Genomic DNA, 58,180 nt, shown 5'->3' with positions numbered 1-58,180 from the left:
CTCACTGCAAAACTAACCTAGTTAAAAGTGATGAGATGTCTTCCCAATGACTGCTAGCCCATGGGTTAAAAATGGCCTAAGTGGAGTTAGCCCACGGTTTCAAATTAGCTGAATTAGTAAACGGTCCTTGTAATCCCCCAAAATGGATTTGATGACTATTAGCATTAATGGACGCCAATGAGGTAAGAATGAAAAGATTGGAATAAGCCCACTCTTGCTCTCAGAAGCTTGATTGCTCACTGTTCACCCTTTTAGTCAACCGGACCCGACCTAGCTTAGCTTCCGTAAACCCAACTAGGACATGAGAGCTTATCATTTTAGCCAAACCAAACAATTAGCTGTTTAGTGCACATTTTTCATTGAGTTTGGCCCGCCGCAAATATAAAACTATATAAACCTACTTTGCACAACCTACTTCCGATAGTGGTCGCAGTCGGGCAAACATTGAATTCCAGTAAATATCTCCCCTCCTTTTAAAGCGCCTTCTTCACATTTCCACTTTTTTTTTCTTCAACCCCACATAAATGTGATTTGAAAGACGTCCCTATTTCCTTGTCCCCAGCGCACTTCTGAATTAGCCAGAATTCTCCAACCGCGTGACCTCGTTGCCAAACTTCGGCATCCGGGGAGCGAGCGCAAATAGCCCGAGAGCCTCTGACATCATTCTTTGTAGTCCTTTTCACCACGGACTACAAACATGGAGACACACCTCATATTTTGGCCTCGCCGTCCATCCCAAAACTGTCGATGTGATTCATTCGCCGGCCCCCAAAGAGTCGCCATTTCCCGGGCGCCGCCCTCAGAACGTGACCGCGAACAAACTGCAGAGCCACGTCCAATGTCTAAGAGGTCCTTGGCCTTCTTCCCGGGGGTGCTTTAATCCCCCTAATGGAGGAACTGGCAGTGGGAGCGAGCCACGCGTCATGATTCTTCAGACTTCAGGCGGAGTTGGACACATTGGAATACATTCCCTTTTGGTGGTTCTTCTTTGACGCCATTTCTCTTTCCTTTCGGTAAAAAAACTGCTTCGGCAAGTACTCTCCGTAAGGGCGTCTTCCATTTTTCTGTATTCCCCGGAGGACGCCACGGCGCTAACAGCTTTCTCTCCAATCTGCAGCCGGGTATTGATTTCAGACGCTGCAATGAATAAATGACACTTCATTGCAGGCGTTTGGTGAAAAGGGCTCCACGGATTGTTTGCAGGCAAATCGTACGTCAGCATTGATTTCCGTCTCCGAGCCACATTCGTCAGAGAAATGAGATTTTCTTCTGTTCTCTCTCTGCTGTCTCTCCAAAAATATTGTTGCTGAAGTCTGAGTTTAATTCTAATGGCCAGCATTCCTAGCACTTGAGCAGTTTTTGCTTCAAAAATTCACCTTCCTTGGACCAGTGTGCTCGTACTAGTCTTCAAGTTGAACGATGGTACTAGATTTAGACCAGGTGTGGCCAAGTCCGGTCCTGGAGAACCCCTATCCGCTCCACCATGGACTCCACAGACTGGGTGACAGGGGGCTCTCCAGGACCGGACTTGGCCAGCCCTGATCTAGACTTTAGATTTGAACAGAGTCCTGACTCTAAGTCTTAGAAACTTGGAGCCTAGATCAAGTCACGGTGCCGGTCCTTAGGCCTTGTCTTTGTCCTAAACTTGGGATTAGACCGGATAAATCGCTGTGGGTTTTAGTCTTTGTTCCAAGAAGTAGGTCTTGCAGATCTATGGGATTTGGGAGTCAAAAGTTCTGGCAATATTCCTTCGACTTTTGTCTTTTTGCTACTTATAACCAGGCATACATAGCATTGTCTTGGCTACTACCGTGACCTAAACTAGCTTTTCATGCTAAAACCCTGATTTAGAATATATTCACATCTGCCCCCTTTGTTTGGAACCGCATCAAACTACAAAATCTACTCTGTATTTTAGTCTGTAGCCAAGAAAACAAACGATGGACTCCTGGTCTGAATACGCCTTTAGTCCTACCCCTTGACCTTCGATCTCGCCTTAGACCTCACAAGTCGTATTCCTAGTCTTCTAGAAGTGAGATCTCTAATTAACTTTGGATCTTATAGACCAAGGGTCTTCAAATTTGTCAGTGCAGAATTTCAATCCAACCAAACAAGGACACCTTTTGACCAATCTTGCGTCGTATAAGCTATTGCCGGTTTTAGCGAAAACCTCACCGCGCTGGATCGGATGGAACAAAAGCCAGGACTAGTTTCTGAACCCCCGATCTAGATGTTAGGCTTACACGTCACTCTAGTCCTAGTTCTAGTCCTGACGTCCTGGCTCTTAGAATTTCTTATCGACTTAGCTTTGGACCTCACACAAGGTCCTAGAGGTTAACGTCGTTGGTCCACCGGTCCCTTTACGCACCGTTTAGAATTTTGTAGACACCACGAATGACAGCCTCGGCGTCGCAAAGATTGGCACTGCAGCACCCCCGCCGGCCCGACATCAATTTCCCGCGTACACAAAAGCGCCGACACGAACCGGACCGCCTCTCTCTCTAGCTTCCTCCCTCTCGCCGATCGCCCCAACTCGGCAGCATCCGCATGGACCGAAAAGGAGGAGGAGGAGGAGGAGGAGGAGGAGGGTGAAGAACGCGCCGCAGAGTCGATTCCGGCCCCTCCTCCTCACGTCCGATGGACCAATGACAGAAGAGCGCCGGGAAATACAGCAGAGGGACGACGCCGGAGTCTCGCCAGTGTGATGGAAAAATGTGGTGAGCAGTTGCGGGGCATCTGAGAGAAAATCCTGCAGACCATCTTGGCGGTGAGGGTGCGGACCATGTATCGCAGCCACTGAGATTTGGGGGCGAATCTCCACTTTTTTTGGGTTCCTCGTCGTTGATTCCAGGTAAGACCGGTCTCCGTCTCGTTATGGCCGCAGTCGATCGGAATTAGGAAGTGGTTGGGGAAGATTAGGCGCCAATCTGCACCGCGGGAACTTTTGCTGCATGGGACGGTGGGTGGGTGGGTGGTGGGGGTTTAGTGGGGGGAGCCTAACCCCGCTCGCTTGGCCGCACGCCGCTGCCGCACGCTGCAGTGTCGCGTTACATAACCCAAACAAAAGTGTGTACGGGAGAGAATAGGATGCCGTGTGGAAAGGCTTCCCTTTTTGTTTTTTGTTTTCCATAAAAAAAATCAATGCAACTTCCTGAATGGAGGATTCCGGGTTGACTGCAGATGTCAAAAGTGCTGAGACAGCGCGAGGGAAAGGACAGCCGGCGTCACGCTCACCCTCGCCGCAACCCCTCCGTTCCCTGCGCTGTCATTAGCTGATGCTTCATTAGCGCATTCGTTGGTCCCGTGAGGGTCAACGATGGCGTGATGGGGAAATGGCCCCAGGTTAGGAATGACTTCAAATGAGTTCTGTCCTGGGGCAGTCTGGTGGGGAGTGGTTGAAGCATCGGCCTCGCAGTTCTGGGGTCGAGGGTTTGATCCCCGTTCGGTCCTCGGAGTTTGCGTGTTGTCCCGGTTTCCTCCTGCATTCCAAAATTCCAGGCTAATTTGCCTCTAGCTATGATGGGTTGTCCTTTGTCTCCTTGTGCCCTGCGATTGGGTGGCCGCCATTTCAGAGTGCCCCAAGTCAGCTGCGATAGGCTCCAGCACCCCTCCCAATGCTAGTGATGAAAAGTGGTTCCGAAAATGAATGAATACGTTTTTATTACGAATCATAATTGCTATCTATCTAAGGAAGCCCGGTGGGGAGTGGTTAGCGCGTTGGCCTCGCAGTCCTGGGGTCGTGGGTTTGAGCCCGGGTCGCTCCTCACTGTGTGGAGTTGGTGTGTTTACTCCGGGTTTTCTCCCACACCCCAAATTCATGCATGCTAGGCTAATTGTACGCTAAATTGCCCTTAGCGACAAATGATTGGTTGTTTATCTCCTCTAGTATGTTGACTCATAGCTAGGGGCAATTTAAAGTGCTAAATTAGCTTAGCATGCATGTCTTTGGGATACGGGAGGAAACCCAAGTATCTTGAGAAAACCCCCACAAGCCAAGTCAGGGAGAACATCCAAATTCCACACAGGAGGACCCACCAGGGATCGAACCCAGAACCCTAGAACTGCGAAGCTGACCATGGCAGTCTTCCATTAGCCATTTGACTTTGTGAGAAGCGTCGGCATGGGCAGGCTCCAATTTGGACGGCCTCCATTTTGGGGCCTTTCTACACGGCAGGATGTCTCGACCAGTTTGACTCGTTGGACCTCAGTTCCGCGGCCAATTGCTATTTTACGACCAGGCTTCGCCGATTTGAAAACGCCGTATTGGTTTTTCTTTTCGACGGACGTGGGGGGAATTCACCGGGGAAATTTAAAGCGGAAGACCCACTCCAAATAATGACTTTTTTAGCACCTGATGCCGGCAATTGAGAATATTTTCTTTTTTTTCCACCCTCTCATCGCAATGAAATGAACGGGCAGACGTGGCCAGGTGACATTTTAGCCCGATTGCCTTCAGTTCGCAGATTGAAAAATGTCACATCCATTATGATTTGCCCGGGCCCAGAATCACAGAAATGTAAGAGTTTTTTCCAAACTGTCAATCCACAGTCGAAATATTCGCGCATTTACAAGTTGCTCATAACCAGCCATCAGATATTAGAACTAGTTGTAAATAATACCCTTACTTGTCTGTCACCGGCCACTTGCCAGCATACTTGAGACTTTCTCGACTGGATTCAGTCCCAAATCCTGCTATATTGGACCTCACTTGGATACTCACTCCAACCCTAGTTTATAAATTGCTTTGTCCTGGTCTTAAAACTTATCAACTGTCTTGAAACCTTAGAATTTAGACTACTACAGCTATTTCGAATTCCAATTCTGGTCCTTAAACCTAGTCGTCCTCTCTGCCTTTGACTTGAACTCTATAAATCTACTCGTTTGCTCTTGACACGAAACCAGGGCAAGCAAACAATTCCACTGTGGGTGCGGGGGTGCTTTGGTTTCAACCTGTAAAGAGGAAAGCTTTGCACAAATGTGCTATGTCAGAAGTGTAATCAGTAGATTGGCGTCAGGTGCTTCTTGTTTCTGCCCAACCCCCGTTGCGTCAACTCTGTGTCTGTGCTGGATCGTTTAGACCCAAAATCTGCAGGACTGCTTTGCCCACGTCTGCACTAAACTATACCTTAAGGCCCATTGTGGTTCTTTGGTTTTTGTGTGTGAAAATATGTATGACGTTGCATGTGTACGCTTTTTAATCGCTTATTAAGGGGAATTGCAATCATTAATGAGGGGAAATTTAGTTTGAGTTGGACAACTATGTAAGAGAGAATCTTGAAACATGGATAGTGGTTGTTCTGAGACCGCCAATGAGAGCAAGGTTCTAAAGTGAGAATCAATGCACCCGCGATATTTTCAAAATAAAATAACGGATAAGGAAATGCATTTACTTTTTGGGGGATTTCGTAACCTGGATCTTTTTCGTATCTCGAGTCATTCATTTGCATATAAAAACATTTGTAAGCTGAACATTTGGTACCTAGAGGCATTCGTAAGTAGAGCTATGACTGTATTTTGAAAACATGACATCAGCCATCCACATTTCATCGTCCAATCATGTACTAGCCGAAGACTGAAACAGAGAGTATCGATCCCCTCGCACTGGTATCGCTAACAATATCAACAATGATAGATGATATCAGCAAACAGACCAATCCTTCACGTTTTTTTTGTACCCAATCAAATCTGGTGTGCGCACTATTGAATGAAAAGTAGGGAGGACGCTAGGTAGCAAGCAGCCTCTCGCTACGTTGCTCCCCTGCATTGCAGCACAGAGGGTGCAGTCTTTTTACACATCCTGCAGCCTCTCTATCACACACACACACACTCTCACACATACACGCTCACACACACACACACAAACACACACACACACACACACACACACACACACACACCTTCTGTCTTTAGCATCTGGAGCTGTGATATCCCATCTCGTCCTATGGCCTTTATTTCAGAGAGTTAGTTTGACTCCCCACAGCTTTCTGGAAGGGTGAGCTGCAGGTCAATATCCCAGGATGCATTGCGCTTCAAATTGTCATGGTGGATGTGCCTTGTGTGGGTGTGGTTAAGGCAAAATTAGCGTTTAGCGCTCGGTTATTCCGCTGTTGTTTTGAAAGCCGTTGTTGTCATTGTCCGACATGTAGCATTGTGTAGCTTAGCATATGCTAGTTCCGTATAATTTCGCAGCGACCAACTGCCTATTTTTTATTTAGCCTGCAGCAGCAAATTATGAAACTATATCATTGAATAGGGCGTGTATAAGAAGCTGCAATTTGTGTTGCACTTCTCAACACTAACGCTAGATGGAGTTAGTTGCTTGAACTGTGGTTGCTTATTAGCTTAGGAGTCAAAACCCAACATGTTGAGATTAATATAGAAAACTGTAGCAGTGTTTTGGAAAAAAAAATCAAATATGATAAATTGAGCTATCTTAGTTTTTTTGTTTTGTTTTATGTTGTCGTCGGACATTTTCTTTTTTTACTGCGGTTTGTTTCAGTTTTGTAAATACAGATAATATTATGCTTCACTTTTGGATTATTTTGTTTATTTTGAGTTGTACTGCTAAGGTGTTGGAAGAAAGATTAATTCGATAAAGATGAAATTGATCAGAAATACTGGCTTTTAGCAAGTTTAGTGTTTGTTATATTTCTACCGAATTTCAGTCATTCTCATCTAGTGGCAAGGTGAAATATAATGTCCTCTTGCGAGAGTTTTTTTTTTATGAATCAAAAATGTTTTGGGAATATTCTCTAAAAATTGATGAATGAACTCCGACCTCAGACAGTTTCACTTTAACGTTGTTTGAGTGTCATTTTGTAAAAGGAACTTATCACGGTGGTGGTGAAGGTCAAAAGTTCACTGATTTGAATAAAAGAGGATTATTATGGCTTCCTCTTTTTTTTCTGGAAATCCCTCAAATTTGAAAAAAAAATATCTTTCCCATTAACAATTCTAAATGGTTTTTTAAAGCGCCTGAAATTCTCGTATTCCAAATGAATAGTTGTAAACCAGCGCCTTTATGATGATTTTTCTCCATTTTCCTCAGCATCACTGACTATAATCGGGCATCAAATTTCTGATCGATACGTGACTTGCGATTGACTGGAGACCAATCCGCAGTGCCAATCCCCCACCCAAATCCCTCACCCTGATAAAACCAAGCCATGGAAAATGATGTAACAACGGGGCAACTTCCTGTTTGCGTTCCTGCGCCGCATTTTGGCACGTTGGTGGAAACGCGGCAAGTTTGCCCGAACCGTCAAGTTCGTGCGAGCGCATTGATGTCATTTCTCGCCATTATTGGTCATCCTGAAGGAAAACAATCACGTGCTGCATCGTGCATCCTAATAAGAACCGGCGTCAAAGTGAGCTAAAAGAGGGAGTCGCAGAGTGCGTGCGACGGGATGCTGAGTATCGGAGGAGGCTGAGGAAGAGGAGGAGGAGGAGGAGAGGGAGGGAGGAAGGGGGGTGTTGCTGCAGTAAAGCCAAGTGCAAGAGGAGACTGCAGTCTCTGCTTTTTATCAAGGAATCCGACTATGTTGGGGAGCAAGTGAAGCCCAAAACTGCGGCGAACAGACCGGACAGAGCCAGGGAAGGGGGGGAGTGGTTTGGACAGCACCCTCGTATTTGCCCATCGGTGAGTTTGATCCAGGCGTTTCTGAATGATCTTGGATTCATCTGACAAATATGCTTCCCTTCGTCTCAACTTAGGGAAGTTGAAGCTTAGCATCTGGCATTTTCTTTTGTTGGATCCGTGGAAGTACGAGTGGGATCGAGGGGGGGAAAACTTTGGCCGTTTGGGTTGCGGTCGTAATGATGCCACGCCGGACGGCCAGGGCAATTACCGTTCCGCAGATTGGTCGGCTCGCCGGCCGGGGGTCGCGGCCGATTGGCTTGCCGGAGGCTGACGGCCGCTTGCGAGATTGCTTAGCAACAAAAACGAAAGGCCGTCCGGCGGACCGAGCGACCGAGCGGCGCCGCACGTGTGATGTTATCGCCACTTCATCAATTACTGGCAAAGCGCTGAGCAAATGAGAGTGCAAATGTCATTGGCGTCCTCCCGAAGCCATTCCATAAATGCCGACGAGTCTTTTGCAAATAGGGCCGCGTCTGGGACAACATGTTTTCATGCCCTAATTCATGTTGCATACCGATTATCGTAGCAAGGGTCGCAAGGGGTGCTGGAGTCAAATGATGCTGACTATGGGCACCGGGCGGGGGGCACAAGTAGACCAACGACTAATCACTCGGAGCTAGGAACAGTTTGACATAGAATTAGCCTTGCGTGCATGAATTGGGGATGTGATAGGAAACTGGACTACCAGGGAAAAACCCACGTAAGCCCGGGGAGAACTTGCAAACTCCACGCGGGAAGGCCCGAACCCGGAATTGACCCTCGACCTCAGAACTGCCAGTAGATTTATTTAGATTCCGACGTATTCGGTTTTCTAGTTTCTCAATTTGTACTAGGTTCTTGGGCTCATTAGCCAACTCGCTAGCTTACGTGGCTGAGGTTTGGGTTACAAATAGGCTTGGGTACAGACCACTTGCCAGTCAATCACTGCGCGGTCCCTTTTCTCGAAAACTACGGCACGTTTATCACACTCAAGATTTCCAATTGGACTAAAACGAGACTAGACTTCTTGTTTGAGTTTGAAAACACGTTCAAGGCCCCCAAAAAACAAGCACTATTAGCCAGCAGATGCACAGCCTTTGAAAATCTGTCTAAAAACGAAGAATGAATACAACTAGCGTCCTTTGAAATCCCGCTTTGACGCCCAAAGTGAGTCATGTTTGCAAATTAATTTCAGTTTGAAGATTATTTACCTTTTTAGCTGAAAAAAGTGTTAGCTAGCAAAACATAATGCCTTGTTCATTCCCTATACACCGGTGGCGGTCCGTGCATTTTCTCGTAGCGCCTTCAACGAATCAATCCAACCCTCAAAAATTATTTTATGGCTATAAAACCTCTACTGCAGCTACAGTTGCGACACATAAAAAAATAACCTCATACAATTGGCCATTGTGGGGTGAGTTTGCTTGTGCAGCTCACTCCAGATACAGTTTGGTAGCTTTGGCTAGTCCACTCTATCACTAGCCAATCATAGTTGGTGAAAGCGATGACGTATCCCTACGCCTGCGAGAAGGCCTGGTGTCACCAAATTGAATTTTGATTGGTTAAAGCAACAGTCTTATTGACGCTTTTTTAATGCAGCAGAGCCTGCAGAACTGATTGTGAAGGCCTTGAGGCAGATTTCTGACTCTGGCAACAAATAATGGCTGAAATGTGATTGGTTAAATGCTTCAATATGAAAACACACATCTGGAAGCAGTGCAAACAGGGGGGAAAGGCAATGAAAGGAAGCTAACAGACCATTTGGAATGATTTAATAAGTATTCATGGACAAAATATAATTAACATCAATCTGTGATTCAGATATTTCTCAGGCCAGCAGAGAAGGCCTTGAAGGCCCTGACGGCCCGCCACTGCTATACACAATGTCAAATCTGTTTATATTTTGCCAACATACTCCTACTTCAATGGTAACAAATGAATCTTGAAATACTGGCTGCGCAGTTGAGCTCATTAGCAGTTTTAACGACCCTCATTGTCAAAATGTTTTATGACCCTAAATGTGCGCCATTTTGCCTGACGCCGCCATCGTACAATTCGGAAAAAAGAAAAAAAACACAGAAGTTATTGTCTGCAGTTGACCGTGCCAGACGCCCAATCCGTTGCGACGGAGACGGACGGCATTGAGCTTCGGCTCTTCATTTTTTTTTGGGTCTGATTTTAACATCATTAGCGTTCAATGTTCCCGCGCCAGCTGGGAAATGAACCCTTGGCACCGAAGCTCCTCAAGGACACTGCAGTTATTTAAGCGCCGTGGTATTTACACCACCGCCGTTTTATTGGACTTATTCGTAGCGGTAGCTCGCTAGCCCTGAAGACAGAAAAGCCCAAATGAAAGTAAATGGCTGCCGTCCCTCCCTCTTTCCATCCTGGCCCGCCCCGGAGGATTCTTTAACTCGTCCATCTCGGCCAGATCGTTACGCTCCGAGAAGCTCCGACTTTTGTTCATTCGTCACTTTGGACGGAAAGTCCTAGCGTCATCCCAAGTGACGGACCATTTGGAGAGCTGGCGCCGTCTCCGTTCCATCCATCGCCGACTGTTTGGCGTACAAACGGCGTTGTCAAGTCGTCTTGGACTCCCTCGGTTCTTTACCCCAAATTGAAAGGGCCTTGGTCCTTCAAACACATGCTCCTCCTTTTTACAGTTTATTGTATTTGATGGTGGTTAGCCTTTGCTTCCCTCGAATAAGCCTATGCTAGGCGCCATCTTTTCCGATAATTGACTGTTTTGTCCATGTAACTAAGAAAAGGACTGTAATTGTGGTTCAGCCAAGTCCAATTGATCCACTTCAAACCGAACTAGGATTGTTGCACATACGCTAACCCATATGCTAAAGATTAGCGCAACTCACATCAATGTTTTGTGTCTCAGGCTAGCACCACCACGCCACCGCCTCGTCTCCTTCGGCAATGAAGTTCAACCTGTTCAGGAGGGCGCAGCCGGTGGCCGCGGCCGAGCCCACCGGAGCCACGGCCACGCCCGGCACGGCCGTCACGCCGGCCGCCGTCTCCTCCACGGTGGCGGAAAGCTCCGGCAACAACACGGAGATCAGCAAGAACGACATGTTCGAGGAGATCAAGAGCAAATTCCTCAACGAAATTGACAAAATCCCACGTGAGGGAGCCGTGGCGTTGCGGCAGCGCGGCGCGGCGTGCTTGAACTGACCACTTTCTGCTCTTTCCGCTCTTTCCGCAGTTCCCCCGTGGGCTCTGATCGCCATCGCGGTGGTGGCGGCGTTGTTGGTGCTCACCTGTTGCTTCTGCATCATCAAGAAATGCTGCTGCAAGAAGAAGAAGAACAAGAAGGGCAAGAAGGGCAAGGACGGCTTCAATATGAAGAACATGGAGGGTGGAGAGGTACGAGTACGCCTTCTGAACCAAAACTGGAACAGACCTCAGGCTTAGCCTAACACCAAACCAACGCCATTTTAAGTTCTACCGATTCTAACCTTAACCCCTTACCTGTAATATCGGTAGCGAATGAATGAAACCCTTGAAATGGAACTCAAACTCTCCAACAGTACTGATGCAGACCCTGAAGGAGCCATCTTGGGGCACTTTAACCCCTGCCCCATTTGGTTCCCACTAAACCCAAAAAGTTGGTCGTGTACGCCCTTAGCACTTTGGTGCCAAACCCAACTTCCCGACTCAGACCCTATAAAGCTAACACAATGCTAACCGTTTCTTTAAAACAACACAGTCATACACTTCCTTCTGTTCTTCTGGTCATGAAGCACATGAAGTTCTTAAAGCTAACACAATGCTAACACTTTCTTTAAATCAACATAGTCAACTAATTCCTTCTGTTCTTCTGGTCATGAAGCACATGAAGTTCTTAAAGCTAACACAATGCTAACCCTTTCTTTAAAACAACACCGTCATGGAATTCCTTACGTTCTTCTGGTTGGTCATTAAGCACAAAGTTTAAGAAAATGTGCTTAATGACTAGATATTAAGCACATGAAGTTCTTAAAGCTAATGCTATGCTAACCCTTTCTTTAAAACAACACCGTCATGCAATTGCTTACGTTCTTCTAGTCATGAAGCACATTGCTTTCTCCCGAAGATCCGAAGTCTCGTCCTTCCAGTTAGCCCACGTTCCGCTTTCTTGTTTTGTGTTACGCCACAACGGCGGTGAAAAATGACACACTTTGTTTTGGGCTATCGAGCGGCAGGGCGATGAATTAAAAGGACGCGCGTCCATTCATCCAGCGCCGCCCACCTTGACGGATGGCGGCTCCTTAACGAACGCCATCCATTTGCATCTCCCGCCAGCGTGTCATTCGTCAGCGCGCTGGCGAGAACCAGCGCTCTCTCTCTCTCTCTCTCTCTCTTTCTTGTTGTGTGGTGAGTTGAATGTCTTTCTCTTCCTCTCTCTGCTTTTCTTCCTCTTTTTGTGGCTGTTGCGTGTCTGCCTTGCGTTTCTCCACCGCGGTGGACCGCCCTTCTACGGTAGGTGGATTGACCGGCCGCCTGTGGCGCGGGGTCTCTGGAATGGCTTCTTATCTGTTTGAGTCCCCCTGGGAAAACCACCGTGCGCTCGGGAGAAGGACTTTAGCGGTCCCCAACCGCCGTTATCGGTCCGCCGGCCACCTGGCGCCGGTCCGTCAGACAAATCCATATTAACCTTTTCTATCACACCCTTCTACTCGGACTGAGAAAAGTTCCTTCGCTCATTTTCCGAAAACCGCTTCTCCTCAAAAGGGTTGCCGGGGGTGCTGGAGTCCATCCCAGCCGACGACGGGCACCCCGAATCGGCGACCAGCCGACTGCGGGGCACCAGGAAACCGGCTAGGGGCAATTTAGAGTCTTCGGTTGGCCTATCGTGCATGTTTTGGGGATGTGGGAGGAAACTGGAGTACCCGGAGAAAACCCATGAGAACCTGGGGCGAACACGCAAACTCCACACAGTGAGCACCCAACCTGGATCGAACCCAGGACCCCAGAACTGTGAGGCCGACGTGCTAATCCGCCCATGAGAAAAGTTATTCAATTGCTATTCCGTTTTTTTGTTTACCGTCGTGGATGTGGTCCGTGAAAACCAAACGCCCTCCCCTCCCCCCAAGCACCCCCACGCCAATCGGAAATCGGTTTTACGGGTTGGGGACCGCCTATCGACCGCGGAGCGAATGTCTAACACTATTAATGGATGCATGTGCTACAGGGCATGTTTTGGTGGCTTTGTGGCAAAGGACGACTGCGGGAATTCCAATGGTTGTCAGCCCAAACGACCCATCTGAAAGATCCAATTGAAGTCCCCCGGCGGCAAAACGCCGCCGGGGGACCTTTTAGTGGTGTCCCCCGGCTCCGGGAATCTGCGTCCTTGCCAAAGTCAATTTCCGCCACGAAATTTGTCCACGCGGGAGAGCTTGGTTCTCCTCCGCAGTCTCTCGCTTGCCACCAACGATCCAGTTTCCTTAACGTGGATGGCCCGTGAGCCGGTAGACCGCAAGTGCGCGAGGGTGACCATTCCCTTCTGGAGCGGACCACCCAAACCCAAACATCCCCTGGCGTGGCGTCGGAATGGTTTAACCCTTGCCCGTTGTCCCTTAAGATTTTGCAATGATCAGGAAAGTGATGGAATGCTGACGGAACGAGCATGCCACGCCTCCGCCGGCCCCCGTACCGCCCTGGCATGTTGCGAGAGTTCAAACGGGGTGACGGAGTCGCTCAAAAACGTCAAGATCATTAGGCCGACTTCATCGTCAGTACTCCGTGACATGCCAGAGATTTACGAGGGGCCGCGGCGTATTGGATTCCCGTTGGAGTCCCCCGACGTTCCCGGATCTCCTCACGTTGGTATTTTATGGCCGCAGAAATCGCAGGACGACGACGATGACGAGGGGGAGACCGGGCTGACGGAAGAGGAGAAGGAGGAGGAGGAGAAGGAGCAAGAGAAGTTGGGGAAACTGCAATACTCCATCGACTACGACTTTGAGAACACTAAGGTCTGTTGACTCCCCAGATTGAGATATTTTAACACAAAATGAGTACCGTTTTACGTGGATCTTATGCTGGCCTCTCAGGCCTTTACTCCCTCAAACCAGATCCCCCGGGGCCCAGGAGGATCCCCCTAATGTCCGCCCCCGTATGTCGGCCTTGATTCCAAACAAATAGCGCTAGCATGGCAAACAGTTTTTGGCTGGGCTAACACGTAATCACTAGACAGAGTGTCGAATGGAAGACGGATGGCGTAGCGTTGTTTTGTTTGGACTTCGAGACGCTTTTGACATTGAAAAATTGGACACACCTTGATTGATTGCCACGCTTTTTCAACGTCTGGGAAAATGTCGGCCCCAAATAAATCATGTTCCTTTTGCATCTTGTTTCCACGCACAGCTGACCGTCGGCATCCTTCAAGCGGCGGACCTCATGTCCATGGATTCGGGCGGGACGTCCGACCCGTACGTTCGAATCCTGCTCTTACCTGAAAAGAAGAAGAAATATGACACCAAAGTCCACAAGAAAACCCTCAACCCGGTTTTCAATGAGACCTTTGTCTTCAAGGTAAACCTGACTTTTTGAGTGCGCCGTGGTTTATCCAGAAGGTTTTTGTGCGACTGTCTCCGGTAATAAAGTCTGGAGAGACCGTGTAACGATCTGTGGGCGGGATTAAAAAGGTCAGCCCGTCTGCACATTTGCTGCAACCGCAGAGAACATCTTAATGAACAGTTTTTTGGTGAGATGGCGACCTCTTCGATCTCAAAGTGTTGTCCCAGTAGTCCATTTCAGTTTTTCGCAGGGTATTCGGAAGGTGGATCGATTCATCACCGGCTCTCTGCATTCCATTCCATTTCTTCTGCTCATTAAGAAGGATCAAAACCTGGAGTAGAGTCCTTCACAAGGACCCATTGTCTTTCTTTTCAGGTTCCCTACGAAGAGCTGGGCGGCAAAACTCTGGCCTTGTCCGTTTTCGACTACGACCGCTTCTCCAAGCACGACGTCATCGGCGAGGTCAAGCTGCCCATGAACACCATCGACCTGGGGCGGCCCATCGAGGAGTGGCGGGACCTGGAGAGCGCCGATCAAGAGGAGGTGCCCGTCGTCTTCTCGCCGTTTCTGTAGATCCAATCTCCTTTTTACGCCTATCGCCCCGGGAAAAATATTTGAAATGATGCCGGGTGCTGACAGAGAGCATTACTCACGTGACTTTATCATTTCTAATCAAATCCCGTACCGTCTTCATACCCGTCACGTCTGGCACGTGTGTCGTTTCAGCCGGAAAAACTCGGGGACATCTGCATATCCCTGCGTTACGTCCCCACCGCCGGGAAACTCACCGTTTGCATCCTGGAGGCCAAGAACCTGAAGAAGATGGACGCCTGCGGATTATCTGGTACACAGCATTTATCACAAACGCTACTACAGTCAGTCGTTAGTGTTAGTCTGACCACGTGCCAACCGAAAACCGGTCATCTGACTTGTACCCCCGCCTCCCGTAGACCCGTACGTGAAGATCCAGCTGCTGCAGGGGGGTAAGCGTCTGAAGAAGAAGAAGACCACGGTGAAGAAGAACACCCTCAACCCGTACTACAATGAGTCCTTCAGCTTTGAAATCCCTCTGGAGCAGATGCAGGTAGAGTAGACCTCCAAAGTAAAGTCTTGAAACTGCAGGATTCTCCTACTTGAAGGTACAGTCGTCAATCGACTCTGATACCGGAGACAATGCGCTATGCTAGTTTGAGAGAAGCTAACGTATTTGACCGGCGGCTAGCTGGGTGCTGTGTTTTAACGGAGCGCATTAGCGTCGGGCCTCGTTAGCCAAATGGACAATCCGCTACGCTATTTCGAGAGAAACTAATGTATACGTACCGGCTAGGTACTGTTCTTTGAGCGAGCACATTAGCAGCTCGCGTCGCTAGCCTCGTAGCTCCGTTGCAGGGCGTTCCCCATCGGCGGTGAGCGTTTTTGGGTGACCGTCGCTTGTGGATTTCAGAAAATCCTGGTGGCCGTAACGGTGTTCGACTACGACAAGATCGGCAAGAACGACGCCATCGGGAAAATCTTTGTGGGCAGCAAGGCCACCGGGCTGGGCCTCAAGCACTGGTCGGACATGCTGTCCAACCCGCGCCGCCCCATCGCCCAATGGCACGCTTTGCAACCGGAGGAGGACATCGACGGCCAGCTGGCGTCCTTGGCGGCCAAAAAGTGAGCGGCCCGCCCGCCAGCTCGCTCGCTCCGCCATCCAATCCCTTTACCAAGAAACTTTGCATGACCCGACTCGTCACAAACCCGCTCAGCAAACAACTCGGTAGAATAGTCGGACCCCGTCGGGGGTTTCCGCTCGTCCCATCCGGCATTTTAGTGTCCGCTTATCAAAGTGACCCGACTAAACTGGGTTCTTCCCGACGGAAGTCTGAGCTGGATTCCAGTCCGGGTTTCGTTATTAGCATGCTTCGGCCACATCTTCATGGCTTTGCGTAACTCACTTGCAAATAGGGAGATTTTAGGAAAGGTTTTTAGCTCATACTTGAGAAATACGCCCTATCGGTCTTTGCGTTTAGAAGATTGAACTAAATTAAAGTTTTAAGGGATCCACATTAGCCTCAAGTTAGCAGAGACGCTTATTGCGCTAACGGAAACGAGCGCATGGGTGTAGAACCCGACAAACTTTCGACCGATTGTACATAAAAACATTTTTTTAAAGCGCAATTTAACATAGTAGTTTCGTAGGAGGATGGATTTGGCAGCTAACTTTAAAAAAATAGGGTGATTTTCCAAATTCTGAGTTCAGCAGAAGTAGCTCGTCGAACGCTAGCTCGTAGAAGTTCGCTAACTGGTCAGAACCGAGGTCGTCAATCGAGGTGTTGTCGATTTTGTGGTCAGTCATTAAAAGCGGGATGCTTTCCAAGTTCAAAGGTCGCCGGCGGGTAGCTAGGACGTTATTTTGGCAAGTAATGGAAGGTCGCATGCAGCGTTTTGTCATCATGGAGACGCACACACTCCTCATCAAAAGCCAAAAGCCAAAGAACCCAAAAAACAGCGACAGGAACAGAAGCTAAAGTTGATGTAGCAGTCCGGGTTCACGCTAACGCAGCCTTTGGGCTTCCCGCGCTGAGCGTTTTGTGGCCAGAATCCATAGCGATTCTCTTCCGCCCAGCTCTTTTGTTCATAGGCTAAAGCATGTACGTACGTACCGTGTAAATACCAGCATGTTTTAAAGCGCCGATCTTATGATTATAACGTGTTTTCGTGTCCTTGTGTCCTTTTTTTATAATAAAACCGCTGACAAAAAAACAAATTCTCAACCTGTCTCATTTTGTCGCCAATAATTTCATTTATGGGTGTCCAAACTACTTTTTAGTTAGCGCACAGCAAATTATGATAATATTATTGAATATGACCTACATTCAGTTGCACTTCTCTTTTTGAACACTAGAGGGAGCTTCAGTGTGTTTCTACACGATTTTATATATAAAAAATCCCCTTTTTTTACTCGTGCTGAAAATCATATCTTTATTTTTAAAAGTTTTTCTAGGTTGTGTAATATATTTTTCACATTTCTGTTTCGTGTACCCCTTAATTCATTTATTGACAATTATAGAAATCAGATCCAACGATTAAGCAATCGCTGCCAGCCCTCCCGGTCAAAATGGAGTGGATGTGTATGTACTTGAAACTAAATGAATACATTTAATAATGAAAAATTAAATAAAGATGATTCTCTATCCAACCTCGTGATCAAATTCAGGATAATCCCTAATACACATAAACATTAGTGCTGTATAATATATTGCGTATAGTTCGTGTTTAACAAGTGAAAGTGGAAAAAATTCTAGTTAGCCCTTTTATTTTGTTGAAAAAAAAAGTTTGGACTGATTTAATTCCCTTTTTTTTCTTGTTAAGACCAATTATGTCCCCATTTGGACCCCATCATGTCCCCGATACTCACGTTCATCCCCATCAAACAATAACCAGGCTAGTTATATTGGTCTTTTATCATTTACTAATCCATGAAAGTAAATCTAATTTCAATGTTTCCACTGTAACCATTGAAATTAGATTTACATTGCTGTAACCATTACAGCATGGCAAATCTAGGAAGTGAAAGCTGCTTTTTCAAACGTGGCCACTGGGTGGCACCATAAACACACTAAGTAGCAAAAGTGGATTCTCAAACTGAACATAAACACAACAATTAATATTAATTAACAGATGAAAAGTACTAAAAAATCTACATCGTCGAGATACACCAAGTCTAACTGTGCAGTGTCATGAAACCATATAATTTATTCGGTACATTTATTGTGTTGGAATATCAGATTTGCTGGTAAAGGACTAGCGTTCGTGGATCAGCGTTTCCATGGTGACCATCTGGCTTGAAACCGTGAAATTCCATCTGAATTGAACTTCTGGGATAACCAATCGTGTCTTTGCGATTGACCTGTCTACTTGGAGGGAGGGACATGACATGCTACAAATAAATCCGTCTTTCCTTTTAATTTGGACGCGATCACTTGGACAATTTAGTGATGACACGAATTAACGCTCCGTTCTCGTCCTTCAGTCTTTGGTTTTCCGTGTGGAGTTCCGCTTTGACCTGAATGGGGAACAACGTGGCAAAAGTCAGCCTACCATTGGCGTACCCATGCTAAACTAGAATGATATCATCGATGTTAAAGTTTGGGCTTGCAATTACAAAAAAAGAATGATTGTTTTCTTAATTTTTTCAAACCGTATTTTCCGCACTATAATGCGCACCAGAGTATAAAGCCCACCTTCAATGAATCACTTGCGTTAAGCGATTGTTCACAAATAAGGCGCACCGGATTATAAAACGGAATAGTAGTAGTGGCGGTAGTAGTTGGCGATTGTGTTGTGCATCCACTAGATGGAGCTGTAGTAGTAGTAGTAGTAGTGGTTAGGAGTTGTGTTATGCATCAACTAAAGATGGGAAGGGAATTGCATAAAATGGATAACCAATATGGATCCATATTGGCCACTTTTGAGAAAACGGAAGTTGCGCATTATAGTGCGGTAATTCATCTTCAGTCTTGACTGTTTTTTCCTCAAATTCTTGACTTTCTGGATGGACTTCCATATTTGTCCTTGTTTTGATGGTGCTTTCAACCTATTCCACGGCCATTGCTCGTAGGCATACATGCATTGTTTTTTTTTGTTTTTTGTTCACGTCGACCACTCCAACATCCAAACAGATTGGTCATTCTTCTCCAGTTGTTAGTGGGAAAAAAAGCGTAGATTGATGTGTGACGACATGTGGCTCGCAACAGCGCGTTCCTGTTTTGCCTATTTTCAGAGCAGAGCTGCCACGTTTCTGCTCCCGTCGCATTCACGGGCAAACACAGAGATTTTTTTGTGTCGGGGAAGATAGTCACGAGGGCGTCGCGGCGTCACGGCGCCGCGACGGTCACAATGGCGACCACGAACGGATGACGAAAGGCGGGTCGGAGAATGAGAGAGGTCGCGACCTTTACGCTACCTTCACTTGTTCTTCCATGTCGGCAATCTTCTTCCTAAGAGTCCAACTGTCCTAGGAGAACAGAAAAATACTAAATATCGTCGTTCAGATTGTAATGAGAAAGATTTCAATCATCTTTGAATTGGGAAGACTGGGTTACACTTTGCCCAAAATCAACATCAAAGCGCAAACTTTTGACCATTGAAGACGAGCGAGCGAGCGCCTTGAACAAATTGAACCATTGGACATATGAAGCAAGACATAGCATCCCCTAAGACAGGGGTCAGGAACCTTTTTGAAAGAGAGAGCCATAAACAATTCTTATTTTCTAATGTTATTGCTAAAGAGCCATTCTCAGAATTTACAAGTAAAAGATATGAAAATGTGCCATTTTCTGTCATTTCACCACTTTTTAATCACAAAAAGTCTCTGAATTATTTTGACAACATTTTTATGCTGTTGCTAATTAATCAGTATCACTGAGAAGATGCATGCAGAAGAGTAATACATACTAAATTATGATTAAAGTGGTGCTAGAGCTAGTCTCAACGCCACGGTGTCAACGTGACGCTCCTATTGGTGCGTTCGGGACTCGGCTCTCTCACTAGTGATTAACATATTTTACCTCACATGTTAGTGGAGAGCCATATGCACCCATGGAAAGAGCCACATATGGCTCCCGAGCCATAGGTTCCCTACCCCTGCCCTAAGACTAGGCATTCATTTAACAGGGCTGGGCAAACTAAATAAAGGAAGGGCCAAAAGTGAGTGCTTTGGTTTCAACTTCTAAAGAGGAAAGCTTTGCACAATACTAGTGTCCTGCAAGTGCAATCAGTGGATTGGCGTCAGGTGCTTCTCGTTTCAGCCCAACCCCCGCTGCTTCAACTTTGCCAGTCAGCTCGGTTGGTGCTGGATGACTTGAACAGAAAGTTGCTCCCTCCCCACCCACAGCGGCCCAACCCCCGTTGATTCAACTTTGTCACCTATGTGGTACGCTGGAAGCACGGCAGCAGACAGAAAGGCCTTGTAGAGGGTGATCAACACTGCCCAGAAAATCATGGGCTGCTCTCTGCTCTCATTGGAAGACATTGCCAGCCCTCGTTACCTCGGCAGAGCCGGGAACATTGTCGGGGACCCAAACCACCTGTTCCAGCTGCTGCCCTCTGGAACACGCTACAGGTCTCACAAAGCACGGACAAATAGGCTTAAGGACTGTTTTTTTCCCCTCAGCCATCAGGACACTGAACTTGCGGAAACACGACACACAATCCCTTCTCTGTAATAATTTTGGGGTCAGATAACATGAAGGATGTTGGGTGGTGATCTGCCTCCTGCTGGCTGACTGAAGGTAAGTGAGGAGACAGTGAGAGCGAGGTCAGTCATCTGTTTTTTTTCTTTCTGGCATCTGCCAGGCAAACTTTTTCTGCAGTCGCCGGGATTTGGTTGCGCTCGGGGGGAGATGCATGCCATGTATCCATCACGGCAGAGTGCCAACGAGTCTAAAATGATGACTTATATGGGCCTTTTGCCGGGAAAGCGCACTTTTTGGAGAAGCACCACCAATTTTGTCATACGCAGCTGGGTATGATGACAAAGCCTTTGTCAGATTATTATTATTATCATTATCATTATTATCATTATTATCATCATTATCATCATCATCATTATCATCATCATTATCATCATCATTATCATTATTATTATTATTAGAATTATTATTATTGTCATCATCATTATTATTATCATTATTATTATTATTATCATTATTATTATCATTATTATTATTATTATTATTATTGTCATCATCATTATTATTATCATCATCTTTATTATTATTATCATTGATCTTTTGTATTTTTTTTGTTTTAGGATTGTATCATTTTCCGCTGTATTTTTTAATTTAATATTCGATATTATTTGTCTTACTATTTATGCTTCATGTTTTTTTTCAACATAAATGCATAACACGATTAACTCATTGACTGCCATAGTCCAAAAAAATAATAATAATAATAAGATTGGACGTCTATCTAAAATCTGGCCAATCAAAATGAATTGGACGTCTGTTGCCGTCGATGGCAATGAAAGATGATCGATCAGTGAAGAATCCTACCTTTTTCTCCGTTTCAAGCATGTTGCAACCCAGTTCACTCTTTCTCTCCTTTTGCTGCACATAAAAAGACTTTTAAAAAAAGTATTTGTAGCAATAAGTGAATACGTATTTGATGTACCTGAGCTCTCTGCAGTTGCTCTTGAATCACCACCAGTTCCTGTTTACTGGTTTCCAGTCTTGACTTGAGCCTCTGATTGCTAGCCAGCGCTTTTTCGTACATCTGCGAAAGAAAAAGAAAGTGTCATTGTTCGCTCAAAATGGGCAATGCTAAAAAAAAATGGTGAAATTGATTGAAAATGTCAGGTGCCTTTTTATAGTCATTTCGCGCAATTTCCTCTTCGGCCTTTTTCCGAGCCGACAGTCGGTTCTCGCGTCTCGAAAAGTACGACTCGGCGTGTTTTTTCGTGGTGTCGTCCGAGGCGTCCGGCACGCCGGAGGAATGCAATCTAAAAAAAAAAAAAAGATAAATAAGTAGAGAAATAGATGACTTGAGCCACTAGAGGAATTGCAGCTTGCAGATTTGACGTTATGACCAAAAAAATATGAAGAAGTCCTACCTAGACACTCGCTCGTGCTGAAAGAAAAACAGACAACTTTAGTCCTCATTAATGATATGCGCGTGTTTTTATTTTTATCTTTTTACTGATCATCACAAATGATGGTTGCACTAATCACGACGGTCATAATTGTAACATGATGCTATTAAGTAAAAGGCTGATTTTGATATTTGCATGACATTATAGACTAAAGAAAATGTTTTTTAATCCAAATTATTACAACCTTTTGAATTAATTCCCTTTTGAGACGATGTGGAAGTTGGAGAGAGTGCTTTGTGCGTTGGGCTTACAGTTCTGGGGTTGAGGGTTCGATCCCAGGTGGGTCCTCACTGTGTGGTGTTGGCTTGCCTTTGTGGGTTTTCTCCAGGTACTCCGCTTTCCTCCCACATCCCACAAATATGCATGCTAGACTCATTTAGCACTTTAAATTGCCAAACCCTATCTATGATTGGTTGTCCATTGTCTCCTTGTACCCTGCGATTGGCTGGTCGCCCATTCAGAAGTCAGCTGGGATAGGCTCCAGCACCCCTCGCGCCCTTTTTAAGCATAAGCGCTTCAGAAAATGAATGGAAGCCACTGTTAGTGTGCCGCTGCTACATCGTCAGTATATCTAAAAGCTTTTGCGTTAGCGTCGCGGCTATCCCAAAGCACAACAAGAGACTTCCTGTCTTCGTCGCAAAGCTCCGAACATTTCAAGTTCAGCGAAGGCAGCGTCATGGAAAAGATCCCTGAAATAAACCTGGCGTCAACACAGCCAAAAAAGGCCATAGCTGCAATCGCCGCGCCGTTCACGCTTGGATTTATGACTTCAACTCCCAAAAGTTGGACTTTCTCTTGTCTGCATGTGACTCACAAAGGCCTGCCGTTAGTTAACTCATTGGCTGCCATCGCCATCGCCGGCGCTGCATTCATTCCATTCAGTTCCGATCCATTTGAAGTGGGAAGCAGGGCCGTTTTTTTTGCCATGGGCAATGTGGGCGACCGCCCAGGGCGCAATTTATTTGGGGGTGCCCAAAAACCCTCACAATTTTTTTTGCCACCAAAATGTGTCTGGACTATTAATCCTCATTCTAACATCTAGTTAACGGCGTAGACCAGGGGTGTCGGACTCGGGTTGGTCCGCGGGCCACGTTAACGTCAACGTTTGAGATATAATATTTAGATTTTTTAAAATAAATGGATTAAAAGAACTGGATTAAAAGCCCTGAATGTGCCATTTTTTTATAGATCTAAAACAATGTTTATTTTAGCTTTTTTTGAAAATATATTTTTTGATTTTGGAAAATGATTTTTGAACTAAAAACACAGATTTTTTTTTTGTCATCAAAAAATGACAATTATTGATTTAAAAGGGGGAAAATCCGAAAATTTAATATACAGCTACACTCTTCATTTGAATTTGATCCTAAAACAGAAAGTTGGCACTCATCATTGACTTTCCCGGGCCACACAAAATGATGCAGTGGGCCAGATTTGGCCCCCGGGCCGCCACTTTGACACATGTGGCATAGATCGTGGCGGATTTCGTAACGTGGGATTGCTCCCCCTATCGTCCGTAACGTGTCACTGCAGTCTAAAATATGGCATTTCATTCATTTATTCATCTTCCATACCGCCCCTCCTTAAAAGGGTTGCTGGAGCCTAACCCAGTTGTCTTCGGGTGAAAGGCAGACTATACCCTAGACTGGTTGCCAGTCAGTTGTAGGGCACACAGAGAGACAAACAACCTCCCAATCATACCGCCGCCTGCGGGAATCGAGCCCGCGTCTGAAATTGGGCAATTCTTGAGGTTGAGGGCTTTGCAAATGTATTTGATCAATTTTCGTTAAACACTCCACCGCCCGGGCTTGCGTGGTTTTTCTCCAGGTACTGTAGTTTCCTGCCACATCTCCAAAACATCTGGTTGGACACGCTAAATTGTCTTTAGATAAGATCGTGATTGGTTGTTTGTCTCCTCGTGCCCTGCGATTGGCTGCTCCCCCGCTTGGGGCCCGGAGTCGGCTAGGATAGGCTCCGGCACCCCTTGCGACCCATGTTAGGATAACTGTTTGGGAAAATGAATTTACTGTTTACTGCAACATTGTTGTTTTCGCGTGATTGCGCACTCGGGCCTCGATACAAACAAATCGTCAAGCTAATGATGCGTTCTAGATCTTCCTACAGGACATGTACGTGACTTGTGGATCTTTGGTAGATGGCGGATGGACTCCGAGGAGCCTCTGGTTTAAATTAAAAGGATACGGCGTGTAAACAGAGCGCCATTGACAAGAGCCTAAGCGATGGGACGGATTCCGCCGGGACCGCTCCACAGCTGAGCGCTCATTCCCCAGTGGAAAATGTGAGTTTCCCGCAGGACGAGAAGGAGAGATAAACATCCATAAATACCGGGACTTGGTTCCCACAAGTCCATCCAAGTGTTTACTGTCATCCTGACTTCTTTTTTTCCCCTTTTTTTTCTTCTTCCAGGCTCTCTCCAAGTCCTTTTTATTGTTTTCGGTCTTTAACTTTTCCAAGTGATATCTTTACTTTAACTTGGCCAATCTCAAAAGTGGGACAAAATGTTATGGTTTTATTTTGATTTTTTTTCCCAGGGTGGATTTGCTAGTTCTGATATGATTCAAAATCCAATTCTAGTTTTTCAGTTATGTTCATCAGTCAGATGTTCAAATAATGGATTGCTTTGATAGTTTATTATTATTTTTCGGTCCTTAGGGTTAATCACTGTAATCAGTCCAAATGGATTGGACGTCTATCACCCACCGTCAATGTGTTTTTTTATATATATTTTTTTACATACTGAATTCAATGCCTATTTCTGGGGCTGGCAAAAAAAAGTAAAATGGCATCTTTCATCATTAAAAATCATTCATATTGTGATATTCTTAGTTAGTTTATTTTTAATAGTCCAAGAAAAAAAAGAAAATAAAGTCCTATTTACTTTTTGTTCATTTGAACATGGCTAAATTTCAATCATAAATTGTGAGATTAACTAAAAAAACATTTTTTTTCAAATAAACACATCAAGATCTTAACGAATACTTATAATACATATTTCTGTTTATATTGGCCTCCTCATGACAGGACTTCCCCTTGGGTAAAAGACCTAAAGTTTCAATTCCTTTCCTCAAAGATGAAGAATCAAACTAAAAACTCACCCTCAGGCTCTCGTTGGCGGAGGATGAAGAAGACGAGTCTGAGGTGGACTTCTTGACGCGGGGATGATCTTTGAGAAGAGACATTGGGGACGTTAAGGTTCTGGCCGGGCCCCCCAAAAACCTCTGGCCGCCTGCGCCTCTTCCACCGGCTCAAAGAAAAAATACCCAGATAAGACCTTCGTTCAAGAGGTTTTCATCCCTTGATAGTGATGGGACCATTAGACGGTGAACTTATGAGGAGGGGGGGTGACTTTGAAAGTGAAGAGTAGTATAAGGGGCTACTGTGGTGGGACAGTGGAGGGGGCGGGCCTGGGGAACAACGGCTGCATCTGACAGCTCTCAAATGGCGGATTTGGATATTTTATTGACTGCTCTGCTCTGCGAATATACAGGAAAAAATAATAACCCTGCATCTTTTTAAATATGACAATGCTCCAAAATCTCGTTTTGTTGACCACTAAATTTGGTTATGGGGGCTATTTGTAGTGGCACCATCTACTGGCCGCAAAATAAATAGCACTGTAGGCACACGTATTTCAATTTTTGTGCATTTCATACACGAATGGGATTATATACTCGAAAAAGCCACCAAACAGTCGTAGTAATAATCAGTTGTAATAATTAATATATACAAGAGTGGTACATAATTGTAAAAATCTGTAAAATATGTATGCTGTGGATGCTGCAAGTAGTGACCGCAGTTGTCATGGCAACGTCAAACTTTTGGGCTTGGAACGTCAGTCCAAAATTTATTAGAGCATATTAATTGCGGTGTTATTATATGGTAAACCGAGGTGTGTATATTCGATTTGAATTATTTAAATTAACACATGATAAAACAGTTGGAGAAATCGCCCAATGTTTACTACCTTCGCCTCATGACTTTGTGTCTGTTTGCCCTTAGACTTCAAAATAAAAGATACAAATTAGGAAAAGAACACAAATGGTGATTTAAAACTATATTTATATCACATTTTGCTGAAAAAAGAGCACTCAACCATAGATAGCAAGATAGATACAACTTTTCTCTGTGTAATCACACAACTCTTATTTGCCAAAAAGCTTTTATTTGGAAAATGTAGAATTCTAAGTTGTTTTTTGCGTATGATATCGGATTTGTGTCAAAAAGACTGGAACCAAACTTCCGGCATCTAAACATTGCATTTTGACCAATGAGGACGCATCAAACTAAAACATTGCATATTGACCAATGAGGACGCACTTCCTGTAAGCCTGCCCACCGGAAAAGTTTGTGTCAATTAGAGAGGGAGAAAAGAAAAGACACAAACGTTTGTCTTCGAGACCAAGTTTGGGGGAAAATACATAAAAGGGGATTCGTAAATACTGTGAGTGTTGAATTTTTCAAAGTTCCATGATTTTGCAATGGTTTGTTTGACATTAACTACCAGCTAACGACATAAACTTCGCGCTAACGATATCAACTTCATGCTAACGACATCAACTTCGCGCCAAGGACATTAAGCACGAGCTAACGAGTTTAACCGCGAGCTAACGACACTAACTATGAGCTAACGACATTGACTACGAGCGAACGACGTTAATTACGAGCTAACTAAATTAGCTACGAGCTAACTAAATTGGCTACGAGCTAACTAAATTAGCTACGAGCTAACGACATTAACTACAAGTTGTTGGACGATGCAAGAGCCCTCCATTTAAATGTATGTGTTTTGTTTTTTAACAGAACCACAAACAAAAGGTTGGAAAAAAAGCTGGACCATTACCACAAATGACATTGGGAGATCATATTTCACTGCCATTGACGACGCAAGTCCAGACCTTTATGGGTGGGAGGCCTGGCGGTCCCATTAAAATTGGCAAATTCAAGGTTGCACAGCTTTTTAAAAAGGTAAGCATTTTCTTTTGAGGGGAAAAGGCTACATTTTTTTATTTTTAAGTTTAACTACAATTTAATTACATTAACTACAAGCTAATGACACTGACTACAACCTAAAGACATTAACTACGTGCTGAAAACATCAGCTACATGCTAACGACATTAGCTAAGCGCTAATGACATTAGTTACGTGCTAACGACATTAGTTACGTGCTAACGACATTAGTTACGCGCTAACGACATTAGTTACGTGCTAACGACATTTGCTACACGCTAACGACATTATCTAGTTATTGGGCCCTCCATTTAAACTTGTACTGATACATTTTTTTAACAGAAACACAAATAAAAGGGTGGAAGAAAAGCTGGATGATGATCACAATTGGAATTGAGGGATCATATTTCACTGCCATTGACGACGTCAAAGTCCAGTCCTTTGTGGATGGGAGGGCTGGCAAGCTGGACTTCACGACTTAAAGGATGCACATCTTTTAAAATGGTAAGCATTTTTGTATAGGGCCAAAGGCTACAAAAGCTTTAATTTTTGAAGCAATTGTGACATTAACTACAAGTTAATGACATTGACTACAAGCTAATGGCATTAACCACAAGGTAAGGACATTAACTACGCGCTACCGACGTTAACTACGCGCTGACGACGTTAACTACGCGCTGACGACGTTAACTACGCGCTGACGACGTTAACTACGCGCTGACGACGTTAACTACGCGCTGACGACGTTAACTACGCGCTGACGACGTTAACTACGCGCTGACGACGTTAACTACGCGCTGACGACGTTAACTACGCGCTGACGACGTTAACTACGCGCTGACGACGTTAACTACGCGCTAACGACGCTAACTACGCGGTAACGACGCTACCTACGCGCTAACGACATTAACAAGTATTTGAATGATGCTGTAAATAAATTTGTACTGATACATTTCTTTTTTTAACAGAATGACAAACAAAAGCGTGGAAGAAACGCTGGATGATTATCACAAATGGCATAAAGGGATCATATTTCAATGCCATTGATGACGTAAGTCCAGTCCTTCATGGATGGGAGGGCTGGCGGTCCCATTAAAATTGGCTTGGACTTCACGACATCAATGTGGCACAGCTTTTAAAACGGTAAGCATTTTCTTCTAAATTGTGGGTTCACTATCAGCCAAAAGGTTGTAAAAATATAGTTTTCACGACCCGTAGATGCGTTTCTCAAACACAGAACGTGACATTATCCCCTAACGTTAAGCATTATGGAGAACTGGGCGGAGCCCAGTGCATTCTCCGCCACCACTTTGTATACGCCGCCATCATTAGCGCCCACTCTCAAAATGAGCAGGGAGCAGACGCCACACACGTTGGTGATGTAGTAGTTGCCGTTGACGTTCAGGTCCACGTCATTGCGGTACCAGGTCACGCGGGGCGTCGGGTCACCCTTGACCGCGCAGCTCATGTGGCACTCGTAGCCTTCCGGAGGCATGTGGCGTCTCAGCGGGGCGGTAAAAGCGGGCGCTGACGATAAATCCACAGGTTTTCTCCACGGTTCTTTTACCGTAAACTTTTCTGTCGTGGAAGGACAAAACTTCAGTGAAATGTTACACAAGTTTGTTAGCCTGCTTTTTCAAGTTTTCCCTGCTAGCAAAGCTAATTGTGTTATATTAGACCAGGGGTGGCAGACAAGTTAGAATCACAGAGTAAACATTTTAAACTGAGAGTTAGAGAGACACCATTAAAACCATATTATTCAGCATAACACTTTGTTCCCATCACAAAACAACAATGTGTTCATTTCAAGGTAAGTCCACCCTCAACACACATGAAATGCAAATTAGCCAGAGTTAATACATGAACATAAACAGTTCAGAAAATGAATGAATGAAAAAAACAATTAAAACTACATTTTTCACCATAACACTTTCTTCCCCTCACAAAACAACTGTGTTAATTCCAAGCTAAGTGTCCCCCTCAACACACACTCTAAATGTAAGTTAGCTAGAGTTAACACTTCACTGCCCTAATGTTGCTGATGCACCTGTCAGCACTGATGAATTTGAATGAAAAAACACAATTAAAACTATACTTTTCACCATAACACTATGTATTCTTCCCCTCACAAAACAACAATGTATTCATTTCAAGGTAAGTGTCCACCCTCAACTCACATTAACCAGAGTTAACACATCAACTACCCTAAGGTTGCTCTTGCAACTGACTGCCTTGATAAATTAGAGTAAAAAAACATAATAAAAGCCATATTATCCACCATATGATAAATTTGAGTAAAAAAACAGCCATATTATCCATAATAACACTTTCTTCCCCTCACAAAATAATAATTTGTTCATTTCAAGGTAAGTGCCCCCCCTCAAAACACATTAAATACAAGTTAACCAGAGTTAACACATCAACTACCCTAAGGTTGCTGTTGCAACTGTTTGCCTTGATAATTTAGAGTAAAAAAAACACAATAAAAGCCATATTATCCACCATAACACTGCAACCCCCCAAAAAACAATAGTGTTCATATCAAGGTAAGTGTCCACCCTCAACACACACACTCAAATAAAATGCTAGCTAAAGTTAGCCAGAGTTAACACATTAATCTTTCTGCCCTGATGAATTTGAGTGCAAACACACAATTAAAAATATATTATTCACCATAAGACTTTCTTCCCCTTTACAAAACAATGTGTTCATTTCAAGGTAAGTCCACCCTCAACACACACATGGAATGCAACTTAGCCAGAGTTAACACATCAACTACTTATGATAAGAAGGAAAGGGCTAGATGCGGCTTGAAAGCCGCGTATTCGCCACCCCTGTACTAGACACTCAATTCCAATGAATCGGCTATTTAAGTACAGTAAAGGTCCATACATTGAAAATATGCCTGTAAATGAGCACGTTCAACAAGACTTATTCCCAGGTAAAATCACAACTACTTATTTTTCCGCTTCTTCCTCTTTAGTGTTGTTTGTAATTGGCGGCCAACTTGGGAATGGTGGCCGGAAACCAAATCCTAAAGATTGTGTTGTCGTGCAGCATTGGTACATTTATGTCTCATTTGTAGGTAATAACCATGCCTCCATTTTAATTCCGTATCGAGACCCCTTCCGAATCGGCGCAACACTCGTACGAACGTATTATTTTGTTACCTCTTTCCTTCTTAATTTCAAAGCCAGACGACACGGATGGCACGGAGAGGCCGATGTCGTTTTTGGCATAAACCCGGAAGTGGTACAGCCGTCCGGGCAAAATGTCCACAACAGTAAACCTGTTGTTGAAGATGTTTTCTGCTACCGTTCTCCAAGCGGGCTTGTAGGAGTCCCGCTTGGAGATGACGTAGTGCAGCCTGTCATCCTTCAGCTCGTCTGGAGAGGGCGCCCAGGACAAGGTGGCTGTACCCAGGACATTCTGCTCTAGCTCCACTGATCCTGGAGGCTTGGGGTCATCTACAATTTTGCTCCGTTAGTCAGGAAATCTAGATTGGTGAGCAGTTATGCTAACATACATTTACCTGTTACTCTTATTTCAACGCTGAAGCTCTCCTGCCCTACCACATTCTTGACGATGACGGTGTAGATCCCAGAGTCTGTGCGCTCGGATGTGGGGATCAAGATTTGAGAAGCTTTGTCGGAGTTGGTGACTGTTACATGCTTTGGTACTAAAATACCATCTTTAAACCAAGAGACGTCAGGAAAGGGTGACGCCTGTTTGCAAAGTGTAGCTCATAATAATCCAAGTCATCAAAAAAATGAGTAAGCGTTTTTTAGGGTACCTCGAAGGGGATGTTGAGACGTAAGGTGTTTCCTGATCTCACGACTATGAAGCTCTTCATGTTGCCATTTTTGAACTTTGGGCGTACTTTAAGGGGAAGACAGAATCAACCTATTAGTTCAAATCATACACTTGACAAAAGTTAGTTTTTGGGTGATATTGGCAGTATTTTGTTTTGGTAATATTTGCACGTACGCTGTTTTGGACTTATTTGAACCACACTGTTCTGGAGAAAGGAAACGATTCCACACACAGCTGGAAGAAAATTAGTTCTGACTCACCTTAAGTGTCATCCCGTCAGAATTCGACCAAATATACTGCAATTTATCAATCGCTTGCCTAAATCAGCATTAAGATGTATGGATAATTATGCCACTCGGCATCCTTTGATACTGGCTAACCGGAAATAATCATTTCTGACAGTTATAGCGCCTGTGATTTTCAAGTGACTGTCGGGAGACTTTCATACGTAAAAGGTCAATGTCACCCATCAAATGGCTTCTTACCAGGGGGGGGCATGGCAATAATGTGACTGTCAAAGCCTCGAGGTTCTCCATCGCCTCCATAATTGGTCGCCACCACTCTTATCCAGTAAGGGGCCATGGCCTTTAAGCCCCGCACGGTGTAGGTGGTGGGAGTAATTGGCATGGCATTACACCGGGTCCATTCGGGGCTCGTTACAGGTCTGATCTCCACGTAGTAGCCCTCTGCTTGATCCTGCGACCCCTTCACTTCCGTGGGTTTAGTCCAAGCTAGTGACACGGCAGTGTAGTCGCTAGATGTTAATCTGAGAGCCGTGACTTTCCCGGGAGGTTCTTAAATGACAGTAATGTACGGGAAGCAAACGGTAAGCCACTCAGAGAGTTGCAAAGTAGGGCTGAAGCTTTAAAAGCCTGGAGTGTCAGGCGGCGTAGGCGTACTCATGGGATCTCGGGCAAATACAGCGTCACACGGCACGCTTGGATCCCCAGGACCAGATAGGTTGATCGCCGACACCCTGAATTCATATTCCGCCCCTTCAAATAGGTCTTTCACCTCACACTCGGAGTCTGGGGAGAACAGCTTTATGTTTGGCCTGTTGTCGTCTTTTAAAAATAGTGCTATACCTGTTATTGGTCCTCCTTGGTTTACAAGGCTCCAGTAATTTGAGCCTTTTTTCCTTTTTTCCAAATTATAGCCCACTATTTTGGTCCCTCCGGTATCACGCGGAGCACTCCACGCCAGACTAATGCAGTTTTTACAGACACGGACCACTTTTGGGGGTGTAGGGGCCCCTGGATAACCTTTAAAGAAAAAATAAACACTTGTTCTAACGGGTCAGCCTCGTTGCCAAAATCCAAACTAGAGACTCACGTATCACTCCGGCCGGTATGAACTCTGTCTGAAGGTAGTCACTGACACCCTCTGAGTTTCTGGCTCTGACCCGGTAGCAGTATCGTCTTCCAGGGTCCACATCGCAATCCTTGTAAAGCGTACCGCTGCCACTGATCTGCCCAAGGTTGGACCATTTGTTGCGTCCGACCTGCTGGCGTTCCAGAAGGTAGTTTGTGACCGGACAGCCACCGTTATCCTTTGGCGCTTTCCATTTAAACTCGATAGACGTCACAGCACTTTCCATAACGTCCACAGGTCCTTGTGGTGGTGTGGGTTTGTCTGTGGATGGAATCACGGCCCTAAAACCTCCCTCAATTGTATGTTGCAAAGAGGCTTTTTTTCACCTACCCAAGACTTGAAGTTCGGAAAATGCTTCCGTTGTCCCAAATTCATTTTTTATTCGTATTTGGACTTTGCCACTGTCTTTCCTTTGGCATTTTAAAAGCTGTAGTTTGCTCTCAGTGGGTGTATTTTCAATCTTCACATTGCGGGCAGGGATAAGCTCATCGTTGTCTTTGTTCCATTGAACGTTTATCGGTTGTCCGCCCGAAAATTGAAGGTTCCATCCGGCGGTCTCGCCCGCTCTTACGATCACCGGTTTTCCGAATTTTCCGAGAGAACCGGCGTCTATCTTTGGCGGATCTTCAGTTGGAGGGGCAAAGAACATTGGTTCGCATAATTACAAACCTACGGTCTTAAATCCTTTGCGATTCGCACCTTGAATAGTCAACGTGGCTTCCGATTCCCGTCCCTCCGACTCAAAGCGATACACGGCCACGTCCTCTTTTTCACAGCAGCCAATTACAAGTTTGTGATAGGCTCCCTCTTTGACAATCTTGACCCCGTCCTGGTCGGTCAGCTGATCGGTTGAAAACTCATTATCGGTACTTACGAGCAGAGCTTATTTGCTTTGTTGATGACGCGTGATGGTTTACACTCCTTTCAAGCTAGCTATGCCAAGTTTTAGCCTGATAGCCATAGTCGATGACTCACCAGTTTTCCGTTCTTGTACCACCTTCCCTCGGAGTGCTCGCTGCTTAATTTGCAGCACAGTTCTGCCTGTCCTCCGATAATAACTGTGGTATCTGACAGACCGCTGACAAACTGAACACCTTCACCTGTACAAGTTAGGAAGTAGGACCACTGATTGTAAGAAAATAGTCATTAGAACCTTTGAGAAATCGACCATCTATTGTACGGGATCGTCAAAGAAAGTCACCTTTTGCTGTTTTCGAGACGGCGAGGTCTGTTTGTACTCGCCGTCTGCCCGCATCAACCTTCTGGCTTTCATCATTTCCCAGGAGGTTGTTATTCTCACTTTCTCCCTCACCATGGCTCACATCAGTCTCCCGGCCGTCATCGGCGCCATCACCCTCGGCGCTAGATCTGTCGCCTTCTCCAGAGCTGATCTTCCCGTGAGAGTCATTTTCTCCATCGTTTTTGTCCGAGCGCGTCTCCGTTTGTGGTTTGTGCTCCAAAGCCAATTTAGCCGGGCCATTGTGAGACTGGCCTTTATTGTCCTTTCGACCTCCGTGGTCGTTTGGATCGGCTGAATTCGAATGGAAATGGATGTTGTCAGCGTTAACAACTTGGAAGTTTTCAATCATTGGCCTCATTTGATCACATTTTGTGGCCAGACATAAGCCAGTACTGTAGTTTTCGGACTATGAGTCGCACCTGAGTATACTAGCTCGCACTAGCCAAAAAATGCACATTGAAACGGGGGAAAAAAAATTGAGTCGCATTTTGGGGGGGAATTTTAATTTATCAAGAAAGACAGACATATTCTGAAAGGCATTATATTTACAATAGAGGACACGCAAAAATTTTTTTTTTTTACAAAAAATGGTATTTTTTGGTAAGCCCCTTTCAATTTTTTTTATAAATTTCAGGTGATTCTGCCGGTTCGCCATGGCAAACAAAGAGAGGATAAGACAAAACTCCACCCACTGCTAACGTAGAACGGCTGTCTTGTGGTTGTAGTGGGAAGAAAAAACGTGAATATTGCGTTAATAATGCGCCCACGGCCAAAAAAACTGCAACTTGTAGTCCGAAAAAATCCAATGTGCTTAACTTAAGAATGCCGTACCTTCCACTGAAAGAGATGCACTGCAAGCCGTGGTACCAGCGATCGCATAATATTTCCCATCATCGGCCATGTCGCAATTTTTAATTGTTAGCGTATGTGTCATTTTGTCTTCCGAGACACTGATGTCATATTTCTCGCCTTGTTCAAGCGAAGACTGTGCCGTTGACCAATTTATTCTGTTGATTGGTGTGGACAGGACACATTGGAAAGAAGCGTCTTTGTTTTCCGAGGCCTTCGCGTTATGAATCTTGTCCGCGAACTCCACATTGGGGACTATCGGAGAAAGAGCACGTGGACGAGGAAGAATTTTTCTTTGTCGGTAATCTGTACGTTGGGAATTGCTTACCTTGGAAGTTGGTCGTAAGAACGTTTGTCTCTTCAACATCGACCTGATACAAACCGGCATCTTCTGGCTGGGGGTCTTTGATGGTGAAATGATATTGGTTTCCACGTTTCTGCAGACTGATCTTTGAGTTTCCGTTCTTTCCGTATGAAATCGGCTTACCGTCCTTGTTGAGCAAAGGTCAATTTGTTAAACGCAGTATTTTTCTAAATTGGATTGAGTCAGCTCGTACTAGAATCGATACGGAATTATTGCTTCCGGATACGGATTTTTGTAGCGTGACAGTACCTTGTACAGGTTAATCGAGCTGTTAGGATCCCGTAAGGACATCTTGAGGCTGAATTCTGCTTTTCCGTTTGGTTTCACTTCAATTTGTTTGACGTTTCCGAGATCTTCGATAACCTTGAGATGAACAAAAGAAACACCTTTTCAGTGCGTCAATAGACGCTGACGGCGCAGAGAAAGACGGAAATACCTTTGCCTGTTCGTCTGCTCTCTCCTTTTTCATCAGATTCAGTCTTTTCAGCAACCATCGGAAGTCTGTCACGCCAAAGTCCAGGCATATTCTTTGATAGTGTGTCTTTGGTGCGGTGAGGAGGATTTCCCAAAGTCTAGGGTCGATCTCTCCTTCTTTCTTTGGCGGCAATTGTTTCTTCTTGGTCGCGACAACACTGGACCAAAAGAAACGATTTAACGTAGCGACCAATCTTGGGGTCCGTTTACACGACAAGTGTGAAAATGCTAACCGAGCACTCTGGGATTTAAGTACATTTTAAAACTTTCAGAGGGGAAATCTTGACACGATTTACTCTGTCGTCGCCGCTTTAAACAGTTGACGGTGCTAAAGTGACTTTTGGGTAACGTCTGACTTGCGTACTCCGGAACAGTAGGGGGCAATAATGCTCCAGTGAAGGGGTTGAAAATACCGATGGCGTCAGAGCTCGTAACCCGTGTATGAAAACATGCTTTCGTGTATAGTGAGCCTCGAACGTGGACTAACTGCCGTCAAGGCGATGCATTAATTGAGTGGATGGTTATATTTCTTGCACTTTTGCGTTTCCGTGCCCCTAAAGTGGGAGTTAACCTAACCCGTTTTTCTTCCGATCGTTGTCGCATGAACGTGGCCTTTGTCTCAAACGTACGTTTTCTTGAGTATGGCCCTGAAATCCTGCGGCGCTTCTTCCTTGGCTGAAAGAAGGAAAAGCGTGAAAGCGTAACGTTGACAAAGTATCAAAGCAAAGCCTCCGCTAAGCGTATCTGCCATCTGAATAGAAACACTTCTTTCATCTCTGCTGAAAAGATTGTTTCTCACCTTTAATAATATTGAGGGTGGCCGTGCAAACAGCCGTTCCATATTCATTGGTGGCAACGCATTTGTACGTGTCGGCAAGGTCAGCTTTCGCTATCGGTATCTGCGCGCAGAGTGCATCATTAGTGTAGAGGATGTGGCGTGGGAACGCTATTTTGCGTCATTATCTTGCCTTTTAAAAACAAAGGGTCGCGTCGCGGGGTCCGTCCGGGCTTTCAAATCTCACCTCAAAGACATGCTCCTTGGCTTTTTCATCGTATCTCATTTTGTACTTGTCTGCGTCGTCCACGTCCCCTCTGCTCCGCCCCCACGCGACGCTCGGCGCCGGCTCGCCGCTGACGATGGCTTTGAAAAAAGCTCTTTTCCCTTTGGAGTAAATAAGCCGAATGCAATACACTTGTGTTTGCCCTTTGAAATTGCTTTGCTTTTGTTTACCCTCGTGGACGGTCATCGCCATTGGCTTCCGGGTGAAGTCGGGTGTCGATTTTCCCGCCGGAACTTGCTGGACGACCTGAGTTATCACAACGCCGTGAATTCTTGACTTCCTTGTGATGGCCACTGACAGGCAAAGAAGAAGAATATTTAGTCTAATGTGGGTGGGTGCATGGCTTTCTAGGACTTTGATCCAACACAAATATTATCAGGCCCACTCTTCGTCATTTTTCAATGGTTGCAGTTATATCGCAATTGCACAAGATGGCGCCTTTTCATTTCTCTAGCTGTGAACCAAATTTGTTGTGACTTTAGACTCCTTGTCCAAAAAGCATCCACATTCAATCAATATTTCAGCTGTATAAAGTATCCCTGTGTGCTTGTTTGTATGATTAAAAATGATACTTTTAGCTGTCACTACATTTTGTTTGTGGTTAGTGCGTCGGCCTCACAGTTCCAAGGGTTCGATCCCAGGTCGGTCCTGACTATGTGAAGTTGGCGCGTTCTCCCCGGGGTTGCGTGGGTTTTCGCTGGGTACTCTGCTTTCCTCCCAAACCCCAAAAACATGCATGCTAGGCTGGCTGGTTGAACACGCCAAATATCCCCTAAGCTGATTGGTTGTTTTTCTTCTTGTGCCCCGCGATTTGCCGGCCACCGATTCATGGGGTTAGCTGAAATAGGCTCCAGCACCCCAGCACCGATTCAGACAATGAATGAATATATTTGTTATCCAGTGGAATTGATATTTTTTGAAATGCGACAAAGCTCCCAGTGCAGTTGATGCCAAAGCATTAAAGGTGTTAAGTTAAATAGAGATGCAGACAGATTTGAATCATTTGACTGCTTTATGAGTTCTATGAAGATGACTCAAGCGCAGCTTCATCCAGCAGGTGTTGAAATAAACACCATCTGTTGCTCTATGAGCAAAGGCGTCAGACTTGACGGTGACTCACGACGAACTGCTTGCTTTGCCGGGAGCTCAACTTTGCCAGAGTCTTTTTCTGAGTACTGTAGTCTTTCATTAATGAAACGGGCTCATATAAAAACAAGCAGGTTAAGTGTCTGACTGGAGAAATAATAGCGTGAAAAATTGGCCGTGTAATTACTTGCGCAGTCAAAGGTAGAATTGACGTCTCGCGTTGATTGTTTACCGTAACCTCAGACCTTTTGTACAAACCCGTGAATTCATTTCCTCCCGAGTCAAATTCACCCATCAAATCTTTATTAACGGTCTAGACCATGTTTTCGAGGACATTTAAGCATTATTTATATCCGCGAGTCGCCGTTTATTACTTAGTCCTAATGTACTGAGTGCTACTAAAGATGTTGTGTGCGTACACTTGAAATGACTTCATCGATTTGAGCTAATCGTTTTGTTTTCTGTCCCCTCGTTTTAGAGTCCATGTATCTTAACTCTATAAGCCAAAGAAAAATACAAGTGCCAGAGTCTTTGAATTGTATGCAAATGTTTTATTCTTTTCCTTACGCCACATGTCTCAAACCGATTCCACCGAGAGCTGCAGTGGGTCCTGGTCTTTGTTCCAACCGATCCAGTGCCGACATTTTAACCAATCAGGTGTCTTCTAAAATAAGTAGCACCTGACTTTAATTAACTGATTACACTTGCAAAAGGTATCTTCTTGTTGAGTTGGAATGAAAACTTGGACCCACTGCGGCCCTTTGAGGACCGGTTTGACACCCCTGCCGTACGCACTGAGATTTTCTTTTGTCCATTTTTAGATAATCGCTTTTTCTATCGAATATTTTTTTTGGGGGGGGCTCCATCTGGGCAACCGTACAGCCAACAACTCTTGAATGTTAAATTACTTTTATTCTTTTGTTAAGAATGACAATTTTCCCAGATATGTAGAGTTCCCGATCTTTTGACGACTACCGACGTCTTATACAAATGTCGTTTCAAGGGAAAACCGCATATGATAGACGTTCACGGGCCACACAAATGGATGTGGCGGGCCGCACCTTGCCCGCAGACCTCCGGTCTGACACCCTTGGCGAACTGGACCAAATAGAGGCTTCTTTACAATTTGGTCCGATTACTACTATTGTCAACGCGGCCTTAATGTCTGCTCTAGTTTGACAACGGCCGTGTTCGTCCAGAGAAGGCGGGCGCTAACGCTAATAAGGACATTATCGGCGCACGTCTTTGTGGACAATGCGGAGTGGCGGGAGAAAAAAGGAAAAGCTTTCCTCCATCCAGCAGCACAAAATGAGGGAAATTGCTTTGACAATGTGACGGCGGAGCGCCTCCAAAGCGAACTTGAAAGCAAAAGACGAGCCTGGCGTTCCCTCTGAAGTCGCACATTAGCGCGCGCACGCCAGCCAAGGTTGTCCTATTATTTCCCCATTAGCATGGAGAGTTTTCGCAAGATTACACGTTCATCATCATCATCATCACATTTTTCAGCAACGGCTCGTCTCCCGTCAGAGGGCATACGTGTTGAATATTCAACACGTACAATGCGTCATCGCTGCAGGGGGTGCTGCTGCCGCCGCGGTTTGCCTGTATCGTTCCCATGCAGGCAGGACCGGCGGTGAGCGTGTTCCCGGAGCGCCGATTCGCGCTAATCCTGAGTCTGCCAGGGCGCCGGCCGGCTAACCGCCCGCCAGCCGGCCCGGCTAGTTGTGCGTGGCAAACGCTATTCTTTTGATTGGCACTTCCAGCGGGCCCAGGGAGCCGCGAGAATGGCTTGGCTGTATCGAGCTGATATCGGCGTCACGCTGAGCTGCTAATGCGGCCGTCTGAAGTCATTGCTTTTCTGTCTTCAGGTTAGATTGTCAGTGAAATTTGGCCTAATTTGCTTGCGGTATGGGGTGAAACGGCGGGAGCTTGTCTTTGGTGGGAATTGACGTCAAATCCATTTGGACTGACTGGGAACGATCACACTTATTAACCACTGAGTTTTCCTGACAAAAATACACCGAAGTCGTACTAGTCAAAAAGGCAAATATTTTGGCTTAATTCCATAGGTTGGACTTAACTGAGGCACATGTAGTTCTTTATTTGGAAAAAAGCACAAAACTGTTTGTTAGGAAGGCTCCCGAATGCTGTCTTTGTCTCCTGCGATTTCATTCATTGGACATTTCCATTAAACCAATCAACTAACATACAAACACAGAACCTTACCTTTTGGTGGTTCCTTCATTTTTAAACTCATTGCGCCGGCGTATCTGCCAAAAACAAAGGGAAGCTAATTACTCATGAATTGATATATCAACGATTGACGCGGTTTATCGATATAGTGTCACGATTTACATTTAAACATAGTAACTTTGTTATTGTCATTTCATGTGCAACATCCTGGATGAGGAAAGTGTATGAATTTCAGAGGTTATAAAATCGGTCTCGCCCGAGAGGGAATGTCTAGACCTGACTGGACGCCGTAAACGTGGAATGCTAAACGACTGCTGACCCGGACCACCGAGATCCCTGGGAGTCAAGTGGCTTCTCCCTAAACATGAACCAAACATAGGCTGGCGCCGGGATGTCTTGGTTGAAAAAGTCTTGCCGGAAAGTCATGACATGAATGTCGCAATGGTAGATTCATTTCTTTGTGGCCAATCGTTATCATAAGAAAATGATTTCATCACCATTTTATAGGCGAAACTTGAGACGATCTATGGTACCATCTGTAATTCAAGCACGATGGCCTAGCGACCAATTCAGGGTGTCCCCTGCTTACTGTCTGTTGTTGGCTGGGATAGACTCCAGGACCCCTCGCGACCCTTGTGAGGATAAGCGGTACAGAAAATGAACAAATTCATGTAATTAAACAATCCATGCTGGTGGAATTGAATTTAGAATGGAACGTTCACTGCTATGACGGTGATGGATGTCCAATCACGTGGCTCCGTTCATCCATCTGTGGTGAACTTAAATGAGTTCATCAATAATAGGCGTCCAATCCATTGGAAGTGGAGGGTGGCAGCGAATGAATGAATGTTTAGCAGGCAATGAGTTGTGGTGATTTTTAATAATGTTTTTTCTAATCCACAAAATAACCAATTTGACAGACGGCTTTTATTTTGTTAATTGTTTTCGCCATCCTTCATACTTTTGCTGAAGTTAGAATTCCTTTTAAATTAATCAATTTAATGTACAGTTAAAAGTCCAATGTTGGAATTTCCTTTTTCTTTTTTGGTACTTGCATCCAGTGCCAAAAATGAATGCCTTCATCTTTGCCTTAATTGAGGATTTTTTGTAATTTTTTTTATTAAAAAGTCTACTTCCCCCCCACTGCCACCTTATCTAATGCAAGAGTGTAATTAGCTCTATGTCATTATTATTGCCATTGGCATTTTTCATTTTAATTTCAGGAAGCGTAACTGGGAGTGGTTGATGAAAAATATGTGCCGTCATGAATTAATTTTTGCACTATCTTACTTAATCATCTTTAAACTCATTCGGGTTTCTTGAATTAAATCTACCGATGATTTAGTAAATGCGGCCTCCCGTGAACGACGACAATCTGGCACAAAATGGAAACGAAGGGTTAAAAAAAAGTCACACGGGAAATGATCGTCTAATCAGTCACTTGGTAATCGTGTCGCAGCGTGTCTTCATCTCATTTATGACCCGTGCGCTTTTCACATTCAAATTTATGCCCGTCTATTCTCTGAAAGTATTCCAGACTTGCTGTTTTTCAGTTCAATATTTGCCGGTCTTTTGCCGAAAGAAGAATTGAGCATCGCTTACTTGTAACGCTGGGGGTCTTTGTTTGTTGAGCCGTCCGTCCGTCCGTCCGTCCGTCCGTTTGTCCGGCAGCAGTCTTGTCTCTATATCGTACTCCGGGGGCGACGGCATCCCTTTTTGTTGGCCAATAAAAGGCTGAAAGCCCTACATGGTTGAAACGGCATTGGTAAAAAGCCAAATTGCCGCGGTAGTACCCCGCCGTGATTCTTTTTACGCATCATCGTGAAAGCGATAGCCTTACAGAATCGTTTTTTAATCCGCTATGGGCCACATCTCGTGAACAATATTCACTCTTGCCGATGACTATAAGACTTGGACCATTTGTGGACTCGGTTAGAATGAAGCCATTGAGCGTCACCGATGTTTATGCTAACGTGTACTTTGGGGTTCTGCGGTATTTTCCCTCAAAGCGTCGATTCCGTGTAAGGCGGATTTGAATGGTTGCCTCGCATTAACATGCATGTAAGGCTATCTCCCTACTTAGGATTTTTAATGGCCGCTTCACATTAACACCAGCTCTTTAGTCACACACCGACGTGTCGATGAAAAATCTCACAGCGTCCGCTTTCTGTCCAGGAGGTTATAAAAAGACGACGACTCGTGGGTGTTGACGGTGGGCTCGTATTGTCTCATCCACAATGCTTGATTGGTCACTTTGATGCAAAAGATACTCAGTGTAACTCTTCGTCGTCGCACCGTTACTTGCAGAAAAACATTGAATTCCCTGACTGTTAGCTCCCCTTTGAAAGGGGTAAAAAAGAATTTCATACGGGTAACCAAAGAGGGTCTAATGGTCATTTTATTGCTGTGATAAATATGGAAGGGCAATGAAAAATGGACGGACAGTTCCTAAGCGGTTGTAATACCCAGTAATCTTCAAGGTGTCAAGTGCGCAGACATGCCAGCCACATGAAAAGTACAGATAGCTTTTAGCCACCTGTTGAGATTTGTTGAAATTCCCTTGCAACAATATTTCTAAGGGGAAGAAAGACAACATTCTGTGAAAAAACCTCAGTAGACGTCAGCATTTTTACATGTCTCAGACTTCATAGGAGGAGACTTTGACATTTGTCTAAATATCTGCAAAGCTTCAGCCGTCTGTTTTGAAAGTTCTGTTATCTGATTTGGCTCTGGAGTTGCCAAAGTGTGAGCTCTGGAAATTGGCAAAAGTGACTGTGCTCATCTTTGAAAAATACGTTTTTGCGGAATGCAAAGTTTGCGCAACTCTGTTTTTTTTAGGCTTGTTTGCAATGATTTAAATGAATTTGTCTCGAACAACTGTCTGTCCGGTTCATGTACTCTCGAGTCAATGCCCTTTTTTATATGCATTTTGCATACTACCTAACAAAAATAAGCACACCTACTTTGCAGTTTTTATTCCTTACAGTCGTAATTCCTGAAAAATGTTTCGCGCATTGTAATTTTTAAAATAGATAACGTAATGATCGAATTATTGAGGATTCTTCTGTCCGTTCTTCCTCAGATCCCCTTGTAGTTTATTCTGGAAAGAGCAGATTTATTTCACAAAAAATAGGGTATTTTAAGGCTATCGTCATTTGTCGTTCATTCTTTGGAATCCACACACCTCGAACAATGAGTTTGGTGGAACATTGGGCTCTGCCGAAGGAGTTGACCGCCACCACTTTGTATTCTCCGCCGTCCTTTGGTCGCACTCTGAGGATGTACAGGCAGCACACGCCCAAGGAGTTGGTGATGTAGTAGTTGCTGTCGTAGTTGATGCACTGCTCGTTCAGGAACCAGGACACGGTGGGCGTCGGGAAGCCTCTCACGGCGCACGTCATGTAGAGCTGGTAACCTCTTGGCGGTGAGTGGACCTTCAGAGGAACCAAGATGGACGGAGGCCTCTCGAAGCGGATGGGCGTCGAACTGCTTCCTTTGGGTGTGATCGGAACTTGACGGAGAATAAAAAATGCAACAATGAGTATCAAGTACGAAGGACATTAAAGTTGATCACTATAAACCTTTAAGTACTTTGTTTTAAAAATGGGGGCTAAGGATTGTTGTATTTCAAGAGATCCAATGAAAAGCACACCTCGGTTGCTATTGACTCCCCAAGTTGGCGACTGGGACGGGTCGGACAGTCCCATGTCATTCTTGGCAAAGATCCGGAAATGGTATTCCAGCCCGGGTAGGATGTTGTTAACCGTGTACGTGTTGGCAAACAGGCGGTCCGCTACGGTTTTCCACATCCTGGTGTTGGAATCCCGTTGAGCCACCGTGTAGTAGAGTCTGTCGTCCAGTTCCTGGTCCGGTGAGGGAGCCCACGTGATCAACACTTTTCCGTTGACCGTTTGCTCTAGTTCCACTGGTCCTGGGCTCTTGGGTTCGTCTGTGTGCAAAGATACCAACTTCATCTCTCGTAGAGGACCATATTCAACAAAAATGACAATTTATTTCATATACAAGACGCGTTATAAGATGTAGTGCTGGTAGGAGGTGGTAGTAGTAGTAGTAGTAGTAGTAGTAGTAGCACAGGATTGCGTTATACATCCACTAGATGAAGCTGTAGAAGTTGTGCAATGTGTTATAGGGAATATTTATCCATGTATAAGGTTAACATTTGAGAGATTGGAAGTCTTTAGCCTTCTAGTGCGGAAAATCTGGTATTTCCTTGAATGTGGCTGGGGAAAAATCTGCAGAATTCTTGTTTGTTCACTGCTTTAAGCAAACAGTGGAACAGGGTGTGCTAAATAAAAACTGCCTGGAAGCCAAATCCATATTAAAGACGCAGACTAAGTTGATACTTGAACTTGCGACCTCCTATTGTGAAAATGGATCGAGAATAGGCTGGGATTTCAGACTGAGTTGACAACTGGCCTGTCACTGACCAGGATCAACATCTCATTTGTTTAAACTGGGACGAATGACTGTGGATGCTAACGTTATAGTGGCATTGTCGTTATTACCTGTAACTCTAACTTCAATGTCAAAGGTAGCCTGGCCGACAGAGTTTTTGACGACGACCGTGTAGATGGCGGAGTCTGAACGCTTGGAGGAAGGAATAACAAGCTGGGACATTCCCTCCGAATTGACCACTTTGATCCAATCGGGTAGCGGTTCGTCGTCCTTGAGCCACATGATCTCAGGTGGGGGTTCCGCCTGCATTCGTCAGATATCTCAATCGCCAAGTATCTTCAAAGAGTCAAATTCTGACGGCGTGTGGAGTCATACCTCGTAGAGAATTTTTACGCGGGCAGAGTTGCCCGCTCTGACAACAATGAAGTCCTCGGGTTCTTTGAAGTAAGGCCTAGCTGGAAGGCAAAACAAAAACATCAGCTCTGCCCCCAGGTCAAACTTATTACTTTTCCAGTAACTTACTGTTGGGGTTCTTTGCGCACACCATTGCGGACGGGTCGCTCGGATCCCCGGCTCCGGACTCGTTCACTGCCAGAACCCTGAACTCGTACTCCGCTCCTTCCGTGACGTCCTTAACCGCATAGTTCACGTCTGCAGCGTAGATGAAAAGAAAGCCCCGATCGAGACCACCCGCCGTCCAACGCTCTATTCTTGCTCGCCGTCCGTTGACCCACCTTCGATGGGTTCAATCGCCGTATTCAAGGAAACCCACTGGTCGGTGTCCTTCTTCCTTTTCTCCAGCTGGTACCCGATAACGGGGACTCCTCGGTCGTCCTCGGGCGGGCTCCACGTCAGCGTGATGCAAGTCTTTGAAGCACTGACCACTTTGGGGGCGCCCGGTGGCCCAGAAAGAACTGAAGCGGGAGGCAAGTTAATGTTATTATGGGGATTTCAGGGAATAATTGGGTGCTATCTGCAGAGCGACTGCGGGGTATTTCCCAAAATACTCGGCGAGCCTGAGGGAAATACTTAATGAGACTTATTTCACGGGCGCTCACTCGTGACGCCAGCCGTAATGCTATCGGCCGTCTCCAGGGAGTCGCCGAGGCCTTCCGAGTTTTCCGCGTAGATGCGGTAGCTGTACTTTTTCCCGTGGGTCACGTTCCTGTCCCTGAATGAGGTCTTGTCGCCGGACACGTGGCCCAGATTGGTCCACAAACTCTGGCCGGCCTGCTGGCGTTCCACCATGTAGTTGGTCACGGGGGAACCCCCGTCGTCTTTGGGTGGTTTCCATTGGATCTCAATGACAGAAGAAGTGGTCTGGACCGTTTCCACTGGCCCCTCTGGGGGACCTGGACGATCTGTGCGGAGGGAAATCGAAGTTTACGTTTGAACAAATGCTGTGCTGAATCTTTTCTTCATCCAACATTCAGAGATTGTCACCCTTTTTGGCACACATTTTATCATTTTGAAAAGTTTTTGAGTATTATTATTCATATTCCATCTCGGATTGCCTTGTGACAGCGAGTCAAAGAAGTTGAAAGACTTGGAGATGCGTCTTGAATCCTCAAACTTTACATTTGAATTTTTGCCGTTCCTCCTTTAAAATCCCTCTGTCACAAATTTTGACACATTAATGAAATGATTGAAAATGATGGAGACTTGCACTAATCTAAAAAAAACAATTGAAAGGATGCAAATGATGCAGGAAAAAAAATGTAATCGTTTGCCTCCGCATAATTGAAACCGATGATGTAGGCAATTAATGAGCAGATAACTCGATGGAAAACAGTCATGCACACTGTTAAAAACCGGTAAACTTGTTTTGCTTTTTAAAATGTAGTTATTATACAAATAAATGGACTATGGGCCCCAAAATATTGTTTAACGTTCTTCTACACTGTTACGGACTGCCAAAACGGATGCTAGTTTTAAGTACTAAAAACTCAACAGAAAATGGCTACACACAAAATAAACTATTGATTCTAGTCGGCTGAGCGTGAGCTTTTGAAATGCCGTGAGTGGAAAAGGACTCGCTGGCTGGACTGACTTAATGTCTGACAAACCCGAAATTTCCCAATCCATTGCCCGGTTCTCTGAAAAATAAGTACTAGTGCAGCGGGCTCGGAATGAGTTATGTTAGGGGCTTAATTGGCAGTGTTTGCCCGGCTTCAGTCGGATTGATGACTTGTCTTACCGAGCACAAAAAGCTGCGAGGTGGCCTCCGCCGTCCCAAAGGGGGTTTTGAGTTGGATTTGAATTTCTCCCGCATCTGGCCGAAGGCAATCTTTGAACAGCAGCCGGCTGTGATTGGGCTCCCTCACGATTTTCACTCCTCCCCCATCTCTGACCTCCGTGCCGTTCTTGGACCAGTTAACTTTCAGGGCCTCCTGAGGCGCAAAGGGCATCTTGAAGTTGGCGTTCTGGCCCACTCTCACCGTCAGAGGCTTGGAGAACTTTTCAAGGTCGTCGGGGTCAAATTCCGGCGCATCTACCACGCAAAATGTCATTAGCCGCCGCCGCGCAGGCCAACCGGCGCGCTTAAGGTTTTCAGTTATTTATACTCAACCTCCGACAGCGACCTTCCCTTGCGTACACTGATCTCCCGATACGAAGCGGTAGACTCCAGAGTCCTCATCTTGACAGTTTTTAAAAGTCAGCGTGTGAGAGGTGGAATTTTTGCTGGCGCTGATCCTGGCGTTGGAGCTTAGCTTGTGATGAAAAAGAATTTTCACTCCGCTAGGTATACAAAAGAAAAAAGTCATTGGATCACCGGGGGTTTCTCGATCTTTACCGGCTCTCCGTCTTTAAACCAGGTGCCGTCGCAGTCCATGTTCATGACGACTTTTAGTTCAGCTGGCTTTCCGCGAAGACAGTAAATATCAGAGTGTCCACGGATGATCACGGGCTCTGAAACAACCAAATTTAGCATGTTCTTTTTCACTTTTAGTATCAAAGAGTTTTTTCAATCCCAATGGAAAACATAAATGATCGTAAAACACTGATTTGGCTTACCTTTTACAACTACTGGTGCCAGCTCAATGGTTTCTTAACAGAAAGGACAACAAAACAAAACCTGTCATTCATGGAGTACTTGATTACCGTATTTTTCAGACCATAAGTCAAACCTGAGTACAAGTCAGATCAACCCAAAAATATATAATAAGGAGGAAAAAACTAAGTCGCACTGGAGTATCACTCGCAATTTTAGGAGGGTTAATTCTTTTTTTTTTTTTAATTGTATTTTATCAGAAACAATAGTAACAATAGTAAAATGGATACCAACAGGCTATCTAGTCATCTGTTAACATACCGTACTTTCTCGCATATAAGCCACATTTGTAACTCAAAAAAATGATGACTCAATCAAGGGTATGGCTTATATGTGCACAAGAATGACAGCGTTGCTATAATCTTTTTCACCAGCAGATGTCGGCAAATTATCTTTTACTCTTTGTGGTTATTTTCTGTTTTGCAGTGAGAAAACAACCATTACTGGATGAATGACTTACTTATGTTATCGACCCTAATAATGTGCTTTTGATTCATACATTATCTCAGAAATACCATGTTAGATTTTCCCCAAGATTTGCCCTCAGTAACACATTTTAACACATTAAAACCGCGAATATGGAGCTGAAAATTGTGACTTGGGGCGGCTTATACGTGAGAAAATACGTTAAAAGTTTTATACTTAAATACGTGTTCAGAGAGAAAAACAAAGTACGTAACAACACTTAACACGAGCCAATCATCTATCATCTTTTTAACAGACTATTTAACATCTTACCACTGACTGCTTCCTCCACCACTGGTTTATCGGCGGGCACGTCTGCCGATTTCTCATTCCCTGTTAAACATTCATATTAGTTTTTTGCCGCGTCAACAATTCATCAATGCAGGCGTACGGAAAATTGATGAACGGCACAAAATATGCAACTCTAGCACAACCTAAGTACTTGTATCAGTTGCTCAAAAGCGCATGTTAACGCTGGCAGGGGTGACCGACTCTGGTCCTGGGAGGTGGGGCGGGGTGGCTCCTTAACCTCTAGGGGGGGGGCTAACCTCTTTGTTTTCCACATCTCGCTTCTTGACCACTCCTGAATCAAATGACTCATCGGCAAGCTGTCCAGAAGCTCGATAACGATCCCGATGATTTGATTCGGGTGTGTCGGAGGAGGAAAAACAGACTGGCTGGAGGCCCCACAGGACCGGAGTCGGGCAGCCCTGTTTTAGGGTCTCTTACCGCTTCTTCTCACCGCCTTCACAGCAGGGCTCACGACTGGCGGTTGATCTTTTCCTGTTAAACAGCGTTGGTAGACGCCGTTTCGACAATTGGTCAATGCAGGCATACTGACAATCAAATGTACATTTGTCATTTGATTACACCTTTAAAAGCTGATTCCGTAGTCATTTACAACTTCTTTGATATTGTTTTATTTTTTTGCTCACATGCAAACTTTTCCAAATTGAAGAATTCCTACAAAGCAGATGGGAAGGCCTTGGAATATTTTACGTGAAGCGCTTCACTTACTTGGCTCGGGGCATTCAGGCGGGGGCGCCGCTTCTTCAACTTGAATTTGCTCTCGCAGTTCCTCCTTTTGCTTCTCCAACTTTTCCTGTTGCTCCCGAGCCACCTTTTGCAGGTCCATCCCCGAGCCCCCCGCCTTTGTTGTCTTCCTCGCCGACTTCTTTCCCTGATCCGCGTCTTTATCGGCTAGAGAGGAAAAAACAGCCGATTCGGTGTCCGCGCTAGTCTGGCTTAATTAGCGATCGGCTAACGTACCTTCGACTATAAGCCAGGCGTTGCATGATTTTATTCCCGCACAGGCGGAATAAATGCCTTTGTCCACAGCCGCGCAGTCTTTGACCACCAGCCTGTGGATCAGCTTGTCCTCGGAAACCTCAATGTCGTATTTGTCTCCTTGTTCCAAGGGCAGATTCTTGCCGAACCAGCAAATTTTGGTGAGGGGAATGGAGAGGACGCACTCGAACAGGGCGTCTTCTCTCTCCACCGCCTTCACTTCCTGAATTTTCACCAAGAAATCAACCATGGGAACTGAAAGGCATGAGATAAAAGCGCCAATGTCACGACAAACCGTCTGCCCACTCAAATGACTTGAATCCGACCAAGTGCCACGTTCACCCACTTTTAAAATCCGTGGAAAAGACGTTGACGTTTTCCACGTCCAGCTGATAAAATCCACCGTCTCCTGGCATCAGATCCCTGATGCTGAAAATATACTTTCTCCCGACTTTCCTCAAGCTGTGCTTCATTGTGTCTCCCAATTCTTTGGTGTATGGAATCATCTCACCATCCTGGAAAGCAAAAGTCAGAATTCACTCGCAGAAGCGCTCAATATTTGAATAAAAAGGGGCGTGGGCTGACTCAAAGCAAGTCTGAAGTAAAGTCTACCTTTGGGTAAATGCCCCAGAAATAATCAGGTTGAACTTTGAGCCAACAATTGAAATGTTTCTAGATACTATGACCTTTTATAGATTGAATAGTAAATAATGTTGCAGCCTTATTTTTGGCCTGACCTTATACAGGTATATTGAGCTGCTCTGTTCAAGAAGGTCCATGTCAATCTCAAAGGACGCGGTACCGTCTGCGTTGACCCGGATAGGCCGCAAGTGGGATATGTTCTTGACAAACTGCGAACAGACCAGAGTAGAAAGGCTCAGGTTCGGAAAAGTCCAGAGTCTAAAAGACGGGGTCTCCCGACGGATGTCACCTCTGCTTGTTCTTCTTCTCGTTCCTTCTTCATCTCGTTGAGTTTCTTCAGCATCCAGCGGAAATCGGTCACGCCGTACTCGGCGCAGATTCTCTCGTAGTCTTTCTTGTCGGCGCTCATGAGCAGCTCCCAAAATTTGGGATCCAATTCACCATCCTTCTTCTCCGTTTGCTCCGATTTTGGACGTACTTTACTTTAAAGAACAACCAGGAATTTGGGGTCGGGTTTTTTGAAGGAAACGCCGAGACGCCTCACCTTTTTCTAAGGACTTTCTTAAAACCACCATTGACGGCGGGTTCTGTTCCGTTTTGCTGGGGCTTGTTCTTTTTGTAGCCGACTGGAAAACACACAAAAGGCTGTTTGGTTGGCATTTTTTCAATTTTCAATTTTTGGGATATCTTACCTTCAATAACATTCAGGACCACCGTGACCGTGGCTTGTCCAAATTCATTGGTTGCAAAACATTTGTATGTGTCCGCCTGAGCCGGTGTTACATTTGGCATCTGAAAGGTGAACAAGTTTTCAAGCGGCGAGAGACCTGGCGCATTTCCCGCCAATGCCACGGTCCAAATTTATTTGTCATGCACTCATGGAAATGGATGTATTCCTTCCTGGCATTGGTTTTGTTTGGAAAGTTGCGTGTTGGCTAAACTGCGTATTGCGTATTTTCGTCCCAGTACTTAAATTTGGATGTCAACGTGACAGGTTTGATTACACACAAAACAAATATCATTCGTTTTCATCATCCATCTAACATCCATTTATCGGGTCTCGGGGAAGCCCAGACTTCCCAATTCCCAGCCACTTCCTTCATTCATGATTTCTCTTCTGAGAGTAACCCAAAACTTTCCAGTGTGTCCTTGTTTAGGCCTCGTGGCTTACTCCCAGTGGGACGTGCCCGGAACACCCGGGGGGCGTCCAAATCGGATGCCTGAGCCGCCTCATCTGGCTTCTCTAACCCTAGCCACTGCCGGTCGCTCTCAAATAGTTAAAAACGAATAAAAACTCAATGTTAAAAAAAAAAAAAAAATACATGCAATCAAACTGAATTAGAAGGGGACAACAATCTAAATGAAACTTAACTGTAATAAAAATATCAAACTTTTATGAGCTTGGTTTTCCCAGGAAACATTGAAATATGAATAGAGGCTCGTCAGCCGTTTTTTTTCCAAAATCAAATCACTTGCCTCGAACGTATGCTCGTTGGAGTTGGCGTCATATTTGCTCTGATATTTGGAAGCATCGGACACGTCTCCGTTGTTTCTGCTCCACGCCACGGCGGGTTTGGGATCTCCGGTCACGATAGCTTTAAAGAAGGCAAATTTCCCTGCGCAAGGCAAACACCAGATGCATTTGACCACAAATATTTTGCGCCGCGAATCCATCAAGCAGTCTGTCTACCTTCTTGAATGGTCAACGCGATGGGCTTGCGGGTGAAGTCCGGGTGGCTCTTCCCCTCGGGCAGCGTCTCTACGAACTGCGTAATCATCACCCCGGGAACGCGAGATTTTTTCCGGATGCCCACTGAAAATCCACGGGAGAGAGATTACGCCCTCGTCCACAGAAATAACCACGGATGAAAATCTGTTAGAGGCCAACCAAAAAAAGCTCCTACGCACATCCGCGACCTTTTTAAAGCATGCGGTGATGCGTTCTAATACATGCAATGTGAGAATGTCCAGTTAGATTGGACCTATTATGTCAATTCTTATTGGTCATCCACCTGAGAAGCAAGATGTAGTACCACGGTTTTCTGGACCACAGTGTGTGTTTTTCCGGAATTTAAACCCATAGTCCAAAATTGCTAGCTAAACTAAAGCCTTTATGTCATACCCGGCAATAGTTGCTATTTGTAGAAAACGTAGGTTGTCAAATACAGTCACTAGTATTACTTGAAAATGGTTCAATAGTTATCCTATTTGCTGTAGAAGCACTTTCATGGACAGCTGCACTGCACAGACCCGCTAATGCTAATGTAACATTCCTTTAAATGAGCAAACCACAATGTTGCGGGACTGGAGCTCAACAACAGCCAACCGGTCAGCTTTTTCGCCCGCACACGGCCTTTTATTTGCTGTTTTGGGGTAATTGTCCGCTCACCGGCTGTCCTTTTAGCTTAGCGCCACTGTAGTAGCTTCGCATTCTCCAATCAGGTTATCTTCCTCTATCCTTCTATAAATTGATCATAAGTTGCGGCCGAACGCTGAAAGAAAATGGTACCTATTGTCCAGGAAAATACCACTCATGGTGTAGAATAGATGTTATTTAGCGAGTAGTATAGCAGTATAAATTCATGCCTCTGTGAACATAAGTGATGGGGAAAAAAAGCCAAACACGGGTGTTGAATTCCAAGCGTGGCTTTAGCCTACCTTCATTTTCTGGAGCAGGCCCTGATCAAATAAAAAAAAAAAGCATACGCAGCACATCAGATCATCTCAAATTTGGTAACTGGGACGCATGAGTCAGAAATATGGGATTTTATTCAGTCTTGTGTTTTATTTGTATTGTTTTTCATCTCAAAATATTCAACTCGCTCTTTACTTTGAGAGTTTATGAACCCAATACGTCTGCCTGATTTACCATCTCTGCTTGTACTGTCGTGGAATGGAACTCATGAGTGCCAACTTTCTGTTTTAGGATCAAATTCAAATGAAGATTATAGATGTACACTCTATTTCCTGATTTTCCCCTTTTTAAATCAATAATTGCATTTTTTTTAATCCATTTTTTTTCTTTTGGTGTTTTTAGTTCAAAAAGCATTTTGTAAAATCTAAAAATAAACATATAAAAATATTTTCGGTTTTCCACTTTAATATTGAAAATAATTAAAAAGAATATTTTCTTTCCATTTGAAATGAAAAACAAATGATTATAAGACCTTTTCCCTTTCTAAGAAAAAAAAGCTCAAATAAACATTGTTTTAGATCTATAAAAAAATGAATATTTAGGGCTTTTGATCCAGTTCTTATAATCAAATTAAAAAAAAAAATCTAAATATTATATCTATAATGTTCCGGTCCACATGAAATCGAGTTGACGTTAATGCGGCCTGCGAACCAACCCGAGTTTGACACCCTTGGTTTACACGGTGTTGCTAGGTAGATTGTTTTGAGTAATTTGTTGAACAAAATGTAAACCCCAGGCGGTTAGAAGAGATTGTTTTTCGATGCTTACCTTGGCCATTGCCCGCCCCCTCGGTCACTTTCGATTTTTTGAACATCTTCAACCTTGTACGAATCTTTAAAAGTTCAAAGAAAACAATAGAGATTAAAGGGTGAAGCATTTCAATCGGTGGTCCCCAAAGTACTCCAGAAAGGGCTGCGGTGGGTGCGGGTTTTTGTTTCAACCTGCAAGGGGAAACGTTTCCAACTGTTTTTCGTGGTAGCGACGAAAATCTGTTCTAGGTCGGGATGGAAACCTGCTGGAAACCCCTCGGTGACCTTTTCGTTCCCTAGAGGGTATATTTCGTGTTGGATTTGATTGGCATCGGCACTTTTTGTTTACGACCGCATTGTATTGCATTGTTTTGAAAATATATTTACAATGAATCTATGTCCAATTGGGTGGATTAAGCACTCTCCGATTTTTAATCTCAGCAATGTTTTTTTTTAAAAAGTTTCTGTCAAATGAATTTTTTTTGCTGTACATAGATAGATGTGGATTCAAGGTTAGTTCCAAAAATGTTTTTTGGTGAATCGCTTGCAAAACTCGCAGTGCAAGTGCATTGGATGTGTATCGTTGTCATTGGCAACCTCTGAGTTGAATAACTTTCCCTCCGAGAGTGAAATTGAAGCATCACATGGCTTTAGTTGATGCAGCTGCTTGCTAGCTAGCTGGGTGCTTAGATTTATGACACTCCCCCAAAATAAAATCATCCAAATTTGATGTTGTCTTTTCATCATACAAGATGAGTTATGCGCTCTGGTATTCATTTCCAAACAGATTAAAGTATCGCCATACAACTCTCTGTTTTGTTTTCATTGCTTTTGATACTCGAGTAAACTATTAATGATCTGTCAGTTCTATTTGCAGTTCCGTACCATATTATTTAATGATCTCTCATGGCTCAATTTAGGACTAATGTTTGGGATTTCCAATTCTTGGTCGGTCACAAGGTTATTTGCCAAAAATGTCTGCCGTTTTAGCTAACGTACATACCTTCCCGTCCCTATATAGTCTTGTAAACGGCTCTCTCGTTACATGTGACCTACTATATACTATTCTACTTTGTTTACATGAACTTTTGACTCCGTTCATACGGTGAAGTTCCGAAATAGAAGCAACCTCGAAAGCACCAAAAGATTGTTAGCAATGACAAGAATATTAATCAACATTAATGTGATTTACATGAGATGTCAGAATTTAAAGGTCAAAATAAATGAAAATGTCATTTCACCCATTACAAAAAGTCTCAGAATTTGTTTAACAGCATTAATAATATTTACAGCATTGAGAATATGAATATGCAAGGGGGTCTAATGTAAAAAAAAAATGTAGATACATTTTATCTTACAGATTAAGTTCCTTACCACAGATTGACATCATTAAAAAATGTTGCTTAGTATTTTTCAAATACTTTTATGTCATCTGAGCTGGTATTTTTGATCTGCAGTACATTCTACATTCTTGTACTTATTATTCAACGTTAATAGATACGCCCCCCGCTGACTCACCGCTCGTACTATCTTTAAACTCCACTCCAGCACCTTTTTGGACCGCTATTTTTAGCCTAACGGCACATGTCGTTGCAGCTACGTAAAATGTCTGACATGATTTCTTTGGCACTCTTGACATACATAAATGTATCCCAAATATAATGTTGCTGATAAAATCTTTTCATAAAACGGACTTTAAGATCCCCGTCGACTTATCGCACAGATTTGGCGATGGTCACGAGACATTGCAGTCGGCCGAGAAAAGCCACGGTCACGCGATAGGTCACATGCCCAATAAACGCGAGCGCTTTTCCAGCTTGTAAATAACGGTCGCCACGAGCAGACGCTTGAATAAGCCGCCACGTTTTTGCGTGTTATGTCGCCATAAAGAAATACACATTTCACATATTGAGATGACGTAAAATCGGCCAGAAAATTTCAAATAAAATAGGCCTAGCGTGACTCGCTTCTACAATGACGAGCGCCGTTTACGGCTAACTAATCCTGTTTTAGCCTCAAAGCAGCGCCAGGAGTTGCCATTTGACTCGTCGGATTCATCTATAACATTTTTCCTTGTGCTCGGCTTGACACATCACAAAAAAATGGCTTACACGCTGGCGTGATTTTTACGTGACGCCACCAAAGCGGAGACGAGGGAATAGCGTCGTAAAACGGCTAAACGGAGACGCGGCTAAGTCCATCGTCATGTGGGGAATCGCTGCACGATAGCTGGCAGAAAACATTTGACTCATTTTGCTTTTTTACCGAAATGTTTTTTCGCCGTATTGTGCGTTTGACGAGGCTAAACGAATCAGAAATATGCAGATAGTGTAGCATTGTACTCAAAACCACGACAACGGAGTAGCAGCCATGCAACGTCAGGCCGCCGCGGGGAATCCATCCCATCCAGTTCGGATAAAAACAATCGGCCTATTGCAGTGTTCTACGATTGGTTGTCATTCAGTTGGCGATTCTCGCTTACGGGGTCTCAAATTTGAACAAGTTCTAGAAAAATGAAGCAGTACATTATCTTCAAAGATCATTTGAATGAAGTGATAGTTATTTTTTTTGTTTATCATCCATAATACCAAAGTTCTATTACCTTTTGTGCACCCTGCAAATGAGTCTTTTGTAGTAGTTTTTGATACTAATGATGAATTAGTAGCACGCAATAGGGTTTCGCCAAACAGCAGAACTAGAACAACTGATTTATGACGGAAATCAGCTGTGAGGGATGAGTTGTGCTGTTAAAAACTTCCTTTGGACTCATTTGAATCTTACCTGCAACCTCCCGTGGTCCTCCTGATGGCCTCCCAAGTCTTGAGTCTTTCCTCCCACCTTCACTTGTTGTTAAGAACTTTGCACAAATGGCCCATGAGGGACCGCGCACTTAAGTAAGCGCCCACCTCGCCCGATGCGCTCATCGCCAAGAATGGCGAGGGCCTTTTTTGTTTTTGACCTAAATCGCAACCTCTGGCACAAGCGGATGGACGGACAGACGGAGACACGGACACACGGCGGGGTGTCGATGACCGACCGGCAGGAGTGTGAACTTGTTTGTCACCCAGGGAATCCATGTGATATAAAATCAAACTTTCCCAAGCTGCAACTCAAGTGAAACTTGATACCTTCAAATGAATCAGGCTTTTTACTTCAGAGGTCATCTTAATACTCACTCGTATTTTTTCCACACTTTTTTTGAAGTGATCCTCAAGTTTGACCTCAAAGAATTGGACATTTTAAGAGAATGTAGAGTTTGACATGGTGATTAATACTAGGCGTATAACAATACAGCATTCCGGATCAATATATCAGTCAGTTAAGCACTTCTTACTGGATTCAAGACCTCAAAATTTTTTACTTTTTACTTGATTTTCAGTGAATTTAAAGTTTGACATTGGCATTTTTGGTGATTAATGCTAAGCGTGTAACAATACAGCAATCTGGATCATTATATTACTCAATTAAACACTATCAAAAGCATCCAAACCCACCAAAAAACGATCAGTTTTTTGTCTAAACTGTTTTCCATTCGCTGGCAACGGCAGTCAGAGTTAAATAGTATTTAAATAAAAAAAAAGAACCTTGAACAAATTTGCAATAACAGCAAATAGCGCATACTGAGCGAAATAATCTAAAGTTTTGTTATAATATACTGCAGCTTTACAAGAATTCAAACTGAAACGTTTTAGGAAATTTGTAGAGTAGATCCCCGATTTAGCAAAAACATTTTCAACAAAAACACCACGTGTAAACTGTAAACAAAACATCTTAATATGTATTTTCTTTAAAGATCTATTTTCCTGGCTCTTTCTGTCTGAGCCATCCATTCATTTTGGGTCAACCAAATACCAACAACCGTGACCCTGGCACTTATCGTCAAATGGATGTCGTTTCCGTAGCAACGGGAAAATGGTTTAATGGGGTATATCTACCGCGAGGGCACATGAGCGAGCGCTTTGCTGCCTATGTTGGTGACAGTGCGACCGCTGGGAATTTACCCTATCGCTGCCTCGTAAATATCCCTCGACCACGGCACGCCCCGTGACATAAGAGCGACCAATCGCGTAACAGGTGTTAAGTGTGTCAGCGCTTGGCGGCGGCGTGACACAACATTGCATATTTGGCGCCACCACCTGAATGTAAACACCCAAAAGTTTCAGGGCAGAGCGATGCCCGTTTTAGCTAGCGCTAACACGGAATTGAAATTGTTCATTGTTTTTTTTGGAAAGGTTAAGGACAAAACCATCTAAGTGACTTGTCTTTTTGTCCTGACATTTAAGATATCTTGAAGAGGGAGTGTTTTCAGGTTGTTTGTTGGTTTACGCTCGCAGGACCGTGAAATGTCCATAACGTTATTCTGCGAAGTCTCGCGTAGCCGTTCATGGAAAATGCGAATTACCAGTGAATTCCCACAACAGGTCCCGGAATACAGATGACATTTCTTTCCTAGAATCTTTGCTTGTTTACAGTTTGCTGTTCCCGAATGAGTCTTCTCTGCCTTTTCCCCTCTGAAATTGCCTTTGCTGTGTCTTTTCTGTTTTTCACCCAAAACCCTGGATATGAGGGAAATTGTATTTTTTAAATGACGTATTTCAACTTGGTCAAATCTTTGGAAATGTTGGCGTGAAGCTAGATTTCCAAGTTTATTCTTTGAGGACGTTATGGAGAATCTTGCTTACAAGAATATTTTTACGATAATGTAACTTACCAGGTGAATGACGTCTTATTGTATGACAGTCGCTATTTTAATTTCACTCTTGTAATCTACTGTCTATTTGAAATATTGCTTTTTCGGAATGAACATATTTTATTAGCCATTGATTTTGAACGCTAAGAGGAATTTGATAAAAGCTTTTTTTTTTTTTACTTTGTGGCATATTTGCGGTTTAAATGGGGCCTTCATGTCGTTCCAAGCATCACCTCAGGGGGTGCCGCCAATTGTTGGGTTTTGTTTTTTTTGGCTCCTCACGAGGGGATTTCATTGTATGCACCGCGTGATTCGCTTTTTTCCCGGTGGAGTTTATGAATAGTGGCAACAAGTGTGGTTGGTACCTTTGGACAATGAAGAATGCGCTCTGCATATCTGTTGTGCTCCGGTAGCGTATTTCCTTACATGTTCCCAGTCATTCGTGCGGCGGGTGGAGAGCGTGACTGCTGGCACGCGGCCGCCGCCGGCCCGGTTATTGCGGCCTTCCAAATGACACGGTCGTGCCCAGCGCCAAGCACCGTTGTGTATTTCTAGAGCTTGTCGTAAAAGCCGGTCCGTGACTGTTGTCGGGCGCGGTGAGCCGATCTGAAGTGGGGCAGTCGTCGCGACGGGTCGCTCGAGTCGGGCTTGCGGGTTTTGAACCAAAGTCAACGACGATAGCACCTAGCGTAGCACGACCCAATGCATCGTGCGCTACAGAAATGTGTGACATTGTCATAAATGAATGACCTTTGTTTTATGTGAGGAAAGTCCATGGGGAAAGGTGGTAAAACTTAAATCAAAATACTCATGAATAAATAGACAATTTAACATTTTTGGGAATTCATGAAAAAATAATAGAAATGTTAAAAAACTGAAAAATTATTAGTGAAAATCAGTATCACTCCACTCAATACCAACCAATCATAGCTAGGCGAATTTAGAGTGCTAAATTAGCCTAGCATGCATGTTTGGGGGATGTGGGAGGAAACCGGAGCAC

General features: G+C 44.6%; 4 protein-coding genes across 6 annotated transcripts; 1 reads left to right on the top strand and 3 right to left on the bottom strand.

Annotated features, from left to right (window-relative positions):
• The first annotated feature begins 2,619 nt into the window (after positions 1 to 2,619).
• LOC144076336 (synaptotagmin-2-like) lies at positions 2,620 to 16,877 on the top strand. 3 transcript variants are annotated; one of them, XM_077604083.1, is made up of 9 exons: positions 2,620 to 2,851; positions 10,509 to 10,751; positions 10,833 to 10,993; positions 13,453 to 13,584; positions 13,976 to 14,143; positions 14,504 to 14,671; positions 14,855 to 14,972; positions 15,079 to 15,212; positions 15,573 to 16,877. In XM_077604083.1, exons 2-9 carry the CDS (start codon positions 10,547 to 10,549, stop codon positions 15,786 to 15,788), a joined length of 1,302 nt encoding a protein of 433 aa, XP_077460209.1. In that variant the 5' UTR covers positions 2,620 to 2,851; positions 10,509 to 10,546; the 3' UTR covers positions 15,789 to 16,877. The 3 variants fall into 3 exon arrangements, with proteins under 3 accessions (XP_077460209.1, XP_077460211.1, XP_077460210.1); XM_077604085.1 differs by having other exon boundaries at positions 2,628 to 2,851; positions 13,462 to 13,584; XM_077604084.1 differs by lacking the exon at positions 2,620 to 2,851 and adding an exon at positions 7,482 to 7,639.
• A 969-nt stretch (positions 16,878 to 17,846) lies between these two features.
• On the bottom strand, positions 17,847 to 25,137 carry LOC144076337 (protein phosphatase 1 regulatory subunit 12B-like). Its single transcript, XM_077604086.1, has 7 exons — positions 24,881 to 25,137; positions 21,726 to 21,742; positions 21,476 to 21,614; positions 21,287 to 21,388; positions 21,169 to 21,222; positions 19,077 to 19,127; positions 17,847 to 18,176 (listed from the first exon to the last, which is right to left on the bottom strand). The coding sequence occupies exons 1-7, from the start codon at positions 24,962 to 24,964 to the stop codon at positions 18,090 to 18,092; spliced, it is 534 nt and encodes a 177-aa protein (XP_077460212.1). The 5' UTR covers positions 24,965 to 25,137; the 3' UTR covers positions 17,847 to 18,089.
• A 2,547-nt stretch (positions 25,138 to 27,684) lies between these two features.
• On the bottom strand, positions 27,685 to 38,559 carry igfn1.2 (immunoglobulin like and fibronectin type III domain containing 1, tandem duplicate 2). The gene is given in 21 exon segments (XM_077601928.1): positions 27,685 to 28,311; positions 29,904 to 30,200; positions 30,266 to 30,458; positions 30,527 to 30,612; positions 31,032 to 31,340; positions 31,446 to 31,574; positions 31,632 to 31,808; positions 31,879 to 32,178; positions 32,248 to 32,541; positions 32,617 to 32,758; positions 32,893 to 33,017; positions 33,119 to 33,448; positions 33,989 to 34,261; positions 34,335 to 34,497; positions 34,620 to 34,733; positions 34,807 to 35,002; positions 35,474 to 35,519; positions 35,608 to 35,743; positions 35,867 to 36,006; positions 36,076 to 36,198; positions 38,550 to 38,559. Coding segments are annotated over 21 exon segments (3,915 nt in total). The 3' UTR covers positions 27,685 to 27,979.
• A 3,519-nt stretch (positions 38,560 to 42,078) lies between these two features.
• Positions 42,079 to 52,555, bottom strand: LOC144075697 (immunoglobulin-like and fibronectin type III domain-containing protein 1). The gene is made up of 23 exons (XM_077603014.1): positions 52,510 to 52,555; positions 51,705 to 51,725; positions 50,737 to 50,859; positions 50,523 to 50,662; positions 49,739 to 49,838; positions 49,591 to 49,672; positions 49,336 to 49,528; positions 49,142 to 49,255; positions 48,751 to 48,919; positions 48,387 to 48,659; positions 48,135 to 48,317; positions 47,391 to 47,450; positions 46,395 to 46,510; positions 46,170 to 46,311; positions 45,798 to 46,091; positions 44,659 to 44,961; positions 44,335 to 44,514; positions 44,123 to 44,251; positions 43,976 to 44,055; positions 43,711 to 43,903; positions 42,837 to 43,133; positions 42,369 to 42,695; positions 42,079 to 42,284 (listed from the first exon to the last, which is right to left on the bottom strand). The coding sequence occupies exons 1-23, from the start codon at positions 52,553 to 52,555 to the stop codon at positions 42,280 to 42,282; spliced, it is 3,570 nt and encodes a 1,189-aa protein (XP_077459140.1). The 3' UTR covers positions 42,079 to 42,279.
• Positions 52,556 to 58,180: the final 5,625 nt, after the last annotated feature.

Source organism: Stigmatopora argus, chromosome 6, assembly GCF_051989625.1.
Source record: "Stigmatopora argus isolate UIUO_Sarg chromosome 6, RoL_Sarg_1.0, whole genome shotgun sequence".
NCBI classification, from domain to species: Eukaryota; Metazoa; Chordata; class Actinopteri; order Syngnathiformes; family Syngnathidae; genus Stigmatopora; species Stigmatopora argus.
Note: the sequence above shows the minus strand (reverse complement) of the source record. Positions and strands in the feature narration are given on the sequence as shown.

What these genes read in the sequence shown, in the direction of transcription:
- LOC144076336 (XM_077604083.1), top strand. Translation starts at nt 10,547, where the DNA reads ATGAAGTTCAACCTGTTCAGGAGGGCGCAGCCGGTGGCCGCGGCCGAG. An exon ending in CGAAATTGACAAAATCCCAC is followed by an intron (nt 10,752 to 10,832) that starts GTGAGGGAGCCG and finishes CTCTTTCCGCAG; the next exon opens with TTCCCCCGTGGGCTCTGATC. An exon ending in AGAACATGGAGGGTGGAGAG is followed by an intron (nt 10,994 to 13,452) that starts GTACGAGTACGC and finishes TTATGGCCGCAG; the next exon opens with AAATCGCAGGACGACGACGA.
- LOC144076337 (XM_077604086.1), bottom strand. Translation starts at nt 24,964, where the DNA reads ATGTCTCTTCTCAAAGATCATCCCCGCGTCAAGAAGTCCACCTCAGAC. An exon ending in TGCTTGAAACGGAGAAAAAG is followed by an intron (nt 19,128 to 21,168) that starts GTAGGATTCTTC and finishes CTGTTCTCCTAG; the next exon opens with GACAGTTGGACTCTTAGGAA. An exon ending in ACATGGAAGAACAAGTGAAG is followed by an intron (nt 18,177 to 19,076) that starts GTAGCGTAAAGG and finishes TTCCCCATTCAG; the next exon opens with GTCAAAGCGGAACTCCACAC.
- LOC144075697 (XM_077603014.1), bottom strand. Translation starts at nt 52,555, where the DNA reads ATGTTCAAAAAATCGAAAGTGACCGAGGGGGCGGGCAATGGCCAAG. An exon ending in CCAACGAGCATACGTTCGAG is followed by an intron (nt 49,839 to 50,522) that starts GCAAGTGATTTG and finishes TTCACCTTTCAG; the next exon opens with ATGCCAAATGTAACACCGGC. An exon ending in CGCCTGGCTTATAGTCGAAG is followed by an intron (nt 48,318 to 48,386) that starts GTACGTTAGCCG and finishes TTTCCTCTCTAG; the next exon opens with CCGATAAAGACGCGGATCAG.